Genomic DNA, 72,089 nt, shown 5'->3' with positions numbered 1-72,089 from the left:
AAAGGAGGCTGTCAAAAGTGAGGGAACAGCTGTCACAGCAACCCTTATTTGTTTCATGAGCATAAACCTAGAAGTGAAGGCCTTTATGAGCTTCTCTATATGAGTGATCTAATGCATGCTTGTGTTTGGTCACATGTGGAAGTTTGTGGTTTCTTTATAAGACATTGTCAACCTAAAGGATGTTTCCCGCACTTCCCCTCTTTATCCCACTTTTTAAAAGATCAGATATAAGCTGTAATAAAAGTTAATGGTGCCATATCGGCAGTGTGTAATGCTGGCATAGCACTATAACACAGCCACTAGATGGCAGTGTTCCATTGAGCATATAGAGTATTACCAAGAAAGGAAGCTTTCAATTCCAAATCACAGGTTTGTACAGTCTAAAGGAACCCATAGTAAACTCAGAAAGACTCCAGAAGAAGGAAGTGGAATTTTTGCTTAATGTAGAGAAGCTCTGTGACTCAAAACTTGCTTTCTGCATTTTATTAAACACTACTTAGTCAGAAGGATGTAGCCCACTCTCTTTTCCTGGACTATGAGAGCAATGCAACTATTAAGACCTTGATTTGCTATTAAGAATGATGTTTTACCCATGGCAATACTAAGACCCATTTTAAAGTGATGTTGGGCCTGCCCAATATACATGGCCCTTCCCTTGCCAAAAGTGGTGGTAGGCAAAAGTTGCAGTTCAGCAGTCCTTCTCCAGGAGTCCTCACCAAAGGAGTGAGGATGGTGGCTACTAAGAAGAGGGTCTTTTCTGTTGTGGTACCTGGTTGTGGTTCCCAGGGATTTTTTTTTTCCAGCACCAGGTGAAGACCTTATTTTCTCTGACATTTTAGTCTTTCAATTTCTGTTATTTAAATCTGTTCCAAAGCCCCCAAACGTGTGAACTTCCAAGATTCTTATGCACTGCCGAAGCTGGAGCCAGCAGGGTAGGAGGAACAGAGGAGGTGACCTTTGCCTCCCTGTTCTCTGCTCTCTTGTATTTTAGCTACATGGATTTTTCAGCCCATCTACCGAGGGCACTTTGGAGGGGAAAGGAAAGAGACTGTTTCAAGATCACTTGTATCCTGGCCTCTCTGGTCTCCTCCCCTCCCTGTCCACTAGAACGTCCCTTTCCTTCTCCTCTGAGGTTGCTTTTCCAACCTCGGAGATGCAGATGGCATGGTTCTTTCCTCTCTGGCTACAAGGAGGAAGGATCTGGGGTCAGATCTTCAACTCCCCTTTCCGAGATTAGAGCATTGTCGCCTACCTCAACAGGGTTTCCTGAGCTACCCTATTGTCCCTGGGATGCTCACCCAGGGACCATAGGATTGTTCTCTTATTTTAAATCGTTGCATTGCTGCTATGTTTTATTTGGGTTTTTATTTTTATTTTATACTTCAGTTTTAATTTTTTAACATGTTTCTGTTGTCTCTTATGTTTTATTTTATCATTTTAATTGTTGTGAACTGCCCAGAGAGCTTTGGTTATTGGGTGGTATAGCAATGTAAATATTCACCTGGTGTCAGGATCATACCTTTCCAAGGCTAGTCCTATTCCCCAACATGTGGATGCATTATCACAGGTCCAAGATGTAAACCAGGCCTACATGATTTGTTTGTTTCATGTAAATGGTGCAATACCATTGATTCCATGTGTATGTACTGCAGTAAATATGTATACTGTGCGATTCCATATGTGTTTGCCACTTATTGAGTCTGGCTTTCACATTTCCTCCTTTTCTCTTCTAACAAAACATACTACTATGGCAATAAGTGTGTGTGTGTGTGTGTGTGTGTGTGTGTGTGTGTGTGTATTTCACTCAGTCTTAAGCTGGTGTCAACGTGCCACTTTATTTTACTGCCAACTCTAATGTTTGCCTAGACAATCTGTCAATGCAAAATTGGTCATATCTTCATAGCATGACTTCTTCTACCAGAAGACACATGGGGGGGGGTGAGGAGGAGGGAGGGAGGAAGGAAGACCGAGAGCGAGAGAGCGAGCATAAAAGTATAACTGTTTTATAAGTACAGTGACTGGAGTTTGGATTTAATCTGGGATTCAAGAAAAGGATGTACATCTAAATTATATATGGCTAATAATGCTGAAACCTCCACAAGGAGAGATGTCAGACTCTTGATGGTATCCCACATCAGGCCTTGCTTCCAGTATTCTGCTCTTATGCAATATCGCCCCTTCACTATAGATTGTGTTGCTTTTGTAATCAAGGAAGTAGTTATCTAGTGATTTTTCCTCCCTGAAAGAAAGGGTGGGAAACATAGAAGGTGTCACTCTGTGAGAAGCTGTTTAGAAAACTATGTGCAACAATGTGCTTGAGACAGGGAATTAAAATGAGGCTATTAAAATGAGGCCCATAAAAATATTCCCTCAGTAGAGGCTGGTGCCTCCAGTGTCAGGGTTGCAGTGAATCCACTCCAGGTTTAAGTCAGAACTCTAAAGCAGCTACTCGAGGGACACTTCCTTTAGGGTTCTGACTGGTTCTGAATGAAACCCACCCTACTGATATTGGAGCCACCAGCCTCCACTTTAGGGTGACCATATGAAAAGGAGAACAGGGCTCCTTTATCTTTAACAGTTGTATTGAAAAGGGAATTTCAACAGGTGTCTTTTGTAAATATGGAGAACCTGGTGAAATTTCCTCTTCATCACAACAGTTAAAGCTGCAGGTGCCCTGCCCTCTTTTAAATCTGGTCACTCTAGTATAGCTCCTGCAGCTTTAACTGTTGTGATGAAGAGGGAATTTCACCAGGTTCTCCATATATACGAATGACACCTGCTGAAATTCCCTTTTCTATGCAACTGTTAAAGATACAGGATCCCTGTCCTCCTTTCCATAGGGTCACCCTACTCCACTGCATCCCCTACTGTACAATACACAAAACAGAAAGGCAGCATATGTGGAAAGGAAGGAAGGAAGGAAGGAAGGAAGGAAGGAAGGAAGGAAGGAAGGAAGGAAGAAAGAGCCCTCTGGAATCCCTTGCCCCAAAATGCTTACAATCTAAACATTAGCAATAGCAGGAAACAACAAAGTCAGGGAGTGGAAAAGGAGACACAACTGAGGCCTGAGTAACAAGCTCTTAGGTATTGTTGAGTTGGGAGTAAGCGGTTAAACAGCAGCAGTTCATGAGGTGGTTTGCTGGAAGTGTGAGGCAGCTGCTGCCCCTGTGCAGGTCTGAACATGGCAGCCTTTTCTCTTTCACAAGATGGAGGCGCTGCTGACTGGGAATTCTGCTGATCTGAGTGGAGATGTGCAACCTGTTTTTGTAAGGGGTTGTAATATCCCCAAAGAATCAAGTAAGCAGATTCTGGATCCTATGGGTAAAAGCCAATGAAAGTCTCATATAGAGTAGATCCATGGAAATGAATGAGACTTAAGTTAATCATGACTAACTTAGGTTCCATTTATTTCAATAGGTCCACTGCATGTAGGAACTTACGTTGGGTATTACCCTGTGTATACTTAGATGACCAAGTGGTATTGGCAGGTAGGAGCAGTTTTTACCAGCTTTAGCCAGTTTGCTGGCTGGAGCTCTACTGGTAATAATAATAATAATAATAATAATAATAATAATAATAATAATAATAATAATAATAATAATTCACCCCATAGCTTCTGGGTGGTTTACATAAGATTAAAACACTTAAAAACAATATACAAAATTTACAATTGCAAAAACATACAACATACACAGAAACATACATTTACAACTACTATAAACAGCTTTAAAAGCAAATGTAGGATCAGTAAAGCTCATCACATATTGCTAAATGCCTGGGAAAAGAGAAAAAAATAACCTGGCACTGAAAAGATATCAATGTTGGTGTCAGGTTTGCCTTGTTGGGGAGATCATTCTAAAATTGGGGGCCACCACAGAAAAGGCCCTCTCCTTGTTGCTGTCCTCCAAGCTTCCCTCAGAGTAGGCACCCAGGGAAGGACCTTAGATGAAGTGGATCTGGCCTCAAGTACCCATGCATTAGTTACATCCAGACTGGACTATTGCATTTCTCTCCAGATGTGACTGCCTTAAAAAACTTTAAAGTTCAGAAACTACAGTTGGTTAAAAAAAATGGCTGCCAGGATGCCGGGAAAAGCATGGCTTTTGAAATTATTATACCTATCCTATATCGATTGCATTGGTTACCAATTTTTCCAGGCTAAATTTAAACTGCTTTAAACTTTTAAAACCATAAAAAGTCAGGGATCAGATAAACCTGGCTGGCCTTTAAGATTAGCATCACTTTCCCTGCATCTCTAGCCCTTCAATAACAGAAATCTGATTGGGTCAGTACCACACACAGGGCCTTCTCACTGGTGACACCGAAGCTCTGGCATTCTGTCCCAGCAGGGTCTGACACACTTTCTCCTTTCACCTTGTTAGACAGTGCTTGAAAACATGTTTATTCCAGAAGAAGTTTCATAATTGACTCTCTTATTTTTACTGGCTTCTGCTGGCTTTTAATGCTGCTGTGCATTTTTTATTTTTTGGTGTTTTCTTTTTCTTTTTTTTAAGGTGGTATTTTATTGTTGAAATGTTTCTTTTAATGTAAGCTGCTTTGAGGGGAAATAGCTTAAAGTGGTTTATAAATGACTTAGCATTTATGCTCCCTCTCTTTTGCATGCATGCACACACACACACACACACACTCTGGTAACATACTACTGACTAATTTTGCATACAATACACTTGGCTCCTAAGAAATAGTTATCTGAATGCTTTTATTCTAGCTAGCAAAAAGTTATGACAATTTATTTAACCAATATGGTGTTTTGACTCAAACATTGTTCATATCTTGGACAAGATGAGCCAAGCTAATGTGACAAGGTCAGTGCTTTCGCTTGATCTGTGAGGGAAAAGCAGCAGAAAATGTCAGAAGCCAGAAGAAAATCTGGGCATTATTTTCCTGACATTTCTATGCCAGAGAGAAATTTCATTTGTGCCTGCTACTTAATATACATGACAGCTGGGGCTTTAATAATTAGCATGTGTTTTGATTACATACCTTTGTGGACATTATTTGTGCATATGTTTTATAATATGTGTATGTTGGATCGGAGATACTTAGGGCATGCTAAAGTGTGCGGTGGGTACAGAGAATCCTGAGAGAGCTCAGTAAAGCTGTCTTCTTCCCCATCCATCCTTCCTTCTTGCCTACTTGGAGTATATATTCAACAGGTAGAAACACTACTACATCCACTAGACAAGTCTGGGTCACAAGTGGCAACAAGCAATGCCTGCTTTCAATTTTGGCTCAGTTGCAAGTGGTGAACATTTGCTCCCCATTTTAAACAAAGCCAGTTATCACATTACCAGTCTGATTACTGGTGCCTTCATGCAGATTTTGGAGGATAATCAATCATGGACCACAAAGCAAGGAAATGGCTTGCGGAAAGAAACCAACAAATGCATCTTGATGGAGGGGTGGGTGGGCTGCACATGCCTTTTTCCCCCCCCCCCCTTGCCCACATTTGGCCAACAGGCATTTTCATCCTGTGGGTCCTACATGTTCTGTTCATGTCATAAGCAGCCAGGAGCTACACAGTGGGGAAAGCCTTCCAATCTGCCTCCTCTTCTGTGATCTTGCCTTTCACGCAGGCTCACTCAGCCTGGCAGAGCTTAACACTGGCTTTGTTCCAGCAACAGAGAAGCTGTCAAAAGACTTTTCTTTCTCTCTAGAAGTCACAGGACATTCAAACCCATTGCATTCCATCTCTTCAGCCCATGAGAGATTCATATATTGTTAAGGCCACAAGTGGGAACCACTGTAATCAGTAAGCTTAACTAAATTTGTGGTATTCCACATGCTGTGACATTATAGCCAGTCTCTTCTACTGTAGGCTAGTGGTACTATCTCCCTCGGAGATAGATGGAGCCTGACATACACAACCAACATGGACCATAACTGGAGTAGCTATTTACACATATTTTTAAGCACTGTAAAATAATAATAATCCATTTATGTTCTGTGTCTCAGCAGCCTGTAAAGTTCCATTCCAAGAACTATTTTCCATTGCCACAGAAATTACGCCTACAACTCCCAGCATGCCTTGGGGGGAGGCCAGATTTACTGGCCTTCTGGCGGCCATTGTGATTCCTAAAGTCAGTCAACCCAATTCCACATAAAAGGAAACAACCCACATAAATGGGCTGCATCCATTTGTGGTGCCACCTGCCATGTGTGGTTTTAAAATCATAACTAGATGCAACAGCATGTTTTTGAACTCTGGACAGGCTCAAAGGCATCCCACCTTGATATCACTGTTTTCTCAGAAACTGAAGGGAGCACACATACAGCCTGTTCACCCTTAAGAGGGAGGAAAGGGAAGCACTGTGCATGCCCAGAAACAAACTTGATGAACAGGGGCAAGTTCTCCACCTCTCGAAGTTTTTAAGAGGCTAGACAACCACCTCTCATGGATTATTTAATTAGTGTTCCTGCACATTCCAGAGGGTTAGACGAGATGATCCTTGTGGTCCCTTCCAACTCCACAACTCTGTGCTTCTGTGAGGCTACACATATTTGTGAGGCCATCTGTGTGCATTCTCATGACCCATCCCAGCTTTCAAGATCATAGCAGCATGTTCACTAATTGGGCTGAATGAGTTCAGCTGCGTGTTTGTGGGAACTTTCTACAGGATTTTTCAGATTTCTGAACCCAAGGCTGGACACAATGCTCCAACCTCAGACCCAGGAGTCCAAACTCCTCACCCTCACCCCCTCACAGCCAGCATGGAGACAACCATGTCTCTCTGAGCTTGCAGCAGATATAATAGGATTGCATCCTAAATAGAGGGCACCTTTAAAATAGAGGACAATCCTCTGGTAGGCCTTCAAATAGAGAGCTGTCCTCTGTAAAAGAGGACACATGGCCACCCTAATTTAAACATTTTTTTTCTATTTTGGAAGGAAGCTTAGAGCCAATTACATTTAAAAAGAAAAGTGTATTTATATAACATGTCATATATATATATATATATATATATATATATATATATATATATATTATATATACACACACACACACACACACAATTCAAGTTCTACCAAATTTATCAGCCAGCAGTGAGATTTCAGACACTTCAGAAAGAACCACCTAAATGTGTTATCAGTCATCCATGAATTTCCCTTCATATGATTGTTCCATTAAGGCCTTAACGCTTAAAGTGTTCTTCAGACAAAAAGCAATGGCTTGTTCATCCAAAAATGTTAACTTTGGTGAGTGCTAATTCCTAAAGCTAGCTAAAGCAAAGCAAACATTATGATTTTTGTATGGCAGTAATGTAATCACTTAGACCCTGACCAAATGTATATCACAGCATCTTATTCCTGAACAAAACTCCTTCTCGGCCCATGGGGAAAGCAAGCAAACCACTTGGAAATTTCATCAGTGGGTTACATTAGGCATCTCTTCTGCTCTCTCTGGATCATTAATTTCCACATCTCCTTTGTCCTGCTGCCTATATCATAGACTAATATGATTCCCCCAACGCCACAAAGTATGTGCCACTCTAACTAGGGCTTTCAGAGCTTAATGGCAGAAGATTGAAGCAAAGCAAATGTATTATTGCTATTAAGAACCTCATGGGATAGGTCTCACATACTTTTTTTCTCAGCCTACCACATATTTGGCTGGCAAGAAGCTGAAAAGTGGGAAAGGCCAAAAACACATTACTTTCTGACACTCTGCCTGCTTGAAAAATTGGTCCACATGTGTGACTGATATATAATATCAGCCAGCCCTACCATTAGGTAGAGTGAGGTAACTGCCTTAGGCAGTTGATTTTGAGTCTCAATGAAAGGGCAAAAAAAAGTTAATTATTTAATTCATTGTGGAAGAATTTTTAAGGACCAGAGAGTGGGACAGGTACTTTGAATGTTTTGCCCTAGGTGCCAAAATAACCTGGCCAACAATGCATTGCTTCAACCAACGAAATGAATTGCAGGGTACTTTGCATGAATGAAGGTCCCAGCTTCTCCAGCTAGGATAGGAAAAATTCCTGCCTGAACCCATGGTGAGTCACTGCCAGTCAGTGTCAACAATGCTTGGCTAGATTAGGGTGACCATATGAAAAGGAGGACAGGGCTCCTGTATCTTTAACAGTTGCATAGAAAAAAGAATTTCAGCAGGTGTCATTTGGATATATGGAAAACCTGGTGAAATTCCATCTCCATCACAACAGTTAACGGTGCAGGAGCTATACTAGAGTGACCAGATTTAAAAGAGGGCAGAGCACCTGCAGCTTTAACTGTTGTGATGAAGAGGAAATTTCACCAGTTTCCCCATATATACAAATGACACCTGCTGGAATTCCCTTTTCAATACAACTGTTAAAGATAAAGGAGCCCTGTCCTCCTTTTCATATGGTCATCCTAGGCTAGATGGACCAAGGGCCTGATTCAGTACAAGGCAGCTTCTTTTGTTCCTAATTAGGAGAGTCCTGCTGTGTCTGACAGGAACTCAAGTTCACAAAATATACAAAAGGGGCCTCACAGAGCATAGAAGATGCTAAAGACAATTCTGTGAGATCCCAACAGCCTCTTCACCAATGTGGTTTTGTTTTAGCCAGATGAAAATGAACCTCCCCATACTTTCCAACATTTCACAGCTGAAACCAGGGGAGGGGGGAATTATGTACTTGGAACACCCCACGGTGTTGTCACACCAAGGATCTCTGACTTATAGCCCTTGCCTCCTAAACTCCATCAAAGGTATGTGATTTTCACAACGTTCTGACACACCTTGTTTCAATTCCATTCTATTCTTCCTGCCAAAATACCTTCTGTGAGATGTTTGCTGTTACGTTCGACAGCCACTAGAGGTCTTCTTCTTCTTCTAGATGGTTTTCACAACACTCGACTGCAGCAACAAAAGAAATTTTCACGTTTACCCTGGCTGTAATTTCTTTAACCAGGCTGGATATTTCCTAGGTCATGTATTATTACATCTGCGGGGTCAGAGAGGCTATGCCAAATCTGGTTGTTTAGCAATATGTCTACCTAAACCATACTAGCAAAAAAACAGCTTCATAGTAAACGGATTGTAAATAGAAGCATTTCTCTTTAATAATAATAATAATCCTGTCCCCTTTCACATATGCCCCTCTGTGTGGCTAGATAGAAATACAATGCAGAGTAAAAAATATAGATTTAACAGTTGTATGAAGTTATATCAGCCTTAATATTCATAAACCAATGAATATTAAGATCAGATTCATTCCCTTCCACAGACACAACTGGCCATGTGTGGAGAAATTGACATGGGTCTCAATAGAAGCTTCCTTCACTCTCTGGACAATAATGGCCAGGCATGCTGCAGAAGGAAGGAATGGAACAAACGGCATTTGAACCCTATGCTGATTCTTTCACGTGTGTCCCTGGAAAGATTATGCTCAAACATCCAATCAACAGAATTGAGCTTTTTGATAACCTGAAACAGTTAAACTGCTGAATAAAATAGACAGTCATGAAATTGACCAGAATACAGTGAGAATTGCGAGACATCAGCTTCCACCACTAAGAACTATATTGTTCAAGGCTTCTTCCATCCGCCGGAAGGCATGGTTAATTCAAGGATTCTAAACACTGGCATATTGTATCTTGCGAACAGTAACCCAAATTCACCAATAGTCCCACTTCTGAAATTATGAGGTGATGTTTCCAAAACAGGGACAGTCATCAATGGGCAAGCTGCTGCCTTATGGCAGAGATGGAAGGGTTGTTGCTGTGGAAGCGCTTTTGCTGCAGCAGGAGGTAGAAATAACCACCTTGTTGCATAAGCTTCTGCTGCTCAGGAACAGGTAGCCAAGGAAATGATGCTCTAAGGCAGCCTTCTCCAAAGTCCCTCCCTCCCTCCCTCCCTCACACACACACACACACACACACACACCACACCAGAAGTGTTGGACTGAAATTCACATCATTCATCATGCTAGCTGGGGATGATGGCAATGGTAGTCCAAAACATCTTGAGGGCAACACTTTGGGGAAGGCTGCTCTAAGGGAATATCTACACTCCAAATTTATATCAGTTTGGTAGCCATATAGTTGTCCTGGCTTCTCTCAACTGGGGATTGTTGTTTGATGAAGGTGCTGAGAATCTCTGCTAGATATCCCTCACATATATCCTCAAGAAACTTCAACTTCCCAGGTTCCCTGCAGAATGGGAGTGACAGTTTAGTGGGCAAGTCTAGTTATCTCTATGCCAGAGGCACAATATATGCAGCCAGATAACAGCATCCAACTGGGAGGGACTTCCATATTTTAATAAAGGTAATTTTGAATCTCCTTACAGCTCGGACAGAAGAATCATGGGGATTATTTTAAAGTTTTTATTTTCCATTTGGATGAGTGCTTTTTTTGTTGTCAGCCTTTCTCCCCTCGCTAGGGTGTAGATCTGCACCTATCCTAGAGTAAAAAATTAAAAAGAAAGAAAAAGAAACGTAACTGCTAAACGCACATTTAAAGTAACACATGTTTTGGCCCTAGTATTGCAACCTAAATGTGATAGGGGCAGAAGCATAATTTAAAATGGCTGCTTCCAGTCTCTAGCAGTAATTACACCAGCAATCCCCATGCTTGTATTAAACATTCGTTGACAGAAATGAGGATTCTAATCTGCGTTAAGGATTTGGAGTTTGGAATCAAAGATGGTCAGGATTAGACAGCAAAGGGCATGGATCTTGAATATGTGGCCTTAGGAGTGCATGCTGTTTTCCCACCACTAATAAATACCCTAACTATGCCGCTATTTGTAACAGCAGCAATCACAGTACAGATACAGGGTAAAATCCAACATCAATCCTAATGGGTTTACTCCACTGATTTGAAGTTAGTCACTGAAGTAGACCCATTGAAATGAGTTAGTCTTAAATTAGTCTGAGCTAAAGTTAGTCACTAGAGTAGATCCATTGAAACGTATGGTATTTAAGACCCATTCATTTCAATGTGTGTCTACTCTAAGTAGGATTTATGTTGGATTTTACCCACAGCGAACCCTGCATCGCTTCTAGCCGTATTTTGTGCTCCGGAGAAAACTAATAGCACGCTCCGTCCGCCCGTCCCTTCGCAATCTTTGTTTGACAAGCGCCCGGAGCCAGGCCACGTGTAAACAGCCGAGGGAGTCCAGAACGAGTAAACAAACGAGGAGCCTGAAAAATGCCTTAAGGTGCCTCCGTCCACGCCTCCACTTCGCAAGTCCTCCTTAAAAGCCACTTCGTTGGGGAACTTGGGCAGGGCCGGACCATTTTCTTCAAGGAGGTTGTTCTGCTCTTGTTGATTCCGGGGGAAAGACGATTTTCAGGGACCCGGATCAGGGTGATCTTTTATGCTCATCCCAACTCCCAAACAAAGCCAGCGGACGACTGCGAATCCATCTCCTCCGTTTCGAATAAACCCGCTCGAGAAATAAAGCCTACTAGTCGCTCCCCCAATCTGGTCGCTTCTATTTATAAAGAATGGTTGAGTGTCTCTCTTACCTCGCAGAGAGAAGCTGCTGCCCCTTTAAGAGGGCAGAGCCGGGCTGATTGGACATAAACGGGGAGGAGGGGGTGACTGAGTGACTGACGGACGGTGGGGGGTTAATGACCATCCTTTCTCTTACTGTTCTCCAAAGGGATGGATGCACTTTAAGAGAAAGGCGCGCCAACGGGAGCCAGGCAGGGGGGCTTGCCCTGCGACCGACCAAGCTCGATCAAGCAGGGTGTTGTGGGTGAGTGACTCCAGACTGAATGCGATACAGTGTTTTAAGGGTTTTGGTTTGGGGCTTTTCCCTGAAAGGTGATGTCTTTGGATCCTGCCCACAGTTCGTAGTTGAGGCTGGCGATTGCCCATTGCTATAGTGCTGTACGCCCTGTATTTGAAGCTCTTTCCTTTTAAGAAATGTGTATGTTTACACACTAATCTGGACGGAGTTCTCATTCATCCCCCTTAAACAGCTGGAGAAAGGGTGCAATGTGTCATTTGAAGGCTTGTTTGTGGTTCACATTTTTGCTCCCCGCGTTTTTTTAATGACTGGTGATAGGTTTGTTGAGATGCTCCTTTGTTGAGAAATTAAGGAAGAAGTAACTCCTTTTGCAACTGTTGGGAAGTACAGTTGCTCATGAGGAAAAAGAATAATTTTCTTTCTCCAAAGAGAACTTTTTCTTTCTTTCTTTTGTTTACAATATGCTGCATGCTTGGGAATTGTTGTGGCCTCTTTTTATACTGACCAACCACTTCTATGTTTACTCAGAAGTAAATCCTGCTGGATTAAATGTGATTTGCTCCCAAGTAACTGTATTGTAGACTCCGCTGCTGGTAGTACAATTCAAATATTTGACCTTTATGCTTGGACTCTTATGACAGAAGATGTTTTCCAGTTTCTATGTAAGAAAATGCTTTTGAAAAAAAAACACAGTATACCTCTCTCTTTCGAAAAGCTCAGTGTCTCAGAGGTGAAAGCCTTGGATTTGAAGGTATTGGTGTGAAAGTTGCATAATCGAGAGCTAAAAACAATACTTTATAAGAAAGAGTCTAATACTTAATGAATAGTAGCTTTAATGAAGCACATCTTCACATGGTGTACAACTAGTGTATGAAACACAGTGTCTTAATTCTGAAAAACAGGTATCTAGTCAGTTGTGAAAGGAGAATCTAGAAGAGAGCAAATTTATGAAGACACTCCCAGTCAGTGACAACCACTTAAGAGTATACGCAAGTTAACTTTCCAAAAGCTAATTCACATGGGCAGTGTAAACGTGATCCATCTGATTAATAATGTGCCATATGTAGCCAAAGTTGTCTAGATTCTGGTACTGTGGACTCAACAAAGTGAAAACAAGAATGGGCAGAAATATTGGAACTGATAGCAAAAGGTGGATTGCTCCACTCTTGCCTGATTTGTGCAAGAGTTTAATATAACAGGTCACTGTTAAGGAGAACGTATGGTTGATAATGTTAGAAACAAAGAAGAATAGCTTTCTGATGCATCTAATGAAATGGACTCTCATCTTCAAAAGCTTATGCCACAATAAATGTGTTGAATCTTTTAAGGTGTCACAACATTCTCTTTTGTGTTTGCTGCATGGCTCTCCCTCTGAAAGTTCATTGTGTGGAATGAATGAGGTGTAATTAACTTCTGATGATCTGTTCATCTCAAACAGTTGCATGTGAGTTGGCTCTTTGGCACACGGGCATGTGACAGCTTTGCCACATATTCAGCTTGCAACATTTGAGGCTGCTTTACATGTGATAATTTCCCATCACAAACGTGACTTCCACATAGAAAAAGTGAGTTCAGTCTGTTCTGTGTGTTTTTGTCTCCAGGGTGTAGTGCATGGGAACCATCATTACTCTTGTCACAACTGTGTTTCAGCCACATTGTGGTAGCACAGGACATTGTGGACGGAGCTGCAGATGGAGCGTGTGGTGAAGAAATCATATGACTGCATACCCTACATACCAAATTCTGCACAGATTTGCTGCTTCTAGATTTTCTGTGGATGTGTTCAGCATGCAAACTGACCCTGAGCCCATCTTGACATGACTCTAAAAAGCACTTTTGAGGCTCTTCTAATGTGTGCCTGGCATGAATGTTCTTGATACAGAAGGTTCTTGAATGTACAAGAGAAGCTATATGATGTGAACAGGACTCCTTATTTCATTTACTATAGACAAGGTAGCAGAGCAGTTAAACCTAAAACTGGGCACTTCTAATCCAAAGTAACTTGGCATGCCTACACATTGACCCATGCTAAACAGTTTTTGATATGGATTCCAATAAGTAATGTCCCACAGACAACAGGAAACTGATAAACGTCATTGTCCTATCTTTTAGTCTATGTACCAGGGCAAAAATTCTTACTATCTGGGATGAATAATGCTGAACGTGATTGCTTTTAGCAAGGTTGACATCCCAAGAGATGGAAAGGGGTGGTAGACCTGCAGCTGTCATATACTTTTGTGTGAAATTGCAATTTATATAAACCTCACCCATGACTATCTGTGCCGTTCAGCAAGTTGAAACAACCTGTTTTAAGGCAGCATCAGTGGAGGAGGCTGTTCCCACAAAATGCTAGCCCACACTCAGTGATTTAGTGTGGGTTGCTGCTGAACCACAGATTAGTGTGTTGTCTGAACCCAATACATTTTCTTCAGGATGGCTTATTAACCATGTAGTGTGACTTATAAACCACCCTGAGCAACCCAGCAACAAACCATGGGTTCTCAAAGTAGCTTGCTCGAGAAAAATAACCCACACTGCAGGGTTAACAAGCCACTCTGCAGAAAATATCCTGGGTTCAGACAACATGCTAACCCACGGTTCAAAAACAATCTGTGGGTCAACAACTACCCATATGCAACCACTGAGTGTGGGTTAGTGTGTCATGTGAATCCAGTCCCGGAGTGCTCTGTGTGGTCACTCACATCTCCATACAGTGTCTTCTATGCATCACTTCTAATCCATTACTTTAATAGGATGCATAAAGGACCTCTCCTCTCATCTTGTGACTGCAACGTTTGCAGAGGAGTCTTTTGTGAGGAACCACCTCATCAAAACTCTCTGGATCATCTTGGGCCAGTCTCTCTATCCCTTTGCTTGGCCTTCCCCAAACTACTATTCTTCAGATGTTTTGGACTGCAACTTGTTTGGAGAGCACCAGGTTGGGGAAGGCTGCCTTAACATTCCTCACAGATGTTTATGAGTGTGTGTGTGTTAAGGGATTTGGTAGAAAGACAGAATATAAAATTATGGTACAGGCCTTTGCTTAATTTTTTTTACATTTAAATATGTTTGCCTGTACACGGCTGTTTTCCAGTTCAAGAATACATTGCTTTCTCAAGAGAGCAAAAGCGTTATTGACTGTGATTTCTATAATTAAGCCTAGTATTGCTGGTCTGAAGTCACTCTTAAGAATAGTTCTGTTGTGCTTTGGATGACTGGTAAGTTAGTGTCTAGTCCAAAAGAGCCAATAGTGCAAGAATTGATGAGAAGGGTTAAAATGAGAGGTTTTGGTTTCCAGCCCTCTGGTTTGAATACCTGCTACATGGCGATAATTCTCACAATCCAGTGCAAACTTACTGCACCATCTTGTGCATGCTTAGAATTAAATCTCATTGAATTCAGTGAGGGTTATTCTCAGAATAAATATGCATAAGACAGCAGCCTTACACCCACAATCGCATCTGAAAACATTGCATTGTAAGAGTTCATACCTCTTAATCCTCTGGAGTCTAGTCATAAAAGAAGCCATTGTAATTGGAGCATACAATAGGCAATCAACAGCCAGAGTGGTGGAGTGGATGGAGTAGTTTATTGCGCTGAAATTCCCTGGGTGGCCTTGGGCTATTCGCAATGTCTTAGCCTAACAAACTCATGTTGTTGCAATGATGAAATAGGATAACCCTCTGTATGCTGCCCTGATTTTCCTGAAGGAAATTTTCCTGAGTCCTCCCATTCATTTAAGATATTTTGTTCTGGATGCCTTCCTTCTGTGAGGTGAGATCTAGTTTGGCCAAGGGCAGGGACTTCTCAGTGGTGACTCTGCTCTTATGGCATCGCCTCCCTAGGAGGCCCACCAAGTCATCTCATTGCCAAGTTTTAGTGGGCTATTTGAAACTTGTGATTAAAATGCAGTGTTGCTCTCGGCAGGCCTAGTTTTCCCTCTTATCCTCTTAAAAGCCCTATGACGTAGGTTTGACTGAGAACAGATGACTGACCTAAGGCCACCCAGTTAACTCCACTGCTGTGTGTGTATTAACTTCCTTATTTTCACAGGCATTATGCCTGTGACATACATTCATATTTTGCTTGCATGCTTTAGCTTCTATTCTGTATTATCATTTTGGTTGCTGCAAATTGTGTTTTGTGTTTTTATTCATTAAGCAGGCACATTCAAAATTATAACCTTGTTACAGTGTCTACCAAACCAGTCAAACAATATTTTCAAATTTTGTTATGAGCCTATTTGCCAACTTACAAAAAAGGAGCAAAAGGCTCAAAAAGTTCCAGCTTTTCCCAACCTGTTGCCCTCCTGATGTGTTTGACTATAACTCCCATTATCCACAGCCAGCATAGTGGGTTCTGCAAGAGGTTCAGACAGAAATAGCCAGGAGCCAGGCTCTGCTGCTCAGCAATTGCCCAAAAATTGTGAAATCTTTTCCTCAGAAGTTAGGGAGAGCTTGTTTCAAATATTTATACCCTGTCGTGCCATGAATCATGCCCATGGTGGCTAAAAGCAATGAGGGCTACCTCTTTGCTAACTTCTTGGAACAGTTTTAAGACCCACCTCATCCGCCTGCCTTTGGTTAAATGAATTGGGTTTCTGTAGATGTTTGTGGTTTTGTTTTTCTGGGGTTTTTTTTTGTAAATCCGTAGTAGTGTATTGATATTGCTGTGATTTTGTTTGTGGCTTTAACAATTGTTTGTTTTGGTGTGTTGTTATTTTTTAATTTAATGTAAATAGCTTTGAACTTCTAGAAAAGCAGCATAGAAGTATTTTTTTTCTAAAAACAAAACCGAATCAACCAATGATGATATTACTACTACTACTACTACTATTATTATTATTATTATTATTATTATTATTATCATTATTATGAATTCTTGCCTATCTGTTCCTTTGCAAATATAGGGTTTTAATTTGACTTTAAGGGGACTCTTGTCACTGCCAAAAAGTCAACTCTATATGTACTGGATATGTACAAACAACATGTAAGGTCCTGACCCTGGAACTGAATCTTCCCATAACATTTCCTTTAAATCAATAGGCAGTTTAATGGGTGCAAAAATTCCATCTGTGCAGCAGTAGGATCTAAGATAGATGCAATTACAGGTGATTAGCATGGGGGAAATTAAAGCATTCCACAATGTGGGGGTGTTACTTAGTGAGCCATCCTTAGTCTTAGTCCTTACTTGTAAGTTTTCCCCCATTTGACCACAATGGGGCTTACAGTACATACATGCTTCTGGCTGCCACAACCTTGGGGCACATGTGTTGGCTGAGAGATGTTGGAGAAATATGTCTGAGGGGTAGAGTTTGACAGGTTTTTCTAGGCTCGCCCCACTGTGGTGCTCAACTCATGGTTTTATCTGCAGTGTGTCAGCCTAGTTCGCAGATCTTTTGGGAATTTTATGTATTTTGGGGTGGAAAGGCTCTGCAGTTTGTGCAAATTTTGAGCAATTTTATGGCCAAATTTGCACATATTACACAAAGTATGGCTGAATTTGCATAATTTGTGTGAATTTGTGCAATTTTTGAGCAATCTGCACAGATTATAGATGAATTTGCTCATATTACACAAAATACAGCTGAATTTGCATAATTTGCACAAATTGCAGAACCTTCAAAAAATGTGCAAAAAAGTTCCCAGAGTTCTGAAAACAGACCACAGCTTGTGTCACACCCAGAAAGTGAGTCGTACATGCCTTGGAAGATTGTTAAGCCAAAAAAGAATCAGATTTCCTGGCAGTGGACATCCCTAGTTGGTTCAGGGAGCAGCTAGCATGGATGCACACACACTAAACGGTTGCACCACTACTAGAAAGATCAGGTACATCAGCACTAGTCCTTATAGGAAACTAACATATTTCCAATAGTATACGAAACGTAACTCCAAAATCGAATAAGGCTACAAGAAACTGTCAAACACTGAGCCAAGCTATTGGTCCTTCTAGGGACAGCATTTCACAACTTGGTGCCCTCTGGAGGTTTTGGACCAACTCCTATTATCCTCAGCCAGGGTGGCCAGTGGTGAGGAATGGTGGGAGTAACAGCGAGGTCATCTGGAGAGTAACAGATTGGTGCAGGCTGATTTAGGCCAATACTTTCCACTGAGACCCACAGGACTTCTCCAAGGTCTCTGACACTGGTAGGAGTCTTTCCTAGCCTTGCTATCTGAGGATGGCAGGCATTATACCTGGGGTCTTCTGCATGAGGTGTATGTCTCTTCTATTCAGAGATCAGTACGTGACATTCTAGGCTTATTTCTGACATTTTTCCTATGTGGAGGACTTCCTACAGGGGAGAAAATTAGAAATACACTATGTCAGGAGGACTCAAAAGCCACATGGACATTGCTAGAATAATTGAATGCTCTTTTTTCATGTCTCTTAACCTACACATTGATACATAGAGAAAGAGCATTGCACCAGAATGGGCCTCCAGATCCCTCTGGCTGTGTAAAAAGTAGTCTGCCAACTATTTCTAAATTAAAACTTATCTATCTAGTGTGAGCAGGACCCCATGAAATTCCAGGAATTAAGGATTTTCTAAATGCCAAATTCTTTAGCTATAACTCACTTGTCTGTCTTTTAGCTTTGGGTATAATTGTTTTACTTCTTATTTTTTATTTTATTTTTATAAAGCACACAAAGCTGTCAAGTGTCAATTATTATATATAGACAAAGGGAGTTTGGTTTAACCTTTGGCATGGCTTGAGTGATGTTGGTGGAGTTGCATTATTATAACCTTAATAGGGAGGGGGAGAATGGAAGGAAATTCATTCCCTGAGATTTAGGGCCCTTATGAATCTTCCTCTTACTCATACTGCAAGTAGCTGAGTCTGATATAATGTGGTCTATAGACTAAAGATAAGAGTAGTATCTTGCCAGATTTACAGAACATTTCTATACATGCTTTATTTGGAAGTACATTCTATGCGTTGGGTGAGAGGTCAAAGCAGGGGTCTCCACTGATGTGATCACACTTGCTTGAATTCTTGGGAAGAGAATCTGCCCTCCTAAAGATCTGAAGGCCTATGGGGAAAGCGAGAAAATGGGGAGAAATTCAGGAAAAGATTTTTCCAAATTCCTCACATCTCTGAGAAAACATGGGTTATTTTCCCCTAATTTTTTTCCACCATCCCACCCCCAAGCTCACTGCCTCCTGCTACCCCATTCCCTTTTCCCAAAGCAAGAAATTCACTTTGGGGACGGCAGAATGAGATAGCAAGAAGTGGAGATACTGGTTGAAGATAAGGGAGACTTCGTAGGCCTCCGCTGCTTCAGAGAAGTGGCAGTGTAGTGATGCTGGCAACATCTTTGTCCACTGGAAATCATAGAGACCATAAATTGATTCAACCCCATGATCTCCAGGGGCAAAAGATGCTTCCAGGGTCTGCTCACTTTTCTGGAAGAGGAGAGGTTTACATGTGCCATCTTCAATGTAGGCATCGGGGGCCCTTCCACCAGAGCCTACTATTAGTATTACAAGCCCCTTGCTTTCCTGCACCCTGATTCTAAACATATTGCGTGGATCTAAGTCAGAGGTGAGCAATAAGAACCACCCTGGTATGTTTTGCACACAACAAGTCATATTGCTGCTACTGAATTTGAAGTGGCTGCCAAAAAAAAAAAAAAAAAAAACAGTTACTTTTGTTCCTCCCAGGAGCATGATTCACCATTTTTTTAAACTTTTTAAACTTTTTTTATTTTTTATTTTTTTTGCTGAGGCCCTGTCAGGGATGGGGGCAATGCAGACCCTGACTCCTGGAAATTGCCCATCCCTGATCTAAGTGATATGGGTGGGCTGTTTCCAAGTTGGGTTATAGAGAAGGACAGCAAGAGGGAGATCTTCTCACCCTTATATCAATGGCTTTCATGCCCCTTGAGAACACGTTCATTTTTCCCCCAGGAAGGATGTGAAACCTAATTTCTGTTTACTTGTAGGTTTGTGGGTTGATTTCGCTTACTCAAGATTTAAAGAGGAAATGATCGTTGCATAAATGAGGCTTTTTCCCTTTAAAGAAAGAAAGGGGCTTTTTTTTTAACTAGGTGGAACCTCGCAGAAGTGAAAGGGGCCGGGTGAGCAACTGACCCACAATCTGTTCACTTCAATGGAAAAAGATTTTCTTTCCGTCTTTATCAGGCCAGAAATGTTAACAGTGTAAGGGTGGAGCTGTCCAAGAGGCGCAACAGAGACATTTTAAAAAAACCAAACATGATGGCTTCCGTCTGCCCAAGCTGCTGGACGCCTGCCCCGCTGTATGTGGACTTGTGATTTTAATTGGCAACACTACATTGTGATGTCAGTGGAGAATATGGAGATGATGAATCATCCCCATAATTGGCACTGTGCCTTGTGTGTTTCCTAGCAAAAGATACAGCAAGAGGAGTAGGGAGGTTACTGTGGAGCAAGAACTGTGGTGTTACATCTGTGAACTGTGGTGTTCACAGATATAATATTCTGTGTGGGGAAAATAACCATTCTTGGGTGTTGCAATGGTTCAGCTCAAGGGTGATAGGGGATTGAAGAGCCTGTGTTTTCTATTCATTTTCCTTCTCTAAAGTTCCTGTAGGAAAGTCATCTTCCTGGCGCTGTTATTTTTAGGATCCTTTTTTATGCTTAATTCAGATTCCGAAATCTATTTGAATGTAAGAACTGAAGAGGAGTGTTGCTGGATCAGATCAAAGGCCTAACTAGTCAGCATCTGGTTTCCCAGAGTGGCCAACCAGATACCTCTGGGAAGCCCACAAGCAGGATATGAGGGCAATAGCCTCCTACTGCTCTTTTTCCCCAGCAACCGGTACTTAGAGGCAGGCTGCCTCTATTCCTGGAGGTAGTACATAGCCATCATCATGACTCGAAGCCCACTGATAGCCTTTTCCTCTATGAATATGCCTCCCCCACCCCGCTTTAAAGCTGTCTAAGTTGGTGGCCCTCATCACATTTTGTAATATTGAATGCCATTGTGTAACGATGCAGTGTGTGAAGTAGTACTTTGTTACTGGAAATGCCATCAGCTGTCTTTGATCAGGTGTGTATGTAAACATCTATACATGTGTACTGGAATGATATGGAAATACTAGATTTTGGGGAAGAGGTGTGGTGCACATCTAGACTGTACGTTGTGCTAGACGCAGTGGGTAAGTTGGCTCAAGGATACTGGCAAAAGCTTAAAGGTAAAGAATTCATGTTCTATTTTGCCACAGATATTTACAGAAGGAAAAAATTGTTTCATTCAGTACCCTTAGCTGTGGACTGGCAATTTGTTTCCTTGCGGTCCCTAATAGCAGCAACAGAGCAAGAAAAGGTAGAGGCTGAGGTAATGGCAGGATGGTCTTTGAAGGCCTAAGTGCAATTAGGGAAACTTGAGTTTCACTGCTATGGGTTGGTCATGCAAGGTTAGAGTGGACAGATTCGGGGTGGTATCAGGAGAGGAAAAGATGTTTGTTTATTTTTAACATTTATATCCCACCATTTTTTTCCACCGTTTGCAAGGAAACCAAGGCAGCTTCCATGGTCCTCCACCTCTCCAATTTATCCTCACAACAACCCTGTGTGATAGCTTAGGATGTGAGTTGGTGACTGCCCCATGGTTACCCAGTGAGCTTCATGGCCAAGTGGGGAATAGAACCCAGATCTCACAAGTTCCAACCCAACTTCTAACCACTACATCATGCTGGCTCTCATGAAGTTAAAGGCGGTATATTTACCTGTTTCAGAGGTGGGAAAATCAGAAGCCTTCATTTCTTGGTAATTCAAAATTAATTAGGAATTGACAGAAAGTTTTGGCTACCTGCAGTACTCTAGGTGGGGTACTTACCATAGCCTAGAAGACCACAGACCATACTGTGGCCTCTGTTCCCATGCAGGAAAAGGCTGCAAAGGCAAATTGAAGGCAGGCTAAGCTGCATTTAAGAATCCCCGAGCCCTACATGGTACAGAATATAGTTGCAAAAATAAGCTCAATGTGAGGGCAGCGAAGCAATCCATCTCTTAAAACCCTTAACTAACCCAAAGAAAATAACAAACATGGGGAAGAGGTAAGAGAAAAAGGGATGGAAGGGAAACTGGCTAAATGGGGGATAGACTAACCCAGTGGACCATTAAATGTGATCTGGCTCCAGACCCAACAAATTCATAGCAAATAATCCTTTGGTTCTTAGCTTGTACACATAAAAGGGAAACCACTGACCTTAAAGCCAGCAACTTGCCCCCACTCTGAGGTACATGTCTCTCTGGATCTCCAAGGGTATCAGCGCACACACAAGGCTCCGCAGCCCAAATATCGTAGCTTTGCAGCCAGAGTGGAAGTCCCCTTAGGCAGTTAGCCGGGTTCCTCACACCACTAAAATAGATGTTGGCTAAATGTAGCCATGGATGCTTTATGGGAACGAAGCTCTATCTGGGTAACCAAGGTAGTGCAAACCAAGAGGAAAGCGCTGGCCTTGGAAATGTGGGTTCAGTACAAGAGGGAGGGACAGCGCTAGGAGGAGAGGAGAAGGAATGGGCAGCATGCCAGGTGGATCTCTGGACAATCACAGGTTAACATAACAGAGGGCCTCTATACCCTGGGTGACCACACTGAGGGTTTGGACTCAAGGGCAGTTATAAGGTATGAGCAAAGGAGATGGCCTTGGTTTTGCTCATGCTGGTGCTAACATTCAACATTGTATCTTCTGAAGTGAAGAGAAAACTTTCTTAGTCTTCTGGCTCTGTGAGTTCAAGCTAGTTCAACTTCATTGGATAACGCTTGTAAATCTCACTGGGAATGAAATAGGGACCCTTCATATACTCTGAGTGGCACAGGGCACAGGCAGCTTTTCTCTGTAACTTCTCCCCATGTTGCTGTTGTAAAGTTTGAAGCCCAGAATCAAATGGGCAGAATCCCACCCCTCAAGGTTCCAAATACCCCCCATTTTTCTGAATGTAAGTAGTCCTGTGGTAGCAACAGACAAAAGGTTGCTTCCTACTGAGTCAGACATGGACTAGATGGTCTATCATAGAGCTGGAAGGAACCTAAACGCTACAAGGCAAGTCTCATATACCAGCCAAGCACACACATTTCATAATACACCATAACAAGACTTCAACCTGGCTTGCCACCATTTCACATACCTCTGCCTTGAGAGACCTCTGAAGCACACTGGAAGGAGGCATCCTATAAATCAGGGGTACAGAAATTCAGGCCCAGGATCCCAATCTGGCCTGCCTAGGACCCCAAGCGAGCCCTATGGGATTCCCCAAATGGCCACCCCCCCTTGCCCCACCCCTGTTCCCCAACCACCAATCATTTTGGTGATTTCTCAGATTTTATGCAGTTGTTTTCCCATTCTAAGTGGTGTGAAATGCCTTTCCTAAGGCTTTTAATTACTGTCAGTAAGAGCTTTAAGCTAAAACAAGCTGGTCCGGTGTTGTTGTTGTATTTTTTTACCTGCCCCTTCCACTTTTTGCCTTGTGCACCTCTGGGATGTGGCCCCAGAGTGCTTCTCTGAAATTGAATTCAGCCCTCAGGCTGAAAGAGGTTCAACACCCCTGGTATAAATAAAGTGTCCATTCTGCTACTGCACTATCTTCAGTGGGGCTTAGCTAACTGGAAAGTGTGCACAGGACTACAGCCTTAAGGTGTGTGAGAGGAGCAGTATTGTATGGACATTCACTGTCATTACAAAGCCATTTAAGAATATGTAACTACCTTAGGGTGACTGCCCTTTAATGGCTTCTCATGGCATTTCAGTGTGACACAACCCTCTGCAAACCTAAAAGTAAAAGTGCGGCTGAGCTTTCCTTGTGCAAATTTGTGGAGTTCATTGTGTTTGTACTTCATTTTGAAGATTTGTTTGAGCTCTAGAAAAAAAGATGTAGGGTGGGAGAAAAAGTGTTTTTCAGACTGCCCTGTAATAACAAGTGTGTGTGTGTGTGTGTGTGTGTGTGTGTGTATCACAGGGAAGCAAATCTGATAAGGAATTCACTTTCAAGTCTGCAAGAGGAGGATATTATTCACATGCTTGAGAAAGAGAAATATCTTGAAAGGTTAAGGAAACACCCCTAGAAAGCATTGCTTTAAAGATCAAAGGGGTTGGACTCTGCATCTGAAGCACTGAGAAGGTAACGAACATGAGGGATTGAGTTCCAATTTGAAATGGAAGCGGTGAGAAAGCAAGTGATGGGAGAATGAAAAGGAAAAAGTGTGGCATGGGTTGAGGGGTGGTGCATGTACAGTGTACAGTGAAAAATTGTCAGAAAAAAAGCACCTCTTGTATAAAACATGGCCTGATCCTTACACCTTTTCTCATGAAGCAGTTGGTAGTGGTACTGACTCTTTCAGAAAGATCAAAACACCTAGGACCATAAAAGTACCCTCTTGGCATGGACTGAAAGAGGACGGTGAGATGCTACAGAAGTCAAGTCTATTGGTGACTGATCTACACTGCACAATAAATCCTTGAAGCTGGCCATATTGTCAAGCACCCATGGGTCAGTGGTAGAACACCTGCTTTGCATGCCAAAGGTCCCAGGTTCAATCCCTGGCAGCTCCAGTTAAAAGGGTCAGATAGCAGGTCTACCGAAAGATTTCTGCCTGAGACCTTGGAGAGCTACTTCCAGTCAGAGCGGACAGTACTGAACTAGATGCATAAATGCTCTGACTACAGGGGTAGCTCCCAATCATCCATTTCATTTCTTTGCCAATGACCATGCTTGCTGGGGATGATGGGAGTTGTTCAGCATATCTGAAGGAGGAGGCTGCTCTAGAACCATGTTGGGGAGGTAAACATTGGGGTGGAATCCTCCAGGCTGAGGAAAAGAAGCCGCTTGTGGAAGGTGAGTTTCAGAGGGAAGGGGGTTAGGGAAGGAGAAGGGTTAAGTACCCCTCCCCTGAGTTTCCTATTGCAAATTGCCCTCCAACCTCCTTGGGATGTATCGCAAGCAAGGGAAATGCAACCATCAGGCAAATGTTACATGTATTCGCAGTAGAATCTATCAGATCTGGAGTGACAGGGGCATTGGTAGGCCTGGGATCATGCAGCCCTAGCCCCAAATCTACATCCTAGGGCCCTAGATCTATTCCCAGTTGTGTCCATTGATCCCCATGGAAGGGTTGGTTTTTTGCCATGCTTAATTGACATGCAGGGGGCGAGTGTCAAGGGCGATTGCTGCCCTCCCCTCCTTATATTCTACAATGCAGTACACACATGCGCACAATCACAATCCCTTCCTTCATGGCGATTAAGCTTAGAAAACAGTTTTTCCATTGGTTTGGGATGGGAATGGGCAGAGTACAAATGAACTGAAGAACTTCTTTAATTTGAGTTTATTTGTATGAGAAAATAATTGGCTGTGAAATTTAAACACATCCTAGTAATTCTTTCGACCTTTGCATACATACCAGGCAAGATTTGCCAATTTTATGCAGACTTGCGTCCTACAGTCCCAAGGCTTTTAAGTGCTGAGCAACACCCCTGCCGAGTGTGTTACAGAATCTGTAGCTGTGGGTATAACTCTGGCCCTGCCCAGAAGACTTTGGAAGGATACTACAGTTTATTCAGTGAGAAAGGTATGAGGCTATAGGGATTCTTCTGTGCTTGTTCCTGGATCAGGGAAGACTAATGAAAGGTCTAATGGAAAAATGGAGAGGAAGGTCTTTCTTGGGGGTGGGGCATGACTGCAGCCTTAATTTCCTTTCATGGCTCAAGCATCTTGTAGCAATTGTAACACAGGAACTGTACAGTAGTTGCACTGGCACAACATTATTTATATGTTCATTTATATTCCAGATCATCCACCTTAAAAAGGGCCCCCAGAGCAGCTGACAATATATCTTTAAAACATAAAATCATATTAAAGCAATAAAACAATCCAATACAATTTGGCAGCAGCAATAACAGAATAAATGCCCTTGCACAACAACAAAAAATCACATACATAGAGGGCAGGGAAACTGCTAGGAGAGCTCTGGCTATTGGGCGGTATAGAAATGAAATAAATAAATAAATAAATAAATAAAAGCCTTTGTTGCTGCCTAAACATGCAAAGTAAGGCATAGTTGGCCAGGTCTCTTGGGGGCAGCGATTGACTGTTATTAAGTTATATTTTAATTATATTCCAAGTATCTAAACTTTTTTATTGTACATTTAAATGACTTGTGGTGGCCTTTGGCAAAGCACTATAGGTTTGACCTTTGAATTGCATTAGGTAAAGAAAAATGGAAGAATTATAAGTATCTTTTACTTTGTTTTCCATCTGAAACTGACGACAAAGGCTGTTATTTTTGAAGAGAAATTCTGGATATGGATATGACTGAAGTAAGACACTGCTGTCAGATTATTATGTGGCAAAGAGGTTACCAGTGAAGTTATATTTGAAGAGAGACAAGATACAACACCTATTGATGGGAGAAGAAAGATAACGAAGGTTCAAACTAGACATGGTGCTAAATGTATCACTTAAAACCCATGGCTGCTGTTTTTGGTTTTAAAAATATGGATAGTTGCCTTTGCAGGAGAAAGACATTTTTGTTGAGATCATAGTACATAGAGAGGGGGCCAATCCCTTTCTCCCCTGTTGTGGTGCCAATGATGCCCTAGTAGATACGATTTTTTTAAACAACAACATGGACTTCAGGAGGCACGTTTAGCGTAGTGTCTAGTTTGGCTCTAAATAGTAGCACAAACTTTGTAGTCAATTTTCCCTCCCTCCAAGATCCATTGTTCTCCTTCCTGCTCATTTTATTCTCACAACAAGCCAGTATAGTAATTTAGGCAGAGAGGGAATTTAACTCGGGCCTCTCCAGGCCTCATCCCACACTCCACCTGCTCACTGCAGCACACCATGCTGGCTCTCCGTGTACGTTTGTGTTGTAGTTATGCCCTGATGAGAAGAAGCAGGTTGCCAATTGGTTGTTCACTAGAGTAAAGGAAGAAGTGGTAAGAACAATTCCCGAGGTTGTTCTGTGGCAGAATTTTCAGTATTTTCCTGAATCAGCAGATGTGTTTGTTCAAGACTGGCAGAGTTGCCGCATCTGATATTACCTGTTCAGCTCCTTGGTAGGCAGCTTATTCAGTTCGTGCGACAACATCTTCCCCCTCTGCCTGTCCAAAGGAAGACAAGCTCTGCCTCGGGTTGCCCTGAGAGTTCAGCTGCCGCTGAACTGTTTATGATTCCTGGCCGCTCTTGAGAAAATAAAAACCTTGTTTCTGCCTCAGATTTACGTGCCTGGAACCCTGAGTGCTCTGTTTTTAAAATTCTTTCCTAATAGTTGAGGTGTAACTCAATATAACGATGTAATGCAATTTTTTCATCACACTGTGGCAGGATGGGGGTTGGGGTTTTCTGCAAATTCTGCACAGATGGCATCATGTGGGAGTATGCACATTTCCAAATGTGTTCATGTTCCATGCTGTGTCTTTTTAAAAATAATAATAATGAGATGATAGAAAATTATGGAGAAGTTTTATTTCCCTTAGAAAACAGATCTTATCTTGAGGGCTGGGGGTGGGAGAAGCTGCTTCTCTTCTACCTCCATGTTCCAATTAAAACCATGCCCTCCTCCTCCTTCTTGCAACAGTTTATGTTGTTATAAACATTGGAGCCATTTCAAAGTATTTCATGGTATGTCTTCACCAGAGTGCCTCAAAATCTAACCTGGACAGTTCAGATGTCCAAAAACTCCTTCATGCCCCCTCCTTCAAAGACCCAAGGAGCTCCATGGAGGCCAACTAGGTCTGCCCATGAGTACAGATGCTGCCTCCCTCCCAGCAGCACTTTGCACAAACGCAGGAACATGTTTTCCCCCACTGCTGCACTTCCAAGTAGGCAGAAGCACCCCTCGCTACAGATGTGCCAGATCAGATTTCCTTCCTCTGCGTAATTCTGTCCACAGGGCAGCTGAGCTCAGACTCCCCCAGCATTGCAGGAGTTTTCAAAACTACAGTGGGCAACGTCTGAAATAAATACTCGGTACTCGGTTGGGACCTGGTCAGTGTACAGAGCAGTCAAGCGCAGAACCCAGCAGTTTTTTGTGGGTCTGGTCATGGAACCTACTGCAAAATGAGGATGTGGGGTAGGCCTTATGCTTTTCTTTTCTTGCCTCCTTATTCTGAAAATTGTCAAGATCTGGTTTATGAAGCAAGGTGTGTGTGTGTATATACTAATCGGGCTGCATAGAACTGCCATCCTTCTCGTAGGCCCTCTTCAAACAAGGCTTTTATCATGAACTCATGGTTGGTCACTCATAGATGTTTGCGGGTTCTTTTCATGACATTGTCAATCTCTGGTGACTCTCTCGTAATTTTAAAACTTTATTCCGCCATTTTTTAACTCACCAAAAATTCAGTAATACTTCCAGATTCACACAATAACACAGCGCCATCTACTGGTTGTGTAAATGAAACATATGGAACTTGCCCAGCAAACGGCCAAAAGAAGGGTGAAGCATGTGTATTGTGCCAATCGTGATCATGCAAATTAATAGAAATATAACTTCCAAATTGTGCAAGGTGCTAGTACTCCTCTATATGATACTGGTTAGACCACATCTTGAATACTGCATCCAGTTCTGGGCACCTCACTTCAAGAAGGATGCAGACAAGCTAGAGAGGGTTCAGAGGAGGACAATGAGGATGGTCAGGGGTCTGGAAACAAAGCCCTAGGAGGACAGACTAAAAGAACTGGGCACGTTTAGCCTTGAGAAGAGAAGATTGAGGGAGACATGATAGCACTCTTCAAGTACTTGAAAGGTTGTCACACAGAGGAGGGCCAGGATCTCTTCTTGATCATCCCAGAGTGCAGGACATAGACTAATGGGCTCAAGTTACAGGAAGCCAGATTCCAGGTAGACATCAGGAAAAACTTCCTGACTGTTAGAGGAGTATGGCAATAGAACCAATTACCTAGGGAGGTAATGGGCTCTCCCACACTAGAGGCATTCAAGATGCAGTTGGACAGCCACCTCTCAGGTATGCTTTAATGTGGATTCTTGCACTGAGCAGAGGGCTGGGTCAGATCTATACCAAGCAGGATATAGCACTATAAAAGTGATATGAAAGTGGTATATAAAAGGCAGGAGCCACATTACTGCATTATAGTGGTGTTTAAGTGCACTGAAATCTGTTGGAGCCCATGACACGTACCATATACAGCTTTCATAGTGAAAGCTATTAACAAACAAGCTAAAAGTGGGCTAGATGGAACAACTATAAGGTGGATTCACAGTTGGCTGCAGAATCAGACTCAAAGAGTACTTATCCGTGGAACCTTCTCAAACTGGGGAGAGGCAACAAGTGGGGTACCACATGGCTCAGTCCTGGGCCCAGTGCTCTTCAACATTTTTATGAATGATTTGAACGAGAAGGTGCAGGGAACGCTTATCAAATTTGAAGATGACACAAAATTGGGTGGGATAACTAATACCCTGGAAGACAGAAACAAACTTCAAAGTGATCTTGATAGGTTGGAGTGCTAGGCTGAAAACAACAGAATGAAATTTAATGGGGATAAATGTTAAGTTCTACATTTAGGAAATAGAAACTAAATGCACAGTTACAAAATGGGGGATACTACAAACAAGAAGGATCTTGGAATTGTTGTAGATCACAAGCTGAATATGAGCCAACAGTGCGATATGGCTGCAAGAAAGGCAAATGCTAGTTTGGGCTGCATTAATAGAAGTATAGCTTCCAAATCACGTGAGGTACTGGTTGAAAGGTTGTCATACAGATGAGGGCCAGGATCTCTTCTCGATCATCCCAGAGTGCAGGACACGGAATAACGGGCTCAAGTTAAAGGAAGCCAGATTCCAGCTGGACATCAGGAAAAACTTCCTGACTGTTAGCAGTATGACAATGGAATCAGTTACCTAGGGAGGTTGTGGGCTCTCCCACACTAGAGGCCTTCAACAGGCAGCTGGACAAGCATCTGTCGGGGATGCTTTAGGGTGGATTCCTGCATTGAGCAGGGGGTTGGACTCGATGGCCTTGTAGGTCCCTTCCAACTCTGCTATTCTATGATTCTATGATATATCCTGCTTGGTGTAGGCCCTGGACTCAATGGCCTTATAGGGCACTTCCAACTCTTCTATTCTATGATTCTGTGATGAGATTCATAATCACACCATGCTAAATGTGATGTGTGAATGCAGGACAAATTATTCTACTCATGATCATTCTAGAATTAGACTTCTACTGAAAAGTCTCAGAACCCTGAGCTTCTCTGACTATGACTATCTCAGCACTACATTCTTTGAAGCATAAACTAATGGTGCAACAAAGTGCTAGAGGAATACTGGGTGAGGAGTAGGTATTCTGTTACACTCAATTTACCCCAAGAGCTCCTCTTTCTCAAGATCATGATCTATATTGTGTTAGAAAGCAAGAAAGCAAATCCTTTATGTCAATCAGTGAAGCCTGTGAAACAAGATGTGGTTTCGTATTCATTTTTCCCCATCTAGCAAAACTGTTTTTAATTAAGCATTTGGGATTTGAATTATTAAATAACAGAGCAGTTTCAGTCTGCTCTTGTTCCCTGGCTAATGCGCCTGCCAGACCATTATTGACCTATTTTTTTAAAAAAGAGGGGGGAGAATGGATAATGAAAGCAAATGGGAATTTATTACAAATATATGGCAGAAAATTTAAGACTCTTCTGTTCCAGGTCTTAAAATAGTGCATGTGGCAGTTGTTTGAATCACACCTCTCCAATCTATTTCACTAACAGCAGAAATATAATAGCATCCTAATAGAAGGACTCTAGTTGCCTCTTTTTTCTCTTTTTTGTCATCATGACTTTCAATAAGCCATTGCCCCAGTTTTTTAAGGAATATTTTGCTACCAGTTCCTTTAGCAATTCTGATTTAGATGTTTACTATTTATGCAGTAATGTCTTCACTATATGATATTACTACATCCATTTCACGTGCTGCATTTGTGTGTGTGTGAATGGCACCTGTGCATTGACAGATTTCTTTTCAACAGCTCCAGTGCTAAACTTTGTCACAGCAAAGGGTACTGTAGGAATTAGTCCCTAAATGCCTGAAGATGCTGTTGATAAGTAAAGCCTATGGCTGGCCAGTGGGCTTCTTTAGATTAAAGGGAAATCATGTTTGCTTACCAGTGCTTTGCTTCCTGCTTCTCTTGCGCAATTGTAATGAGTTGATTTACATGGGAGGAGAGGGGCGACTGTGTGGTCTGTAATTGAAAACTTCCCTTCCTCATAGTATTGAATGTGACAGTGCCCTCTAGGGGGTGTTTTATAGTGCAACTTTGGCTGTACCCAGGAGGAAATCCCAAGATATTTCTGAAAAATCGGGATATCCAAGGTTTTCTAAAAAATGGAATTACCAGGGCAAGGAATGGGAGATGTGCAGTTCACAACTTTGTCAAAATGACCCACAAACTTCCATAAGTGGCCAGTCATGAGCGTCCTTTAGAGAAGCCCAGTGGTGGTGGTATCCATCAACATTGCTTTCCATGGTCTCATCTCTGGATCCTTAGTCTGGGGCTCATATGTTTAAACCACAAGGGGAGTCCAGAGCTTATATAGCTGAAGGAATTAGTTTGTTTATGAACTAGTTCATATACCCAGTTTTGAGAAACCTTTGTTTAGCTCCATTTTTCAAAGCTATTCCACCAACTCTAGTGGGCTTTGCCAAGTATTTTCCACTCATGAAATGTTCCTGTTTGTTGGGTTTTCCTCCACTGGATTGGCCTTCATTTTGAGGGTCGTTTCCTTATATTGGTGAGTTCTTTATAATATGTATACACAGTGCAAATTGCTCCTAATGTTCTGTGTGCCAAATGCCTATTACGAGACAGCAAAATAACATTTTCTTATGCAACCCAGTATAGATGAAATATCAGAAATTTAATCAATTTAGTAACACTGAATTCAGTGAAACCTAAGAACTTCTTTTATTTAGCTAATACACTTATATTCCAGCCTATCTCCAAGAAGCTCAAGGTGGTGTTCTCTTCCCTCCACCATCCATATCTCCAGATTAGGCAAAGAGAAAGAGAGAGAAACAGGCCAGAGTTCATTCTGGGCCAGGTCCACAAATAACAACAAGTTTCAGCGCACACACACACACACCCCACTGTGGCTTGCATTTTAAAAATGGCAGCCAGTGTGCAACGACAAGCCCTGCAGGGAAATTAACCCATGGTGGCTTTTTGTCAGATGGGAACCAGCTCAGTATAAGCTTTGCCCAATCACTCTCTCCCTCTGAGCGATGAGCTGTTTTGGGGTTGTAGGTGATTTGTTAACCAACCCAACAACCCACCCTGGCCGGCTTTGCATGAAATGACAAGCTGCAATGCACCCCTGCCATAGCTGGCATTTTAAAAGTGGTGGAAACTAATGTACAGTGTCATTATGTCAGAACCAGGTCACTGTGAACTTCATGGTTCAGTAAGGATTTGAACCTTAGAGCTTCTCTACACACAGGAAAAACCCTGCAGACTAACCGGGGGGTTTGTCCTTTGCAGTCTTCCCACCATCACAACAAGCTCCTTTACATGCAGCCACTTGACTTTGAATTGAAAACTTCCCTTCTCTAAAAGATTCCATTGTGTTTATTGAGACAGCACCATCTAGTGGCGGAATTATAGCATAACACCGACTTTACACACTGGGGGATACTATGCTGTCCCAGGTAATGCCACATTATTTCAGTTTTTTTAAAGAAGCAAGATTCTCCGGGAATAGCATGGGAGACATCCTGGACATTCCGTGAGTGGCCAATCATGAGCATGCAATAAAGTGCTCATTTAGAGAAATCCAGTGGTGGCAGTATCCATCAATATTACTTTCCTTGGACTTGGCTCTGGATCCTTAGGGCGTTACTAGACGAGGCTCTAGCGCGCGTTACCTTCCGCAGCCACGTCGAGGCTTCCAGATGACGTTCACGAGGATCCGCCGTTATCCCGCGGTGAAGCCTCTTTCTCCCGACTTTAAAAAAGTGAGTTGTAGTGCGCCTTTTCCTGCTGTCCCGCGGTAATTCGGAGTACGTGTGGGAGGATGTGAGGTCACTGCGGTCGGCACTGGTCAGGAAAAGGCGTGCTAAGGGGGAGTGGTCAGCGGCTTCGGTCAAGCCGCCTCCGCCATTTGCGCGCAGTCCGCCAGCTGGGGCAGCGCGGCGGAGCGGCTTTTTTTTTTTATTTCCCCAGTGACAGTTTGCGCAGGAACGGAGGACCGGAAAAGTGGCTGGTGACTCCTTGCGGTGGGCAGCTACCGTGGCCGCATAATGGCGGTGCTGTACGCTGCCTGTTAGTGTGGGTACCAGGCTGGCAGAGGGCAGAGCTGTTTGTGGGCTGCTGCCATGGCTACGGCCAGATGTGGGTTGGCTCCTTGGGATGGGGCACAGGGCACAGAGGCGGTCATCGCCGCCGACACCTCAGAGGCATGATGGGAGATGTAGGCACAGAGTGGCCATGCAGACGATTGACCTCGGGTCATATGACACCCGCCACGACCCCCATCAGGAAGTGAGCGCATCAATGTTGACCCTCAACAGCACCAGCAGCACTTCAGCTGGCACTGGCACTGCCGCCGCTGCCGCCGCCAGGGCCGGCGGCGGCATCGCTGACGGCTGCGCAAGTTTGCGGTCTTTCGGACGTGCGCAAACCGTGCAGCGAGCGAAAAAAAAAACCGCGGCAATCAGGCCGGTGTGGCTGCGCAACCGTGCTCGCGGCGGCAGCAGCACAACCGGCGCAAACTTCCGCCATAAATCGAAGGCAGGTGTGGATGATGAGGCGTCACGGCTGAACGGGAAAAGCCGCTTTCACCGCTCCTCAACGACGGAACACCCGGTAGGTCTAGCAACGCCCTTAGTCTGCAGCTTGTACTGTTTCTCAGTATTCCGTCTTAATCCATCATCTAACCACAGTGTCATTATACTTCTTGTAACTAGCACATTACCAGAAGAGTGAATAGTAGACACATAAGCTTACATTTTTGCAAACTTCCCTGCCAGAGATATGCAGTTCAAAATACATATGGAAGTGGTCCATCCTGCCATAATTGAGATGCATCAGTTCTTCCTTTCTCACCAGAGGCCCAAGCTGTGGCTGGTGCTCTAGCTATGATCACTTCTAAACAGGAAGAATCTGGCCACTGTTATTCTTGTCCTGATAATGGCAGTTGGATCATTGGGTGGCGGGGAGATGCTTTAGCATGAAATGTCCTGAAGCTGTAAATATTACAAGGGTATTGAAATGCTCATAGATACTCAACAATGAAAATGACTTAGACTTGCTGTAAGTCCAGTTAATTTCTATATAACCACACCAGAATTTTCAGAGCTGGATTCTGAGTGACCAGGGCCAGATCTACACCAAGCAGGCTATAACGCTTTGAAAATGGTATATGGAATGTGTCCTGGGCCCAAACAATTGGCAATACCATTATAAAGCAGTACTGTCGATCCTGCCCAGGCTAGCAATATTTGAATGAAATTCATTTTTCTTTTCTTTCTTTTCTTTCTTTCTTTTTTAGTATTAATTTTGATGTCATGTCTACTTGGAAGTAAATCCCACTGAACTCCAATCCCTTACTATAGGGATGGGGAACATGTGTTCCCCCAGATGTTGTTAGACTACAACTCCCATCAGCCCTAGCCAGCATACCCAAGGTGAGGGATGATGGGAAATGCAGTCCAATGGTCACTGGAGGTTCACATGTTCCCCACCACTGCTTTATGGGATCCTTCCATTAGGAGCTTTTTGTTTGATTCTCTTTTGGGAATCCTTAACGCAAAGTAGTTGTTTAATTTTCCGCTTGTTTTGTCATTGGATACTTTGCCCAATTTCCCCCTGACTCTGCTCAGAAATTAGTATCTAAGGTGAGTTTAAGTAATAGTCTGCTGTTATACGTGGCTGGTGGAGATGCATTACCAATCCTCCAGCACTACAAACTGCAATTGTTCATCTTTGTATTCCCTTCTTTCTTTTCACTATTTCCTGTGTAATTTACATCATTGCTGCTCCATCTACTGCCCCGCCCTGGGGACAGGGATCCTTTTAGGGATCTAAAATTGTGTTCATCTCGCTCAGCCACTAAGGCATAGCAGGATAGAAGTTAAAATAAATGAATACATAGGTTGTGCACTGATCGTAGACAGTAAATACTTGAGGTACAAGGACCTGTTCTAAAAATGCTAAATGAGAATAGTGGTTAAATGAAAGTGTGTTGTGGTAGGCCAAGAGCAATTCCTTCCCTAATCGTCCCTTGAGGAGGTTTTGTGTAACTTCATGTGTGTATTTTATGGGCCTTTTTGTTTTGTTTTGTCTTAAAAGCAGCAGCCCGCATCTCTGTTTCCTCTGTGCTTTTCAGCAGAGAGCATTTTTCTATCCAGGAACTTGTCATGACTGTTGTCAGAGGAGGCATTTGGGGGAGTTGGTGGTCAAGGTGAAATATATTATGCTGTCTACATCCATTAGGGATAGAAGGAAGCAGATCTCTAGAGGCAGATCTCGGCTGTGTTCTTGAAAGCTTAGAAGCTTGTCAAAGCACACACACAAAAAAGGAATGTATGTGGCTGAAGGGTGGGGGGGGAGAAGTAGATTTCTCTCACGCCTGTGTGTGTGCATGCACATGTGCTATTGTTGACAAAATTTCACAGGCTGGTCCTAAAGGAACCAAAGATGAGGGCTTTTTCTATGAACAGTAATCAAGAAGCAACAAGATAGCATGTCTGACATCTCAAAAAAGATGCAGTTACTCTTCTTTTCTTTTTCTTATTCCTGGATGCTCTTAGCCAAACATGCTGTAGAATCATAGAGTTGAAAGGGGCCATTTAAGCCATCAAGTCCAATCGCCTGCTCAGTGCTGGAATCCAGTTAAAGCATCTCATCCATGCATTGTAGTCTCTCTCTCTCTCTCTCTCTCTCTCTCTCTCTCTCTCTCTCTCTCTCTCTCTCTCTCTCTCATGCACACACATTACACACAGAGAGAGACATTTTTTCTGCAGCCCCAGTAAGCAGGCAGCACAAAATGGCCTCTATGAATCAGAAGATAGTATCTTCTGGTCCCATGTCGCGTAGGGCTTTATAGGTCATAACCAGCACTTTGAATTGGGCCCAGAAACAGACGACTAGCTAGCGAAGCTGCTGTAATAAGGGAGTCACATACTCCCTCTAACCAGCCCCCGTCAACAGTCTGACCACAGCATTCTGGACCAGCTGAAATTTCCTAACAGTTTTCTGAAAATAGTTCCAGAATCTGTAATTGTATAGACAAGGCCAAAACAAGCCTTTCTGAAAAATGGGGGGGGGGGGGTTGTTTCTTCTTTGAATATCTACAAAACTTAAACTTGATTGAGGTTTTTCTTGAGCCAAGTGTCTTTCTGAGTCCAAGAGCATATGGAAATAGGATGAGTTTTTAAATAAGAATTGCTGTTCTTACAGCTGAAGGTAACTTCTTCTGCTACTGCTTATGTAAATGATGCAGCTTGCTTGGAGTTATTGCTAGGCTCTGAAAACTTCCAAGCAGAGTAGAAAATTTCAGTGCTTTTAAGTTTATATACACAAGGAGCTTTATTGCATTAAAAAGTATTATCCCTCAAAGTTCTTCATTCCCAAAGCAGCTTCTAAATGTGCTCACCCACCATGTTAAAATCCTTCACGCAGAAGCCTCTGCCAAGCCGCAGAGGTCTAATGAAAGTGTTAATAGATACATATTTGAGAACCTGCATTCAATTACCAGTCTAGCCATGACATCTCTGGGTGGCCTTGGCAAAACAGGGAGCCATTCTCCATATTACGAAGAATGATGGGATAGGCTGCACATAGAGTCACTTTTTTAAAAAGGAAAATCCCTTGTATAAGAAGCTCCCTGCATGCAATAAGCTAGCTCAGCAGGCAGTGGCACAAGCTCAGGTTTTCTCTAGTTTGTTATGTTTATCAAATCTGCAATCCCACCACTTACAATCTGTAATGGTACAAACTAGAATCCTGCCCCCTGTGTCTATCACCTTAGACTGCAATGTGTAACAGAGGCTCACTGGAAGCTTAGCCTTCCCATCTGAAAACTGAAATAACAATGACCAGCAACATCCGATTGTTATCAGCATTAAGCAACATGAAAAATGGAAGGTGTGTTTGTACCTGGGCATCTCTATTCTCAAGGGTCCTGTGTCCTGCACAAGTATACATGCACACACTTTCCCCAGTCCTGTCTCTGAGTATCCTGCTAGCCTTCGCTCCCTCTACTTGTTGATCATTTGCACCATTTTTTGTACTGGGCTTTTATTTTTATTTTTCTCAAAGCCTCTCCTAGACCACATTTGCTTCAATGTGTGTGCTCCATCAGTAGTCTGATGTTATCCTACCCCATCCCAGAATTCAGAGAGGATCACACATCGCTGATGAAGTTGACCAGAGTTTTGGAAGGAACTGGGCACTTAGCAGTTAATGAACATAAGAACATAAGAAGAGCCATTCTAGATCAGACCAAGGGTCCATCCAGTCCAGCACATGCTGCTGGAGGTAGCATATAGCCATCAGAACTAGTAGCCATTGATAGCTTTATCCTCCGTGAATCCAGTCCCCTTTTAAAGTCATCCATAGTGGTGACCATCGCTAACCAATGGAGCGGGTTATTGATATTTCACTATGTTACTTTATGCCAGGGATATAGAACATCTAGCCCGGGATCCAAATCTGGCTCACCTTGATTCCCAATCTGGCGCCCTGGAGTCATACCTCTAGCTCCCCCCCCCCCCCGGAACAACTGATCATTTGATGTTTCCTGGGCATAACCTCAGGGTGCCTGTACAGTTTTTTCCCCAGTCTAAAAGTTGAAATGCCTCTCCAAAGACTTAGTTGCTGGCATAAGAGCTTTAAGGTGCAACCTTGTGGCTGACTGAGGAATGCTGGGGCTTGTAGGACCTTTTTCTATCTAAACATGCATAGGATTGAACCTTTAAGTGGTAATTTTGGCTATACCCCTTTTGCCTTTGGCCATTCCTACTCTGGAATGTCCACTTCCCCCAAAGCTTCTTCTAAATGAAATCCATCCCTCCGGGCTGAAATAGATTCAACACCTCTGCTTTTACACTCTCTCTCTTTTCTTGATAAACCTTTTGTTGCTGAATCTTCCTGCAGCCAGTATGGCTTACGGAAAAATGTCACAGTCATCAGTCCATTCTTGCTCTCTTCTTCCACCTCTATATTGTTCATTCATTTAGGGCAAAGTTTAGAAAACAGGGAAGTTTGAAACCTCCCTCCTACTCTGTTCAAACACAGCTTTCCTCTATAGGGTGCAACTATTAAAAAGTCTGAAGAAGGCAGCTGTGCACGGTGCTGGTTCTGCCATATCACCAAGAAACCTCCCTGTCCCAGGAGCAGTTTTGTTCAGGGGGGTGGGGGGATGGGGGGATGTGTTGCATCCCTTAATGAATAAATGGCACACTAATTGATGAACATTCACATGGCATTTCCAGAAATAAAATGGTGGACGTCTTGACTGAACCATAGGGGAGAAGCCAGGCTGACTGCTTAGCCAGCATTTGGTTTGCATATCTGTCATTTGAATTGCAAGGCCAGGGCTATATGTTGGCTAAGGGATGTGCTATAAAGTCTCTCTCTCTTTTTAATATTGTATCTTTCATTCTGGGAACATGGAGTGCAATTGGCATTCAGCACATCTGGTCTCCCTCCCCCCTCCCCCATTTGTTTTCTGTACAGCATCCAAAATAAACATTATATGGCAGTTGTAACAGGGATGAAAGGCAATTAAGAAGTTTCCCCTGGATTTCCCTGTGTTTTGAGGAAACTCGATCTGGAGTGGCCAAGGGTGGTGAACCAAGGGGCTTATTAACTGGTTTACTAGAGAGTCATGATTTCTAAGGGAGAACTTGCCCATTTCCAGCGATTGTGCTTAAAAGGAAGGGCAGGTTTTTTGGAATTCCTAGCCATTTCCTCCTCCTTTGGATCGGATTCCTTTTTCTATTGTATCTACATACAAAGTTCTTGAGTAACTGATTTCTTTCTCCTACACAGTTGATACTGATTCATTGTTTCCATGATAACACAAGAGAACTATTTCTCACTTCAGCATTTTTAAAAAAATTCAAGAGCAATGAAGGGATATATATATATATATATATACACACACACACACACACACACACACACATACACTCTTTAGAAGCAAAATTTGTGAGGAATAATGTTTGGGTGTTTTTAAAATAAAAATATGGCAAGATCCAGCCAAAGCTAAGCACTCTTTAACTGCCATTTATTTCAACTGCAGCAACCTAAGTGCAAGTTTGGGGCCTAAAAGAGCTTAATGAGATCTAGAGTGTTGGTTATGCACCAGGGAGATTTCTGCTCAAGTTTCTGCTTGGCCAGGAAGCTCACTTGGTGTCCTTAGGCATGTCATTTTCTGTCTCTCAGCCTGTCCTACTTCATAGGGATATTATAATAATAAATTTGGTTTAAACCCCATGTATACCATCCCAAGGAAAGCTGTGTTATGAATCTGAGAGAACGATAGATCTGATAAATCTGGCCACAATTGACTTGTTCAGCACTTTTGCCTTGAGATAAAGGTGTGTTTACATTAAGAGGAAATCATGTTGCTTACCTTGGGCATTTGTGCTTCCGGCTTTTTGGTCCTTTCAATGGCGCAATTTGCAACAGATACCACGGGATAAGTCCTGGTCATTCACAATGTCATGTAATCGACCCGCAAACTTCCATGAGTCGTCAGTCACAAGCATGCTATAAATCATTTGTTTAGAAAAGCCCAAAGAAATCTGAAGATGGAAAAAGTAATTATCCTTTTGGCACCAGCCTTTCCCATTTAAACATGCGTAATGGAGAAAATTGGAAGATGGGGTTGCCTAGGCTATTCCTTTATATATCAATAGAGATAAGGGTAGGAGCAGAATTTCCTTAAAGGTGGACAATGTCATTGAATCCTTTAATCTTAATATAATATGAGGTTTCTGTCCTATGCATACTTACCCAGGAGTAAGTCCCATTGAACTCAATAAGGCTTACTTCTGTGTAGCCCTACATAGGATCTGCAGTAGATTAACCTAGTAGAGTAGATCTACATAACTGAGTAGACCGACATAGGTATGAAAGTGTTGTAGATTAAATCCATGTTTCTAATTAATCATCTCACAATGTAAAGAAGTTTGCACTTTAGAGATTTCTTTCTGCATGTTCCCTTCCCATGGGACAATTCTATTCTTCTGTTTCCCCATTGTGGGTCCTGAGAAATCTACTGACAGCCTAAGTCTTGCTCATTAATGAGTAGGAGGGGAGAACTGTACTCTCTGCTCAGCCCTTTGACTGCCTGTTACTGCTTAAAGTTTGCAGCACAGCAAGACACTGATCCCGCCTACTAAAGCAATTTACAGTGACGTGAGTTTTATTTGCTGAGGCTATAATTTTGTGTTTCCTGAAATAACTGCTAAATGTTCATCAAGGAGCAAATGCCTTTGGGCTGTCTTTTTGTGCAGTTCAAGCACTGTGTTTCATATCATCATACATGCACAAATGCACAAAGCTATTGTTTCCTTTTTAGCAGAGATGTAGAACAGCAGGTGTGTAGTTCTGGTTCCATCTGCCAACCGTAAGGTGAGGCTAAGAATTATTAGCTTGGAATTGTTAGCATCATAAAGAAGGCTTTAAAGGGGGTGTTCATTTACACAGGTGCCTTCATTTCAACCATCAGGTTTACTTCAAGGTTTTTAGAAATAGCCATTACGCCGGTTGCCTTCTACTAGGCACTGCCCCCAGATTGACCCGGAGAGATGTCAGACAGTGGAAGTGCCATACTGATGTCGCTCTGATTGAAAAAGTCAAGGTAAATCCCTGACTTTTTCAATCTTCATCTTTGCAGGAAAGCCCTGTGGTGGCTGCAAAGCTGTGCCTGCATCATCTAACTGGTGCAGCGTAGATCTGCAGCCACCATGGGACTTTCCCCATGTATAGACAGCCCCCTGGTGCCAAAAGGATAACAATGTTGGTGCCAGATGAACCTCTTTGGGGAGTTTATTCCATAAGTGAGATGCAACCATTGAGAAGCCCTCCTCTCTTGTAGTCAACCAGCTTGTTCTTTTTGTGGTACACCTGGAGGAGAGCCTCTGAACATGACCTAAGGGTCCAACCTTTAGATACTCTGGTCTTTTTAATCTGCTGGACCTACAGCAGTGGTTTTCAAATCTCAAATCCATTCCCAGTGTATATCTCCCTTGAAACCACTATGCATTGCAGCAAGTTTTGGAATGAATATAAGGCACATGCTTAGGTGAGATGTGGTGTCATTGCCCCTTTCATTGTGAAAGGAAACTCAAGAGCAGCCGTCCCTAACCTGATGTCCTTCAGATGTTTTAAACTTCAGCTTCCATCAGCCCCAGCCAGCATGGCCAATGGACAAAATGTCTTGAATTTGCAGTCTAAAAGAACTGGAAGGCACCAGGTTGGGGAAGGCTATTCTAGAGTGTGTCCAACAGGTGCTTGCAAATGCACATTACAAGGGAAGATTGGCAATGGTGGCAGAGATCTGTGTTTCTTGTGACCCCTTCCCTACCCCACCATTACTGACCTCCATAAGTTTTACTTCATGTACTAAGTTGATTTGATTTTCTCTATTTAGGGTTAGAGAAACGATGGGAGGTTGAGGAGGATCTCCTCAGGCAGTAGAGCTGGAATAGGTTTAAAGAACAGCAGAAATGTTATTGAATCTGTAGCTATATTTTGACCACTATACTGGATTCTTCCACATTATTTTCCTGAAACACCAACCTGTCTTGGCCCATCTCTAATTAGTTCCAGCCCTATCGGTTTACACCTTTAGTCTTGCTACCTGTTCCTTATTTCGTGGAATGGTTTGCAAATAAAAAAGGAACCATTCCTTGTAATAACAAACAGGTGACAAGCCTACATGGTGCTTGTTCAAACAACATGCTAAGCCACGATTAGGCCGCTAACCCTTTTGCAGAAAATGGCTAGTGTAGCCACTAGGGTTAGAAATTGTTCACATGACACAGTAAGCGAGAATATTTAGCTCAAAATGCTTAACCTCTGTGGCTTAGTGTGTCGTCTGAACAGAGTCATTGTTCCAATTAGGATAGAAATATTTGTATTTCCCTGTACCGTATTTCCCCCACTTCTGAGAGTTGCCTGAATTGTTAGTTGACTGAGGGCAAATCCAATGCGTGTTTAGATAACTCAAAGTCCAACAATGCCTAGCAGGCCAGCAGTTGTAAAACTTTTTTTCTATATAAACCCACATAAGATTGCACCCTAAGCTATTTGTTTTACTGACATACATTGGCTTACTGCCAGTGATAATGGAGGTGGCAACATAGCCATCAGGACTAGCAGCCATTGATAGCCTTCTCCTCCAGGAATTGATCCAAACCCCTTTTAAAGCCATCCAAGTTGGTGGCCATTACTACATCATGTGGTAGTGAGTTCCATAATTTAACTATGCGCTGTATGAAGAAGTACTTCCTTTTATTTGTCCTGGATCTCCCACCAGTCACTTTCATGGGATGACCCTGGCTTCTAGTATTATGGGAGAAGGAGAAAAATGCCTCCCTCTCCACATTCTCCATACCATGCATAATTTTGTACACCTCTATCATGTCTCCCCTTACTTGCCTTTGTTCATACCTCTGGTATTCAGAGGAATACTGTCATTGTACATGTACTCTCTGAACAAAGAAGATTCCCCCTAAGGTCACCATGAGCCACTTCTCTTCCCCAGTTACTGTGCATTTGAACTCAGGCAGGTTGGAAGAGAGAGGCTTTCAATGAGTGGGTGCGCTTCTCCAGTCTCTAGGAAAAGCCACATGGGTCTGTATTGTTCTGGGATTTGGTGCATTGTTTACAAACTCAGACAGATCTGTTCAGCTGCAATCCTGAACACATTTACAAGAGAGTAAGTCCCATTAAACTCAATGAGACTTACTCCTGGGCAGTGGTGTAGTGGTACATTTTTGAAGTGCAGATGCTCATCATGACGGCCCTCCATAGCCACACCCCCAAGTAGAGTCCAAAATTCAGGCTGAGCTGATCCACCAGTTCTAGGAGTTTTCATCCTCCACCATGAGCAGAGCTTTTATAAAGCTAATGGGTCATAATTGTCCATTCAAGTTCAAGCCACCCCAAAAATACTTACTGCAGGAAATAATATATTGTTGCTGTTTCCCCTCAGCTACTGCGAGAATTGCAGCTAAGCTCAGAGGGGACTGGGAAATCTTCAGGAGAGGGTGGTGACAGATGACGTGAGTGTCCTTGCAAATAAAAAACGTCCAGCACTGCATCCATGCGAGCTCTGCCTGCACAACACCACTGGTCCTCAGTAAACCTGCTTATGAGAGCACTGTTAATTTCCAGGTTTATAGCCACAGATGAATGGAATGGACACATGCACAGTGTCCTGTAACTGTTGCACAGATGGGGAGGGAGGGCTACTGGTTTTGAGCAAGCTAGATGGCAGAGAGAGGACTGCCACAGAAACACCAAGATAGCTCCGGCTGCTGCGGTGGTGTATGAGTTGTTTTTTTCCAGAGGGTTTCATAACAGGATTAAGCAATTTCCACGTCACACATGTTACCATGGATACTGTAAATCATTGTCATGCGTGGCTTCTCAGTCAGGGGATTTTGTATCCAGGAAGGCTCCTTATTTCGAGACAAACTTTTCTCCTCCCCCCCCCTTTTTTTTTTACCCCTCTCTTTGGCAAGGCAAGATGTTTTGATTCAGAGCTTCATAATCCCCTGCAAAACATGTGGATTACTTACTGGCTTGGACCGGAATGGGAAACAAAATTTGCAAATTTGAGTTCTGCCTATGTCATCTTCCTCCCCACCCACCACCTACCCCCACCCCCACCACGAACACCTTACTGGGACTGAATCATGTTAGGCTTGCAAATATAGCCAGCCTGATCCAAACCTGTAATAGACTTTGAGATTTCAGTGTGAGTGCCAAATAACTGAAGTTCAGTTCAGAGAAGACAAAGGTACTGTTAGTGAGTGGAGCATCTGCCCAGGTGAGTGGTAGTCATGATTTTCTGGAGGGGATTGTACTCTCCTAAAGGATGAATACCTTTGGGCCAGTGGTAGAGTAGATGATTAATAGCATGCAAATGGTCCTAAATTCAATTCCTGGCATTTCTGGGTATGGATGGGAAACCTGCCTGAAACCCTGGAGAGCCACTGCCAGTCAGTGTCAACAATACTGGGCTAGATGGACCAATAGACTGACTCACTGTGAGGCAGCTTTCTATGTTCCTATGTATCCCTCCCCTGGTTAAATATACTAATGTAGTGGAACATGGATGGACAGTACCTGCAAGTTATAAATCATTATGAAAGAGGAAGGAATTATTGTATGATTTTGTATTTTGCAAAACACAATAAATTTTAGAATCAACACAAAAAAAACAATTTATCCTTCTCCCTTAAGCCAAAAGTACAGGCTAATTACACTCAAGTTATTGTGCAATGATGTAATAATTGTCTAGACCCTTTCCAGTCTTGGTTTCAATATAGTTATGGGACTGAATCAGCCTTGGTTGCCCTGATGGATGACCGTTATTGAGAAAAGGACAGGGGAGAGAGCAATCCTGTTAGTTCTGCTCAACCTCTCATCGTCTTTTGATACCGTCAACTCCATAGGTTGGTCATTGGAGGCACTGTGTTACAGTGGTTCTGGTCCTACCTATGGGGCCGATTTCAGGTAACATTAGGTGATTATTCCTCACCCCACGACAATTGATATATGGGGTTCCACAGGGTACCACATTGTCTCCAGTGTTGTTTAATATCTGTATGAAGCTGCTGGGAGTGGTCATTAGGGGATTTGGAGCTAAATGCCATCAGTATGCTGATGACAAGTAGCTGTGTCTCCCTTTGACATCTGAATCAGGTGAGGCTGTGCAAGTCCTAGATCATTGCCTAGACACTATCATGGGCTGGATAAAGGCCAAAAACTGAAGCTGAATGCTGGCAAGACAGAAGCCCTGTTGGTGAGTGGATCCTGAGTTCGGGAGATAGGCTTATTGCCTGTTCTGGACAGGGTTGCACTCCCTTTGAAATATCAGGTTTGTATTCTGGGGGTAATCCTAGATCCATCACTGTCACTGGAGGCCCAAGCGACCACGGTGATTTGGAGTGCCTTTTACTAGCTTTGGCTGGTTCATCAACTCCAGACTCTCCTGGACAGGGATAGCTTGGCTACAACAGTACCATTAGTTATCTCAAGACTGGATTACTGCAGTGCGTTCTATGTGGGGCTGCCCCATATGGGACTTTCCAACATATGTAATCCGAAGCAATTTCATTTTAGTTATCATTCATCCTCATTATCTCCAACTTATTTAGAGGGGGTCCCTAAGCCATGACTTACTTGGCCTGTTCCTAAATCTGGCCCTGCCTTGCAGCTGTATACAATTGCTTAAGAAAGACTTTGTACAGAAATCCAGGATTGTTTGGTTCAAAAAGACGAACAAGCATAGCTTTAGGAGTTACCCGTGGTCTTAGACGGAGAATTCTTTCTTTTCCAGGTCTGACGTATTGGCACCATGGCTACAAGTGCTGTTCCAAGTGAGAACCTTCCCACGTACAAGCTGGTGGTGGTTGGAGATGGGGGCGTGGGGAAGAGTGCCCTCACCATTCAGTTTTTCCAGAAGATCTTTGTGCCAGACTATGACCCAACCATTGAAGATTCCTACCTGAAGCACACAGAAATAGATGGGCAATGGGCGATTTTGGACGGTGAGCCACCTATTGTGATTTTTATTTATTTATTGGCTTTTAATCTGATGATGCACAATCCTTGCAAGTATGTAGTTTCTATATACATCTTACTGCCTGCATCTATGTTATAACTCAATACAGCATAAATGTAGTACACAATCAGTTAGACTCCAAAGTGACAGCAGCTGATGGCAGCTGGCAGAGGACGGATGGAGAACTCTGTCCCTGCTTGCGGCAGTCCATGTCCATTATTATTATTATTATTATTATTTATTTATATAGCACCATCAATGTACATGGTGCTGTACAGATTACACAGTAAATAGCAAGACCCTGCCGCATAGGCTTACAATCTAATAATACTCTAACCATTACACCAGACTCTCAAGCAAACTTGTTTTGGTGTTCATGTGTGTATATTTTTAAGTAATTAAATTGAAGTCATCCCTGAAATCTACTCAGCTCTTATTCTGCAGCTTTGTCTGTGTGCTTGTTTTTTAAGCGCATATGAATTTGGAAGGCACTCCTTTGGCTCTGAAAAGAAACAATACAAACATATATTCTTTCCTGGAATAATAATAACAGTATAGGAAGTTATTATAACAAAGCCAGGTGCCATCCATAAAGTATGGATTACTATTCCAGGGATGTTTTATGAGAGCAATTACCACTTCCTCTGTATACACCTATTTTCATTATTTCCCTCCTGGGGTCAGCATGTCCAGTTGCTAATGAGCGAAAGGTATTTGTATGCATGCAATACATATGCATGCACAGCTGGAATCCAGTAATCACTCTAGCTACACAAATTTGCTTCACTAACATTAAGCAGTTTTGATCAGGCAACTCAGTTTATTCCTGTTTTCTGCCACCACTGCCATGACCACCATCTTTGAATCTGATGCTATCAGAAGGGACTTTATTTTGATTTTTAAAAATCTTTATTTTATCAAAGTCATCCCAAGTTTGGAGCCAGAGTGCAATGCCTTAGCAAGGCAGGACTTACAGAAGTCTCTTGAGCTACTTGCTTCACATGAAAGGGAAAAGAGAAGCTGGAAGGATTTTTTTTTTTTTTAAGATGCAGAAAGACTTATGATGTAAACTTTAAGTATAAGGTAGCTTGTCCTGCTAGATTATCCACTGGGCATCTTTACAATCTTATGAATTTAGGGCTGAAATATTAAGTCTACTTAATTGGAAACAAATTCCATTGAAATCAACAGGACCTCAGCAAATCTGATTTGGACAAGGTACTATGTTATGAAGGCAGAAATGTGGAGGAAAAGGCACCGTAGACCAATGGCGAAAGAGGAGGCAAACTCCAGTGCTCAGAACAGAGATAAATTTATTTTGCTCTATGTATTTCGGAGCGATTACCTCCTTCTTCAGGAGCTGTTTTGAGTTTCCTGGACTCCTAGGACAACAATATTTCCTCCTTTTTCGAGTGCTGTAAATGCTGTTTTTTGAGCTTTTGAAACCATAATCATGAAAGATGCGTTTTCGTTGCCACAGACTTACACGGCAACCCTTCTGGAAATTAAATCCTGGGTTTTTATGCTCTTGTTCTAACTGAAGAAGCATGGAATCCGGATGTATATATCCATGTTTGCTCAGAAATAAGTTCCACTTTGTTTAGTGGAGCCCAATCTCAGACAAATGTGCATAAGGTTGCAGCCTAAATTCCTCCCATAAGCTCTATCAGCATTTCTTGCTATGTTTTGCTTGGCCCACCTCTATATGCACTATTGCTTCACACTGAAATCTTGTCGTTTTGGCTGTCTGCTTCTGCACAAATAGCAAAACCAGCTTGGGAATGATCTGACCAGAAGGGAAAGGGTCAAAGATTTTTCTGAAAGTTTTCAGTCTTGTGTGGTGGTTGTCACTAAGAAGCTTGTGTTTGTTTTGTGTTTTAAGAAAGTCCATTTTCTCAGTCAGCTATATTTCCACTTAAGATTTTGCCTTTGCTCTACAGGTCTTTTTTTTTTAATGACTTACCACTTTTTGATTGTTGTAAGAAGAGTCTCGCCTAAGAAAAGTGACAGTTGCCACATAGCAAAATGCCACAGCAAGGCGACACGACAAGGCCAGGTTCTAAATTAGGTGGGGGGGGGAGAGGAATTGTATTACCAAAAATGTTGACCAAACAGGGCATCAATTTGCACAAGATTTGGATATGCAAATGTATATGTATAGTTGTAAATTTAGAAATAACTACCGTATTTCTTTGATTCTAAGACACACTTTTTTCCCCATATAAACATCTCTAAACATGGGGTGTGTCTTAGAATCGCGGGTGCGTTTATTATTTCTTAGAATCAAAGCTTTTTTTTTCTGTTGGTGGTACTGAAATTAGTGTGCGTCTTACAATCGATGGCACCTTACAATTGAAAGAATACGGTATAATTTAAGCATCGCACCATAGTGGAGAAGACTGACCAAGTGACCTGTGTGCCTGCTCAGTCTGCTGTTCAGGTGACAACTGTGGATGGATGTTTTACTTTAAATCAAACTTGGAATGGTCAGCACATCAAACCTTCAAATAGAAGACAGTCCTCTGATAGCTCTCCAAAAGAGAGGGCTGTGTTTGTAAAGTAGGACAAATCCTCTAGGCCTTCTCAGTGGCTGTCAAGGTAGCCTAGGTTGCCCCCCTCTCTGTCGCCCTTCCATCATCAGGCAAAGACTTTTATTATGTAGCGCACCATGTACACTGATGGTGCTATATAAAGAAAGAAAGAAAGAAGACATTTTTATTCAGGCAGGCCTTTGGCTTAGGGTTAGGGAGATGAGATTAACTTCCAAAGGCAAAGGCATCCACTTCCCTGGAAGCTGCAGTCTTTGATGTGGAATCTATTGCTTCCTAATCGTAATCCCAATTTGTGGCTACCTGTTTCCTATAGCACTGTTGCTTTCAATGGAACTTGTGATTAACTTTTGCAGGTCATACCCAGAATCTGGAGCACTCCATCCAAGCTCTTAATCGATTTCTACAGCAGTTCTTTCCGTGCTACTCTGGCTCATCAGTTCCTCAAATCTGTGGCCTGTTTAAAAAAAAAACAACCCACAGACTCTGACCTGGGGCATTGAGACTTGGGCTGCCATGCGAAGCACCTCTTAAACCAGGGGACGGCAACCTGTGGCCCTCCAGATGTTTTTGGACTGCAACTCCCATCAGCACTCACTATTAGATATGCTGGCTGGGGCTAATGAGAGTTGAAGTCCAACATGTAGAGGGCCACACATTGCCCTCCCCTGTTTTAATTTTATTATTGCATTTATATCCTGCCTTATTTCCTCTTGCAAGGAACCCAAGGAGGCTGACCCTGCCGTCCTCTTCTCCATTTGATCCTCACAACAACCCTGTGAGGTAGGTTACGCTGAGGCTCAGAGACTGTCCCAAAGTTATCCAGTGTACTTCAGCCCTGAATGGAGACTAGAACTTGGGTCTCCCCAGTCCCATTCCAACACTCTAAACACTACACCACAACTGGCTGTCTCCATGCTCTCTCCATGCATACGTCCATGTCTATACTAAATGCATGGAGGAGATGGGACTGCTCCTGTCCTGTCGTAAACATCCCCACACTGTCCCCACTACTTCGCATCCATGCACTTGAGCAAGGCGTGTGGTAAGGAGTGCCTACATGCACACCCTTGGACTCTCCTTTTCACACATCCTGTGAGCATCAGGGGCAGGGCAAATAAGAGTTCCACCTCCCTCCACATATTTAGCGTACACATGGAGGCATTTATGAAGAAGGTGTTGCTTTCTAGTAATTCAGGGGTGGGCATGCACTGTGGTCTGGCTGGCCTTCAATGGGCATGCACTGCTTCCTGCCAAGGCACCGCTGAAATGTGGCGATGCAGTGGCAGCAAAGCAATCGGTGGTTTGCCACTGAAATCCACTCAATTTTGGCAGTGCGACACAAGAGAGGCCGAAGAGGACCAAATTTAGCTATAAAATTTGGCCCTTTTCCATTTTCATAGCACCACCAAAAGTTGGCAGCTGATTGCTTTGCCCTTGCACTGCTGAATTTTGATGGTGCAGCAGCAGGGATATTGCCCTCAGGCAGGAGTGGAAATTTACCCCTGGACCTCCCAAAGTTGGCGTGCCCTGAAGTAAAGGCTTGGCCAATCCTTCTGTGGCCTGATGCCCGCCAGATGTTTGAACTACAACTCCCATCAGCCCTAGGCAATATGGCCAGGGGTCAGGAGTTGTAGTCCAAAACATCTAGAGGGTACCTGACTGGGGACGTCTGATTTAGAATACACAATTTGGTATGGTATAAGGTATTATTTTGGGGATGGTGATTAAAAATCTTGTTTGTTTGTTTGTTTGTCTTTTTCCTTTCCCTCATTAGTCCTGGATACTGCAGGCCAGGAAGAATTCAGTGCAATGAGAGAGCAGTATATGAGGACAGGGGATGGGTTCCTTATAGTCTATTCAGTCACAGATAAAGCCAGCTTTGAGCACGTGGACAGGTTCCATCAACTCATCCTCCGAGTCAAAGACAGGTGGGTGTCCTGGATCAGTGCGAGCTTTGAATCCAAATGAATTCTGTTGGGGAACAAGAACCTTGAAGTCCTAACTTGAGATAATTACATGTCATTGACTTTGCATACTGTACTGATCATAGGTATTTTTATTTGTGGTAGGAAGGTCATCATTTTTTACTTCACATTTTTATGAGCCATCATTTGACTTTGGCTCAGTTCAGACAACACATTTCTCAACAGTGGTTTTACACCACCATTGAGAAATGTGTTGTCTGGCAGGAAAACTCCACCCGACAGTGGAGATGGGTTTTTTTTGAAAACACTCCATGCTGAATATCCACGCTGTGCAGAGGAGAGTTCCTGCACAACTGTTGTGTTGCATATTGTGTGGCGGGCTCCGTGGAGTTTTCTGTTGCGTTGAGTTGACTTTTCCCTCTCGCTACAGAGTACCCTGACAACAGCAGTGAAAGGAGTGAGTGCTGCTCTAGGAATGCTGCCAGGTTTGTTTGTTTTTTTGCAGCAATGGCTGATTGGATACCATCGGGAGGACCAGGGGAGGGCGGAGGAACTGTCAATCAAACATTGCAGTGGATTTTACTCAACTCCATGGTAGCCCACAGTCATACAATTGTGGAGTTAGAACATGTTGTATGAGAACTACCTCCTAATATCTCAACTGTAGAGAAATATGTTGCCTGAACTGAGCCTTTTAATCCATTAATTATGTTTAAATAAATCTTCAGATTACCAAAACTAATTATAGGTGTTCCTCCTGAGGTTTTTCAAAGGAATATCATAGTGCTTCTTATACTCTACAATTTAATAAGAAATGGACACACCACACACTGTTAAAAGGAAAGGATATTTATAACCAGCGGGGAGCAGGGGTGGGGGCTTGTAATCCATTTGGGATTCTGGAGTGTAAAATTTTCCTGATTTATGTTCAGAATTCTGGAAGACCCATATTTAAAAGATATTGGTTTGGATGCAAACTTAGTCACACTAAGAGCAGACCCACTAAAATCAATGGGACTTAAGTTAGTCACAACTAATTTAAGTCCCCTTGATTTCAGGAGGTCTAATCCAAAAATGACTTAAGTCTGGATCCAACTCATTGGCTTGGATCCTAAAATAAGTGAAATTAAGGAAGCTTGCGGAAGAAAAATCCCTGTACCCTTCTCCCTCCTACAGTAGGTGTGTCCAAACCCCTAAACCCTGTTCTGAAGCTACCTAGACCCTCACCATTATGAAAATCCCAGTGCTGCTGAAATACACACGCTGCTGCTTCTGCTGCAAAGGCTGCTGCAGCCCTGACGAATACTTTGCGGCGTTGCTACAACTGATCGTTGCACTTCAGGCCCACACCTGCCAGCTCCCCTAGCCCTGTTCCTAGATCACCCGCCAGCTCCTTCCCTGAAAATTATCTTCCCAGTTCCAGGAGGACATTCTAGGAGCCAGACTCAGAGGGCAGTAATGATAGAACAGTCTGTGAGCAGATGACAATCGAGTAGTTGCTCACACAAGGCTCTATGACTGTGACTGCTTCTGCTGTCAGGAGGCAGAGAGGAGCACATTTTTCAAAAGCTTGGAAAGCTAAGTAAATCGTTAAAAGTTGAAGTGAACAAAACAGATTGACAGGGAGAGATGGCAGAGCAGGAGTGCCAGCTGAAACACCAATTGGCATCATCAATTCAATAAATAAATGTGACAAATTAAATTAACTTCCCTATTTGGGGGAAGTGTGTGCATGTGTCTGTCTGCGCGCACCCATGCAGATGACACCAGATGCAACCCTCGGAGCCAAAAAAAGGGTTGTGCACCCCTGTCTTACAGCCACTCCCCGAAAAGCCTCTGTGGAGGATCAGGAAGCTTCCCTTAACAATGTAGAATGGTGTGGGGGGAGAGGAGTTAAAGTTTCTTTACTTCCACACTCCCTCCACACCATTCATAATTTTAACCACCACCCTGTTTCCTCTTACCTTTTTTCTAAAACTAAAAAGCTGTTCCTATCCAGATGATCCTTTTCTGCCCCTTTTGTAGCACGACAGTGCCCTTTCTGAGAAATGGAGTAAGCAGAGCTGAACAGAATATTCTAAATGCAGCTGCACCATAGCCTTATATAAAGGCATTACAATGATGGTTCTTTTTTCTTTTCTTTTTCCCCCCAGTCCTTTTCCTAATCATGCCTAGCATGGAATTGGCTTTTTAAACCGCCACCACACACTGATGCTTTCAGTGAGTTATCCACGCCCCCAAGGTAAATTTCCTGGTTAGTCACCACTCATCTAGATCTCAACAGTGTATATATAAAGTAAGGATTTTTCACCCCAGTAAGCACCACTTTTCCCTTACTTACATCGAGCCTCACTCATCGTTTGCTTCCCAGGCAGGATCTACACTACTTCTTATAACGGTTTATAATGGTTATGACAACTGTTCAGGCCCAGGACACATTACATATAAAGTTTTCATACCATTTTAAAAGTGTTATATCCTGCTTGGTGTAGATCGGCCCCCAGTTATTGAGAGCTTTTCTACAGGAGTCTGTTAAACAGCTATTAATTCACTGCATCTACTTTCGGTTTCATCACAGAATTGAGATCCAAGTACTACACGAGAGTGTTTCCTTTCCTATTTTTCTGCTACATAACCTCTAGGTGGCACTGTGGTATAGCAGAGGAGCACAAATACACAAGAAATCACGCTTTCTTTCTTTTTCACAATTAAGTACCACATTTTCCCTGCTCAAAACAACAACAACAGCACACACACAAAACTCACCGAAAGTGCTGGTTAGACACAGAAGCAAAACTGAAGGGTCACATCATCGTCTAAAGAACCCAAAACCAACCGTGAGTAGGGAATGGGGAGCACACAATGAATACCTCATTTGCTTAGAAGGCATTGTGTAGCTATTCCATCTTTTTCTCCTGAACAGATTTTCTGCATTAAGGAAAAACATGGAAGAAGCAATAAGAAAACACAGTGAGGTCATGAGTAAATACAACCTCTGGATCCTCTATAAAATTCCATGAATGAGACAGGGCAACAGCACCATAAAAGTCTTGTCTGGAACCACCCCCAGAGTCCTCCATAAATTGGCCATCTCACTACACAACCCTAACTCCAGATCATTTATGAACAAGTTAAATAGCATAGGTCCCATGCAGATCTTTGGTTAAATCTTGGCTGAATACAAGACAAAATCTATTACCTGTAAACCTATGCAAAAAGTTTGCTACTTTTTCTTTTTACACCGTATGTGGGATTCTTTGATAAACTGGCAGTTTTTTCTTATTGGAATACTAGAATTAACAGTATACCCAAGACAAACAGACATTTGTAATGATGCTATCCTATTCTTTTCCTCTTCCAGAGAATCTTTTCCAATGATTCTGGTGGCTAACAAAGTTGATCTAATGCATTTGCGGAAAATCACCCGGGAGCAAGGAAAGGAAATGGCAGCAAAGCACAATGTACGTCCTTTGGTTTCTTGCCATGCAATTCTGTTCATGTTTTTCTTTGGCCATAGTATGACCAATAAGAGCAACTGGGGCTTTAAGGTGGTCTCCATGGCTAAAGGTACCTGGCTCAATCAGTCACTGGCATTTCCATTTAGTATGTAGCAGAGCTGGTCTTTCTCTAGCAATGACCAGCTACTACTTAGGGTAGACAACTAGAATCCTGGTTGATGGAACCCTAGGGCAGTATCCAATGATAGTTCTACATAAACTTCAGTATTCCAATAGTAATGTAGGATTACTATTGGAATACTGCCCCTAATCACTAATTGGATTTGTGATGGGCATGTTGACCTTTGTATGATTTGTCACAGATATCACAAAACATCTTGATATCTGCTATAGAGTACTGGGAGAAATCAAAAAGGAGGAATAGATGTAGCCAGTTACCAATGGCTGGTACATTTGTTGCCAGTCTGTGTCACTCTTGCATGCTGTTCACCCATAATTCCATTCAGATTCCACATCAACTGGCAATTTTTATAAAAACAAATTCCTCTAGAAATATGTGTTGAAATGCATATTTGGATGCACTTAAATTGTTGTGAATTGCATTACGACATTCACAGATATAAATCCGAGCAGTGCAGATGAGGTCGTGTTGAATAGGAATTCATATAAATTGAATTCCTCAAGCTTCACTACATGGGGCAATGTAGTTAAAAGGCAAACCTGAAACTGAGATTTTTAGGTGGTAGACTGAAACTCAGTCCCACTAAGATAGCATTTTTATTTGAGGCTAGTTTGACAGGTCTGCAAATTCTCAGTGCATTGGTGTGATATAAAAGGTTTTAGAATTATTAGGCACTGGAGAACATTTGCAGTGGCAAGGGAAGCCTCTATCAGACAGAATGGCTCCATTTTTAAGGGTACTTTTTCTTAGAAAATGTAAAATAATAACAAGCAAGCGAATGCCAATATGAAATGTCATGCAACCACATTGTAAGAACCTATGGTTATATGCAATGGAATTAACTGACTGGCAACTGGAGCAAGGTTATTGTTCAGTTACGCCAGTAAAGATCACCTTTACCAAGCCATATTCTTTCATGAAAGAGTGTATACACAACAAAGCAGGAGAAACTAGGGCTGTGCAGAGCAGCTCTGCTCCACCCCAAAATTCGGAGTGCAGCTCCGTTGAGCGGCTTCTCCACTCTGATTTTCGGAACAGCTCCCCTCCTCCGCTTCATCAGACTATCTGTCGAAGAACCACTCCATTTTCGGATAACTGCTGTATAATAGTCAATGGAAATTAACCAAAATGCTTACAGCTCCATCATTTTTAAAGATAAAGAGATGAAACTTGGCACCATGATAGCTCTTAAGTAGGACTTTAGCCATGCCAAGTTGGAACAGATCTATTCATGCCTTAATTTTTCAGAATTTTTAAAAAAGAATTGGAAAGATAAGGGATTTTAAATATATATAGTGGGGGTAATAGGATAGAACAAGAGCCAGTGTGCTGGAGTGGCTAAAGAGTTGTACTGGGAGTCGGGAGATCCAGGTTCTAGTCCCCCCCTTAGCCATGGAAACCCACTGGGTGACTTTGGGTCAGTCACACACACTCAGCCCAACCCATCTCACAGGGTTGTTGTTGTGAGGATAACATGGAGAGGAGGAGGAAAATTATGTACACCGCCTTGGGTTTCTTGGAGGAAAAAGGCAGGATATAAATGCAATAATCAATAAAAATAAAGAACACACACACATAGACACACTCAGAAAAAAAAAGGGGGAGTGTGGGGTGGGTATAAGGAGCTTGGAACTTGGGGATTGGAATAAACAACAAGAAGAACTAGCACACACAAGAACCAAAGAAAAGCAGAGACACAAAGAGAGACTGCAAGCAAACAGCAAGCAGCAGCTCTCTCTCTCTCTCTCTCTCTCTCTCTCTCTCTCTCTCTCTCTCTCTCTCTCTCTCTCTCACACACACACACACACACACACACACACACACACACACACACACACACACTCCTCCTTCATTCCTTCCTAACACTCCAGGAGCTATCAGAAGGAATGATTTCCAGAGCTAGGACAAATTAGTTGTATCATTTGCAATCCCTCCCCCTAAGCACTGTGATTGGCATGGAGGGGGGGACAGGGAGGACACTGTGGTTATTGGTTAGCCACCAATGTCAATCTCAAAACTACCCCTCACCATCTTCCTAATACGGAGAAGTGTTTTTCAGTTAGTCCATCAACATTGTAACAAGTTAAAATGACCCTCACGAAGCCTAAAGAACAGTCAGATACCTTCAGAGAACTTTGAAGCTCTGAACGACCTTCTCTCTCCTCCGTGGGTATCCAACAGTTTTAAAACCAACCCCGAACCTTAAGTTTTTTGGAGCACAGCGCACACCCCTAGAAGAAACCCTGAACATGTTAGCCATACTCTTTTCATTGTTGCTACTGTGGTCATGCTTCCTTTAGTAGTATAACTGTCTCTCATTTTTCAGTTACTTAAGTAGTTATCTGCAGGCTCCTTGGAGAAAATAAAGTGATACTGAAAACTTAGTCCAAACCACATTCTTTCTTTGTTTTAATCACATTTCTCCTGTGCACTCAATATTTTCACTTCCTTTTGAATCCCCATGTAAGATCTTTCCTCCATAATGTATATGTAAGAGTTATTGGGCCTTTATTTTCCAGATTCCATATATAGAAACCAGTGCTAAGGACCCACCACTAAATGTTGACAAAGCCTTCCATGATCTTGTTCGAGTTATCAGGTGAGCCTTCATACCGCTGAATTGGCCATATATTGTCATGATTTGCGAGATGTTCTTGAATCGATGAGCCATGAACTCAAGCAACAGCTTGTTCACATCTCACTAACCACTAGTCCTAATCTAACACCATCCATAGACATCCTCTATTTATGTGTATGTTTTTCAGCATACAAGTGATCATCTTCATATCTTTGCAAAGGACTGATGCAGACTTTATGTCCAGATCAGTCTCAGAGCATGTCCATTTGATTTCTCCATCGCAGATGGTCCACATGATCAGCTCCATGTGAGCTTGGTCAGATGAGTTTTGATGAAACGACTTCATGGTACTCCTTTTAGCCCAACACTCCTCTTTGTGCTCAGGGCATTATATCACCTGGTGATTTCGAGATTGATGTCTCCAGAGATGGTTTACAGCCATGTCAATCAACAATCCCCTCTCTGGAACCCATTCCATACCAATTTATCTGCTGTGGAACCGTCTTCCTCTGGTGACTTTGAGGACATGTTCTAAGGTGCATATTCAAGGATGGACAAATCTGTCAATTCCAGTTTCTCATTTTTCCAGTCTTAAATTTAGTCCATCTCAAATTTTGAGAATTTATCGAGTCTTAAGTTCAGTTTGTCCTGAGGTTTGAGGGTATGTGTCTTTTTTTCTTTTTTTTTAATTCATTGGAAAATTCATAAGCATTTTTTTTTTGCACCTTTCTCCTAATACATCTGTTTTTGGACACATGGCTGCCTAAATAGTTTTTTTTTTTGCAAGGAATTTTACTAATATAATGCATTGTTGAACATTTGTTTACCTAATATGTGCATTTTGTATGCATTTGTTTTAATTGGAGAACTCCACTGCAAAATTTGGAGAGGTGCAGAATTTTAAAGGAGTTTTCTGAGTTTCAGTTTGCATAGAGTTCGAAAAGGCAAAGTTCGGTAAATTTGCATTAAAATTAAGTTAACTTGTGAACTGAACCAATTTCTCCCACCCCCACCCACCCCGTCTCTGCTATTCGGGCCTCTTTAGCTTTGCAGTCACCTCTAACCAAACCTATAATGAACCCTCATCAGTAAGGGTGATTTTCAAAGAAGTTTAGGACTGTATGTATTATTATTATTATTATTATTATTATTATTATTATTTATTTATTTATATAGCACCATCAGTGTACATGGTGCTGTACAGAGTAAAACAGTAAATAGCAAGACCCTGCCGCATAGGCTTACAATCTAATAAAATCATAGTAAAACAATAAGGAGGGGAAGAGAATGCAAACAGGTACAGGGTAGGGTAAGCAGGCACAGGGTAGGGTAAAACTAACAGTAGAAAGTAACAGTAGAAGTCTGCACAACATCAAGTTTTAAAAGCTTTAGGAAAAAGAAAAGTTGACGTATCTCTAGCACAATGGTAAACTGGTGTTTCATAAACCAACTGGAGCTCTGCTGACCTGTCCCATTTCAGAAACAAGTGTATTGTGTATTTTCCAATAGATTTAAGAAGCACTAGTTTCCCATTGTACTAATGGTGGGTCTTGTGGGCACAAAAGAATGAACAGAGGTGTGTAGGCCGCATTGGATACTGCCCTTATTCTAGGAATTCTTGATAAGCTTCACAAGAACTACAGATTTCCCCAGAACACTGTTTAAAACCACTGGGCTCCAATCCATCTTGTAGAATTTCTCTACACAGTGAATAACCACTTTCGCAAGCATTTTATGTACGTATAAATATCCATAGTGGCTCTTCTACATAACCCAAGATTTAAGGATTGCCTGTGTGTGCTTACAGGGTGTAAATGTGGAGGACAAGGCAATGGGGAATGACTGGGTCATATAGTCCCCTGAGAGTCTCTCTGAAAATGCTTGTAGAATTTCTCTACACAGCAAATGACCACTTCTGCAAGAATTTTATGAACTTACAAATATCCGTAGTGGCAATGGCTCAGTCGAACGCCCAATGCCAAATACTGTGAAGGAAATAAACCCTTAAGCAAAATTAAAGGAAGAGTCTGATTGGATTGTATGCAAAGAAAAGCCTGAAATTTAGGCTTCAGCTGCTCTCACTCACCAAATTTTAACATGCTTAGAAGTATAGCTTTGTGCTTCTTAAGTTTCCATTACTCTTGCTTGTATTGCAGTGTCTGGTTTTTCTCTCGCTCGCTCTCTGTCTCCCTTTGGCAAAAGTCCACAGGCACAGGATGTCTTTGTCCATTTAAAAGTGTTGTTTTACGTAGCCACTGAGCAGAGAGAGCAATGCCATTGCCAATTCACTTGAGAAACCGCTCTGGTGGAATGAATGAAGCATGAATCCGTCCCTTCTCTGTTAGGACTGCCTCCATCTTGGCTACAGATTTTCTTCGAGAAGAGCTTTTTTCTTTTCCTGAATTGTTACGCATCTTGCCTACTAAGTAACTCAATTTGCTTGTGTTCGTTTGCTTGTGTTCGTTTTTGCCTCTCTGCCCCTGAGGAGTTTTGAACATTTTTTGCTGGATTTCATGGTGTCCCCTGCAAAGTTTAGGGGGTTTAGCAGCTCTTCCACATCACTGCCCACACTTCTTGCTGTTTGGAGAGCTCATGGTTTGAGACCTCTGAGTTTTGCCCTTGTAAAAATGCTGCTATTCGCTCTAAAGCTTTTGAATTGGGCAGGCTATGAATCTAACTAAATTTTGAATGTTTAGGATTGTATCCAATGGTGTCCTTCTAGGGGGGAACATGTTGGGGCTGCATGAGAAACTAGAGTTTTGTTGTGTGAGCAGAGGTCTGCTCACCTAACATTGGTTTAGCCCTTGGATATTTTTGGGACCAGGTTCCTACAAATTGGAAATCTGATAGACAGACTGCATGACAGTCTGCTTGTCATATGACAGACTGGTGGCCAAACTGCCATTCCTAAGCAATGTAAAACTCCTGCTGGTTGTTTTAATATGTGAACAGGGGCAAAAAATAGTTCAAATGTCACTGTTGGTACATTCTGGATTTTTCATTATTTTTCTTTTCTCATACTGGAAGTGCAAGAATTAGAAGGAAAGCGCCATATGCTGCTTCTAGTCTCTCTTTCTTTCTCTTTTTTTTCTTTTTGCTATGTGCACATACAGTTCTACTTCAATTGAATTGGGTAAGCAGAGAATTGCTCTGATCAAGCTAGGGACATACGCCTGCAGAAACACATCAACCAAGCAACCAAGGGAAGAGTAGGAATGCATGGTGTTTCCTTCCTTGCAATTGCATCATTGCGGATTATTATCTCTGTTATTCAGAAAAGAAGGTGGCAGTACCCACTTGTCCAAGAATTTCGGACCTAGAACATCTCATTTTGGCAGCAGAAAAGGGGAGCGGGGAAGTCACTATGCGAGTACAGATGCAAGCTGGAACCATCCCATGTTGTTTTCACATCAATTTCCCCATCAGTAAACTTGGCACTAAGGATACACCACATTTGAGATTGTGCAGCCCGGTGCTTTTAAGTCCTGCATCAGCCACAGAAGGACATGGGGCAAAGTTGTCCAATTCTGGCCAAAGAAGCCTCCTGCTAGGCTGCTCCTCCTACTTACAATAAAGAAAGTGAGCCATGTGGTGACTCTTAGCCTCCATTTTCTATCAGCCATTCGGCTTCTAGGATGTCTCTGCCTTAGTACTCGGAGTGTCAGACTCACTCTGGGGAGATGTGGGTTCAAATCCCTAGCTTGCTGGGTGCCTCGAATCATTCACCCTACCTCACAGAGTTGTGAAAGGAAAATATGGAGCATTCCCACATATACCACTCCTGAGTTCTGTAGGAGGAAGGGGGAGGGCACAAACAGGAGAAGCCAAAGGAATGTCTGCTTTGATGCCGAATCGGCGCTGCTTTGGTTATATAATGCAACTGCCAATTTGGAGCCACTGTGGGGCAAATCGACAAAGCTGCGCAGAGAAAAAGTCGGGAACTTACCCCGAAATTTTACGCTGGAGCAAAGTCACTGCGTCGCTTGAGGGGGGCATTCCAGGCAGATGGCAACCAATGATTGGTCACCAGAAGCCGGGCAGGGGGCAGGCCTGGCGAGCTAAATGCCCACTGGAAAGCCCGTGCTGCCTCCTGCTATCAAGATTAGCCGCCAGCACCCTGCAGCAGCAAAAGCGCGGGGTTTAGCGGCAGTGTGGTGGCAGCCCAGCACCATGAGGACACCCGCTGGTTCCAAGTTGGATAAGGCTTCCAGCATATCAGTGCCAGTCGTGGGGCATGTTCCCATGTGAGTCCCAAAGGAAGCTGGTGGCTCTGATTTCAGAGGAGTTATGAATCCACTCTGCGTTTCAGACAGAACTCTACAGGAGCTATCCAAGGTGCTGAAACCTATTTTAGCCATTGGGTTCAGCACCTTGGATAGCTCATTCAGTTCTGACTGAAGCCCAGAGAGGATTCACAGCCCCACTGAAATCTGAGCTATCAGTGCTGAGTCCTTTAATTGTCTTTTGAGACTCCGTCCTGCTCTTCATGAACAGGATTCATGCAGAAGAAGAGCAAACAAAGAGAAGGCATTTACCATCTGAACATTCATCCTGCCCAGAGAAGGTTTTATATTCATTCTGCAGATCTGATTGAAGGAAGAACTGCTTTACGCCTCTTCTATAAAAATGCTTGTGATGCCTCAGCCTCATCGGACAGACAGAACACAGAGTGTGCTGCTGTGGGTGGCTGATGCAGCGTTTAAAGGACGGGGCTGCACCCCTGGCAGAAGCCCCTATGTGACTGCTGCTGTGCTGGTCCATGGGATCAGAATGTGGATGATTTAGTCCCATTCCTCTCTGAGCATAAATGCTGTCAAGATGTCTTTCTGGTTTTCCTTGGGCATTTATTGTCAGTTCATCATTCCCTACTCACAATTGTTTATGGGTCCTTTAAACAACATTGTCGCTTCCTTATCACTATATTCTAAGAGTACATCATCATTATTATTATTATTATTATTTATATAGTGCCATCAACATTCATGGTGCTGTACAGAACAAAATAAAACAGAATACAAAACACCCTGCCATATGGCTTACATTCTAAAATCACAATAACAAACAAACAGGAGAAAGGCCAACCAGCATGGGGGACAATAAAACTAATAATAAAAACTACTATCGTCACACTACGGATTATAAGCTTTCGAGAAAAAAAGTTTTCAAATAAGATTTAAAAACTGGGTGCATGTATTTTATGTTATTTTAAAGCGGTGTGTGTCTGAGGCGAAACCTGGTCCCTTCTCTCTAAAAGTCACCTAAAAATCTCTTAACTACAATTCTGACAAGGAAGCCAAAAACCAACCTAGCCAAATTATGGGTGGACGGGTGTTAATGCCAGTGTGGCATAGTGGTTAGAGTGTTGGACTGGGAGCCAGGAGTTCTGGGTTCTCATCCCCATTCGGCCACGGAAGCTGACTGGGGTGGGATCTACACTACTGCTTTAAAGTGCTTTATAACAGTTTTGACAACTGTTGGGGCCCAGGACGCACTGCATATAGAGGTTTCAAAATGTTTTCAAAGTGTTTTAAAGCACTTAAAAGCAATAGTGTAGATCCCCCCCCCCCAGGTGACTTTGGGCTAGTCACAGACTCTCAGCCCAGCCTACCTCACAGGGTGGTTGTTGTGCCGATAAAATGGAGAGGAGGACGATTCCTTGGGCTTCTTGGAGGAAAACTGGCAGGATATAAATCCAATAAATAAATAAATAAAAATAAAATGCTGCCTGCCTAAATAGAAATGTTTTAACCAGAGCCTTTTAAAATATGTTGCTGACGTTAGCAATAAAGGGGACAGTGCTGAATTTATGCCTCTCTTTCTCCATGTCTTTCTCTGTGATTGCCAGCTTTGGTGATAATCTCATTAGCTGCATGTCACAGGCATTCCTCTGGGGAGGTAGTGGCTAGCAAAGGTCATATAGCTTCTAGCAGAAGTAATGGTTTTTTTTAAAGGGCAACTTTTTGTTTTAATACGCTATTCTGCAGGGCCCTACACTCAGGCAAGCACTGAGAGGAAAACATGGCCCAGCACCCTGTGTTATGACCCATAGCTCACTTTAACCCCCTGCAGCATTGGAGTCTTTCCCCCGGATCATCCATCCCAAATGGACCTCTGTGCTTCATTCCAAGCCTCCTTTGCTACACCCTTAGCTTGTAATGGGACATCTGGCACAAGTGACTCTGGATGTGTACTTTTATTCTTTCTTTTAATGCCACGCTGATCGTTCAGCCAGGAAAGATGCCCATCCTTGCTTTGCCGTTGTATGCTCCAGGAAGCCTTGCTAGAATAGAGCCTCTGTGTGCTTGCCAACACCGGCTGCATAGAATAGGCAGCGTAAGACTTGACTTCAACAGTGTACAAGCTTTTCAGTCATTGCAGACTCTTCCGGATTTTTTTCTGGCTAGCAAGAGAGGGCCCCGGCAGAAAGGGGGGATTTAGTGGGTGGGGAAGCTTGAGAGATGCTGCTTCTCTTGGTCTGACACCCAAACCACATTTCAAAACCAGAGTTGTATCCATACCGTACCACACTATTTTGTTCTGCCCTTTTAACAAAATTCTATGCAGTGAAATTCTTGTTTGCCCCACAGATGGAGCGTTGTCACTTTTTTGCTTCCTATATTCACTGATTTGGGCCAAGTCTCTCCAGGGGAATGGCAAAGGGCCCACTCAAATGTCAAAGACTGTGTTTGAAGTAGGGATAAACTATAGATTAGTGATGAAGGGCTTGCTTTAAAGTATAGAATCTCCTGTTCTTGGTCATGGGGCTGTGAAGAAGAACCCCTTGCCTGAGACCTGTAGTGCATCACAATACATCAGGGGTGTTGAACCTCCTTCATCTCGAGGGCCGAATTCCATTTCAGAAAAGCTCTCAGGGTCCACATTCCAGCAGTGGGTGGGGCCAAAGCAATATCATCAGATTTTAGCTTAAAACTCGAACTGCTAGTAACTAAGCTTCAGGAAAGGCGTTTCAACCTTTTAGAATTGGGCAAAACTGCACAGAAGTCAGGAAACCACCAAATGATTGTGGCCAGGGGGAAATGGCTAGGGCCGGGAGAAGGGGTGTGGCCATTGGGTAAATCCCTACCCCTATATTAGATAATATTGGCCTTCCCCAACCTGGCGCTCTCCAGATGTTGTGGACTATAAGTCCCATCAGCCCCAGGCAACATGGCTGTTGGTGAGGGATGCTGGGACGTAGTCCAAAGATATGGGGAAGTCTCCAGGTTGAGGAAAGCTGCACTTGATGTTCCACGCACTCATTCATTATAGAATAACTTGGATGCAATTCTATACACACTTTCCTTAAAGTAGTCCCATTGGCCTCAATGAGGCTTACTTTGAGTTGAAATGCATAGGATTGCACTGCTCATCTCTTATGAGATGAGACTTCCTCAGCTGCCAGTTTTCAAAAGATGGCACCAAACACTGAGTCTAGAGACAGAAAATGTCTCTTACAAGAGCTACAAGTGGCTTGAGCTAGGGGCATCGTTACCCTTGGTGTACTCCCACATTCATCTTATCCCACTGAAGTCTTTGCTCAAACTGGTTTTGCAGACTTTGGAACTACTACAACCACCCAGGTTCAAAGTAGCCATGATGACATACATTCACGTATCCCTTGCCACGCAGGTTTTTGTGTTTAATCAAGACCAGCTTCAGGAGGCAGTGAGACTTTGGGCGCTTCTAGATGGGACGGCTCCTAACACTTACACTCAAAAGGCATTGTGTAAATATTCCAGCACAGTGAAAGCCTAGCCTGGAAGCACCCTAAGTGGAGGATCTTGTGTGTGAGTGTGTGTTGTGGGGAGACGGGTGTATTGCTTAACTCTTTATCCTCCATTGATTTTTTGACTCAAAATTTCTATCCCCAGCTGCTTTTTCTCTCTGGGAGGGGGTGGGAGATACTGGTACCCATCTCTATTTTTCGGTGCTGAGAGAAGCAGCTGGGAAGAGATGATTTTGAAATACAAATGGTTAAACAGATATGAATTTTCAAGTTGCTCAGTGCAGGGAGCATGCTGGGTACACTCTTCACATTGAGGTAATTTAGCCAGAGCAAGGCGCCCAGTTCAGTTGGCCACTGATTAGTAGAGTACTTAGCATAATGGTTAATCTGCTCTCCCTGCAGGTCACAGCTCTGCCCCCAAAGGCCTCTTAATACCAATGCCATAAGATTCAGGGCCTAATTAAATGTACTCACAAATGTGTGTAAATAAAATTCCGACACTCGCTTTGTTTAAACAGAAGCTGCTTCAATTCGGGGGCAGGGGCTGCTTAGCTCTTTCTTCATTCATCATTTCTCTCATCCAAATTGCCGCCACACAATTGTTCCAATTGCGAGTTGCTCATAAATAGAGAGATGCTGATATCCTCCATTCCTATAAACAATATTGGGGTTTCTTTTCTGTTCCTAACCAGGCAACAAGTCCCAGAGAAGAGCCAGAAGAAGAAGAAGAAGACCAAGTGGCGGGGAGACAGAGCCACCGGTTCCCACAAACTGCAGTGTGTGATTTTGTGACTTGTCTTTTCCATGTTTCTCTTTCTTCCCCCCCCCCACATTCCAACTTGAACCTAATTTGAACTAAAAACACATTTTAAAAGGAAGAAAAACCAACCATCAAAGTGCTGTACCGCCTAACTGCAGTGCAACATTTCAGGAACAGCCATTCTTGCATGAAGGAACTCAGAAGGAAGCTGAGCCTGAGGCATTTTTGAAGCTCAGAGAAACGGCTGCTTGGCAAGTGATGCAGGATGGTTCATAAAAAGCACCCCAAAAGAAGGGGCAAACTAAGAGCAGGGTTTTATGAATGTCAGCCATCTTAACTTTATAATGGGGGGTGGGGTGGCAGGGAGGAGAGACTTCTGGGTTTTTCCTGCCAACATTTCTAGGTATGGCCCATTTCTAAATAGTCATGGTTCCATTTTGTACAGTGTGTGTGTGTGTGTGTGTGTGTGTGTGTGTGTTAGAGGAAGCACATGTTTTTGCTCACCAAGCACTGAGCAAGAAATAAATGCAGTAGATTTCTTTCCTCTTGCCCTGGACACTCCCAGCTATGCTCAGCAATGCCAAACTGCAACTTCATATGAAAGTGCATAGATTGGAAGGAAGAAAATGAATTCCAGCTGCTCTGGGGACTCCAGACATTGTGTCAGAAGCGGGAGAGTAGCCAACTCTACATCTGTAAACGCCAGCAAAAGGATGGAGGAATGAGGTGGGTGGGTGGGTTGTCCTTGTTGTTTATCCCAGTGGGGGGCAGTGGGGGGAGGACGTATTTTTGTTAGCATGTTGACGCTGCTGTGAGGAAGGAGGCAGAGGCAGCCATTTTGCTTATCCTGAAAAATATTTAAATTAAAACTTATTTACAAATAAGAGTAATGAGTGTGTGTGTTTTTTAGGAGAAAACATGGATAAATTTTTATACAGATGTAAACTGAACACAGTGGGTCTGAAAGTTAGTGTTAAAAGGTCAGGTGCGTTGGTTCAGTGCTGAGTCTGGGTGCCTTTTGTTTTACTTTCTGAGCCAAATAGCCTTTTGGAATTAGTTTGAGCAGTTTCTGTTTTCCATTCGAATGATACACTCCTAAGTTCAAGAGGGCTTGCCTCTACTTCCTTAAACTCAGTTCTCATGTTACATCTGCCTGCTAAGACACTCAAGCATTAAAAAAGAAGTAATACCACACACACAACACACATCCATCCATCCTTAGGAATGTAGGAATTGGTTTTATACTGACCACTGGTCCATGTAGTCTATTATTATTGATACTGACTAGCAGAGGTTCTCCAGGATTTCAGGCAAGGGGCTTTTCTACTTCTGGAGATGCTAGCGACTGAATCTGAGACCTTCTGCATGCCAAGTGTGTGCTATGTTACCAGCGCAGTGTTAGTGGATGGGATTTTCAAATCACATTTAGTGTTCCCCCAGGCTGCACAACTTGTAATTCAAAGGCATCATATTCAGGATGTTATCCCATGAAACTGTAAAATTATCAGTTCCCCTCCAGGTGTTGTTGGACTGCAACTCCCATCAACCCTAACCAACATGACCAAAAATGAGGGATGATGGGATATGGAGGGCTGCAAGTTGCTGACTGCTCCTCGGGAGTAATGGCCAAATGGCTGTCAAGACAGAAGCAGGGAGATGCAAGACTTCCTTGCCACTTCAGGTGACTAGTTGAGCAAAACCTGAGCTGGATATGAGTTATCAGAACTAGGTTACTGACTCCAGCTTATTGCCATAGTAAGACATCAGCAGGATCTACACTACTGTTTAAAACCGCTTTAAACTGCTTTATAACAGTTTTGACAACTGTTGGGGCCCAGGACACACCCCATATACAGTTGTTATAACTGTTATAAAGCGCTTTAAAGCAGTAGTGTAGATCCGGAGTTGAAGCTTGAGATATCCTGGGCATCAAAGAAACAGAGGGCAGACAGAGCAGGGACCATGATGGGCTTGCAGAATGCAAAACAAAAAAACCCAATAGGGAAATCATTTCCTGGCATTTCTCAGTCATTAGGAAGACCGTAGGAAGTACCACACACAGCTAGCTGCCAGTGTTGCAGGAACTTAGTTTGCATGCCTGACTAGGTGGTTGAATGGCACGACACTTTTTACTCTTGACCAAATTGCACCATATAGAAATGGGATATAAACTATATTGGTTACTGGGGTGCCATTTAAAACTGCATCACTGTGGCAAGTTCTCTGCATTGTTGCTATAGCAATTAGAAATATTTGCAAGAAACTCCCCCACAAGATAGTGGCTAGCTGCATGGCAAGCTATGCTATGCATTACAGTAGGGACACAAGAGAGACCTTGCTATAGGGATGCTGAGTTTAGCTACCGGGCCAAGTTGGGAACAGGGTACCTGAGAGAGTGCCTTTTTCCTTACCAACTTACCCAGTCACTGAGATCATCAGAGGGCATACTCCTGGTGGTTGCACTCAGACCTATGGCCCAACTGGAGTCAACCCACAGAAGAGCCTTTAGTGTGGTGGCCCCTTTTCTTTGGCGCTCCCTGCCCCTGGAGTTCAGGCAGGCACCACACTGTGTTGCTTCTGGCCCCTCTTGAAAACAATCATATTCCAGGAAGCATTCCTTAATTGACCAGCCACGGCTTTTATGGGCATTCTGTTTCTAAAAGAACAATTTTAGTATGGTGTTTTAATCTTTCTATCTTTTTACTGTTTTATCCTTATGTTCACTGCTCCGGAATTTGTATTTGATGTGGAGCAGCATACAAATGTTTGAAATAAATAAATCCCTGTGGTCTATGTACCATGTATTCTGGCTCACACTCTATTCTGGAGGAGAAGGTAGGGTCATGCAGAGGTCATGCCTTCCCAGAGGAAATAGTAGGCACATAGTTCAGTGAACCTACTGAGCATGGTTGAGCATGGGGACCTCTTCACTTTAAAGAGGCTGAAGTGGCAGGAAGCAATGTATTCATCTGAGTAGCCATTGTCCTCCATGTTGTCTAGCTGCCATGCAGGGGCCATGTTAAATTGACCCACATGGAACAAGATGATCGTATACTGCAGTTTGCCATATGGATTAGATAATCTATGTGGACTATGGGTTAGATTATTTATATGGATGAATTATGGATTAGATAATTTATGTGGATGTGGATTAGATAATTCATGGATTAGATAATTTATGTGGTCTGTGTGGAGGGGCCATAACTCAGTGGTAGTGCACCTGCTTTGCATGCAGAAAGCCTCCACATCTCAATCCCTGGCATCTCCAGGTAGGTCTAGGAAAGAATCCCGCCTGAAACTCTGGAGAGCCGCTGCCAGTCAGTGTTGACAATACAGAGCTAGATGGACCCATGGTCTGGCTCAGTATAAAGCAGCTTCCTATGTTCCGATCCCAAATGATTCCTGGAGTGTGTGACGGGTCAGCATGCTGAAAATCCCCAAATACATACAGTAAGCTGATGCATATATAAACAGCTTTCTGAGCAGAGACTGTAGTCATTGGAAGCCATTTATAGTAGCCTCTACACAACTGCTGCTTTTATGTGCTAGTTAGACCCCAATGGTGAAGGGTGTTTCAGTGAGAGACATTTTCACATTTCAGGTTTGTTTTTCTCGCTCCCTGGTTAAAACAACTGCTCCTCCAGACAAAAGAGTGCTTAATATGCAGCAGTTTATGGGAACGGCTTCTTTGGCAATTAGGGCAAGGCGTTCTGACGCACAGCAAGGGTATTTGGTGCACTCTTGGCATCTCAATAGCGTCAGTCCCCTTTCTGCTGTCAGCAGCCCCAACTGCTGAGCTGCGGGAACCAGCCAAAAAGTCTGGGCACACGCTTCTGTTACAAGCTCGCCCTTTTCTGTATACTTTCAGGATAAAAACTGACTTTTGCAAAGGAAAAGGAAAGTAGTGTGAAGGATTTAGAAGCACAAAAAAAGGCAGGAAATTCAAAATGATGGCTGATGCCCCAGCCCCAGCTCACACCATTGTGGAGTGGGAACAAAATACAATGGTGTGAACTGGGCACCCAGCAGGACCCTCCCTTTCCCCTCTGAACTTCCTGCCTTAGGTCACTTTGATTCCAAGACGTAGTTACTGAACTGAATTCCCATCACTGCTTAAGACATTCAAGATTGATGCCTCCTCGCTCGTTGTATCCACCCACAGTTCCTGCTTCTATGGAGGGTCAGGAAAAGAGGAAGGTTTTCCATCTTTCATTTCTGACCACTCTTTGGTTCCATTAACTCATGGATGTGAAGGTATAGTTCTTGGTTAGATAGAAGATTGGGAGAGAAGCCTGCTCAGTGGTAAATATTGATCATTAGCAAATAGAACAATGACGGAAGAAGAGATGGAAACAGATTTAGGTGGCAATCTCAGAGACACTTACCTGGGAGTAAGTCCCATTGAACTCGATGAAGATTACATCTTGAGTAGACATAGGACTGGCATCCTACCAGAGAGAGACAGTCACTTCCAGCAGCAGATTTTAGGTACTGCGAAAGGGTAGCACATTTTTAGTTATTAACTTTGTTACTATATTTTTGCTGCTTGGAATGTGGCGAGGTACTTATGGGATTTTCTGCCTCATGCACCAAAATAACTTGGCTGGCATGGGGTACTATGCACCTTGACTTGCGGGTAGGTGGGTGTGCTATTTTTTGCTGTATCTCAGGGAGCAAAATGTCTTGGGCTGGCTCTGGATTGTCCTGTAAATAAACTAATAGGCAAAGGATCAAGAGTATAATCTGTCACGTCAGCAGTTGTTATGGTATTTGACTTGGGGGGAAAGTTGGTAGAGTTTGCATTGCATCCCAGGTGGAACAGACCAGTGGCCCAATCCCAGGTTTTGTTGCTTGAAAGTGACTCTCAATGTATTTGCACACTGAGACTAGTAACTCTTATCATTATTTATTTACTCCTATTGCACCATAAAACAACCCAGTTGTTGCCAAATTTCAGAATGTGGTGGTATATTTAGGGACCTAACATCTGTTAATCCATTTTGGATCATCTTCTAGCTCAAAAGTAACAAACATCTGGGTTGTTCTAGGGTATCAGGGTGGTTTGTAAATTACCCCATTCACCCACCTTCCCCTAATTCAGACATCACGAAAACCCATGTCTGGCAAGGGTAATTTTGCTCATTTGGCATCTTGCAACCAGCACACGTGGGGAGGGGAAATAAGCCACCATGGCTTATTTTCCCTCTGTAATCATGCAAATCTGCCCTATTGGAAGAAGAGTTGGGTCTGCTGGCTCACATCTCTTCTGTCTCCCAGTTATATGTAGAGGCAAAAGAATGTAATCATCACATTAGTGTTTCCCTCCACTCCACTTTATTGGTTTCCGCTTGCTGAATTTAGGGAAATGCTAATATGATGATGACACATCATGCATCCCCCCCCCCGAAAAGTTTGTAATCAGTGCATTACTGGGAAAGGTAGAGGAGATATAGGTCAGCAGCACCCAGTGGCCCCATTTCTACAACACACCAGGCTCACCATGGGTTGTTTAACTCCCAATGAGCCACAGCATGTGTTGGCTGCCATTTTGAATATTCAACCTCCAATCAGGGCAATCTAGGAGGTTGCTGTGACATGTGAACCCAGCTATTGCAGGCTATTTGAGGGTTAAACAGCCTGCACATATAACCCTACAAAAATTATGGGTCAATTATCTTCAGATGATATTATATTAGGCCCATGTTTGGTCTCAAGTAGACCCTTGAAAAACATGTGTGTCGTCTCCAGGGAAACTGGGTATCCTAGAGCATGTCTGACCTAAACTATGTGGAAATACAGATTTTCCTAGCAGTATAACATGGGAATCCCTACATTACAGGACTGGACATGTGTTTCCTAACCAACATCTGCATAATCCTGTGCCAAAGTTGTGTTGGCTAGACATTAGAACTAGCTGGAAGGGTGCCAGGCAATGCCCATGTAAAGGAATACCTTGTCTTCTGATTAATTTGTGTTTGAAAGATAGAAAAAGAGTGTGAGGGTGCTTCCAGATAGAGGGCTCCTAAAACTTGCAAGCTATTCTGGTGTGACTATTCTGTCTTTTTCTCCTAAAATGTTTTTTTTTTTTTTTGGTGGTAAGAAAAGAAAATGGAAGAAGCAGTGGGAAGAAAACATCATCTGGACCCACTCACCCCCAGTAAAATTCCATGAATGAGGCAGGGCAATGGCACAATAAAACTCTCGTCTGGAAGCACCCAGAGAGAGAATGTCTTTCTAGATGCCTAAGTCAAACTACATTGCAGGAAACTGTTCTTCACATCTCCCATTTGTCACTGAGGAAGTATTAAGGCACACTGTGAAATTTCAAAACGGATAACTGCATTTCTTTTTAATTAAATCTGAAGGTGAAAGTATTGCTGGTGTGCTTCTTCACAGAAGCCCAGCTCAAATATTACTAAGAGTGGGTGCCTTAAAGCATGCAGCCATAAGGAATTCCTCCTCCTACAAGAACATTGTAAGCTTACATTCTTGGCCTACATCGCCCTTTTCTGCTCTTTGCCATCTCTCTCTCCTTCTATCTGCCCCAACTGAAATAAATGATATCTGTCCTTCTATACTCTTCATTTCTCCAGATGAAATGGGGCTGTATCAAGGGTAGCTCTACCATTAGGCAGAAGGTTCCATCACACCTATTTTTTTCCTAGTTTGCCTCTGCGATTTCCACCTCCATTTCATTAGTGCATCAAGCTAATGGTCCCTTTCACATGTGTTTGTGGTATCATCACTGTACTGGCAAAATCTCCTTTTGTTTATTCGCTCTCCCACTCCACCCCACCCAGCCCCTTCTCCTTCCCCCTTCATTGGTTCTTGTCGTTGAAGGACTTTGTGATGGACAGGCACCTTCCTCCCTTCACTCTGGCTTTGCTGTCTAGTGTTTTAGCAATTTAACATTTCATTGGCTGGGTGCCATTTCTGTGTGCAATGAGAGTGGGGTTGGAGCAGCAAAGGTCTATTCAACTGAGTCAGCACAATCCCATTCGTTCGACACGGTGCGCTGGAGGAAAAGAACCTCCCGGCCCTCCTCTTTCGTAAGCAAGACCTCCCTTCAAAGCACATGCCCCCAACAAAGGACATAGCATGAGGACGGCAATACATTGGGGTGCAAGGGCACTTTAATCCCACATGGAGGAAATAAACCAGACTTTCCCCACTCTAGGAAAACACAAAAAAATGGAGGGGAAGAGGCGGGGTGACTGCAGAACAGGCATGATGTCATGTGAGTACCATGCTGCAAAACAGGCATAATGAGAGTGTGATAAAATGCTGGCGTGATGGAGCCCAAAGTGAGGTGGCAGCCTCAGGCAGCTGATTTTGGCTATTATAGAAAGCTGTCATAGAAGGGCAACAAATGTATTACTATTATATTTTTGTTGATAATTAGTGGGAGAAGTGTTTGTCTGCCTCAGCTATGAAAATATCTTGGCTTGCCTTGGGTACTT

The 72,089-nt window shown here is 42.9% G+C and overlaps 1 protein-coding gene across 1 annotated transcript; it reads left to right on the top strand.

Moving 5' to 3' along the window:
• The first annotated feature begins 11,610 nt into the window (after nucleotides 1-11,610).
• Nucleotides 11,611-65,111, top strand: MRAS (muscle RAS oncogene homolog). The gene is made up of 6 exons (XM_063116695.1): nucleotides 11,611-11,710; nucleotides 45,225-45,435; nucleotides 49,776-49,929; nucleotides 53,288-53,387; nucleotides 56,085-56,164; nucleotides 64,562-65,111. Exons 2-6 carry the CDS (start codon nucleotides 45,243-45,245, stop codon nucleotides 64,659-64,661), a joined length of 627 nt encoding a protein of 208 aa, XP_062972765.1. The 5' UTR covers nucleotides 11,611-11,710; nucleotides 45,225-45,242; the 3' UTR covers nucleotides 64,662-65,111.
• The last annotated feature ends 6,978 nt before the right edge of the window (nucleotides 65,112-72,089 follow it).

The sequence above is a fragment of the Elgaria multicarinata genome, chromosome 2 (genome assembly GCF_023053635.1).
Source record: "Elgaria multicarinata webbii isolate HBS135686 ecotype San Diego chromosome 2, rElgMul1.1.pri, whole genome shotgun sequence".
Taxonomy (NCBI): Eukaryota; Metazoa; Chordata; class Lepidosauria; order Squamata; family Anguidae; genus Elgaria; species Elgaria multicarinata.
This window is presented reverse-complemented; position numbering and strand designations above follow the sequence as displayed.

Excerpts from the sequence above, each read along its gene's own strand:
- MRAS (XM_063116695.1), top strand. The coding sequence starts at position 45,243 with ATGGCTACAAGTGCTGTTCCAAGTGAGAACCTTCCCACGTACAAGCTG. Across the intron at positions 45,436-49,775 it reads GCAATGGGCGATTTTGGACG|TCCTGGATACTGCAGGCCAG; the intron begins GTGAGCCACCTA and ends TTCCCTCATTAG. Across the intron at positions 53,388-56,084 it reads AAATGGCAGCAAAGCACAAT|ATTCCATATATAGAAACCAG; the intron begins GTACGTCCTTTG and ends TTTATTTTCCAG.